This window comes from Mesoplodon densirostris, chromosome 4 (genome assembly GCF_025265405.1).
Source record: "Mesoplodon densirostris isolate mMesDen1 chromosome 4, mMesDen1 primary haplotype, whole genome shotgun sequence".
Lineage (NCBI taxonomy): Eukaryota > Metazoa > Chordata > Mammalia > Artiodactyla > Ziphiidae > Mesoplodon > Mesoplodon densirostris.
This window is the reverse complement of record NC_082664.1, coordinates 1,845,137-1,912,155: the sequence shown is the minus strand read 5'-3', so window position 1 is coordinate 1,912,155 and position 67,019 is coordinate 1,845,137. Positions and strand designations below refer to the sequence as shown.

The 67,019-nt window shown below is 62.7% G+C and overlaps 4 protein-coding genes and 1 long non-coding RNA gene across 6 annotated transcripts in view; 4 read left to right on the top strand and 1 right to left on the bottom strand.

Moving 5' to 3' along the window:
- Nucleotides 1-2,734, top strand: part of ADSS1 (adenylosuccinate synthase 1) — an 18,453-nt gene extending 15,719 nt beyond the window's left edge. Inside the window, exons 11-13 of the mRNA XM_060095547.1 lie at nt 631-728; nt 2,134-2,283; nt 2,356-2,734. Of these exons, the coding sequence (XP_059951530.1) occupies nt 631-728; nt 2,134-2,283; nt 2,356-2,408 (301 nt within the window). The 3' untranslated portion in view covers nt 2,409-2,734. The remainder of the gene's footprint in view (nt 1-630; nt 729-2,133; nt 2,284-2,355) is intronic.
- Nucleotides 2,735-8,494: 5,760 nt separating this feature from the next.
- Nucleotides 8,495-13,832, top strand: SIVA1 (SIVA1 apoptosis inducing factor). The gene is made up of 4 exons (XM_060097864.1): nt 8,495-8,659; nt 10,803-10,997; nt 11,726-11,882; nt 13,624-13,832. The coding sequence occupies exons 1-4, from the start codon at nt 8,542-8,544 to the stop codon at nt 13,682-13,684; spliced, it is 531 nt and encodes a 176-aa protein (XP_059953847.1). The 5' UTR covers nt 8,495-8,541; the 3' UTR covers nt 13,685-13,832.
- A 4,771-nt stretch (nt 13,833-18,603) lies between these two features.
- AKT1 (AKT serine/threonine kinase 1) lies at nt 18,604-41,391 on the bottom strand. Of its 2 annotated transcripts, XM_060095546.1 has the most exons (14): nt 41,296-41,391; nt 38,463-38,601; nt 26,537-26,665; nt 23,863-23,974; nt 23,609-23,756; nt 23,139-23,270; nt 22,939-23,004; nt 21,754-21,822; nt 21,486-21,611; nt 21,275-21,403; nt 21,060-21,175; nt 20,684-20,771; nt 19,818-19,920; nt 18,604-19,588 (listed from the first exon to the last, which is right to left on the bottom strand). In XM_060095546.1, exons 2-14 carry the CDS (start codon nt 38,506-38,508, stop codon nt 19,509-19,511), a joined length of 1,344 nt encoding a protein of 447 aa, XP_059951529.1. In that variant the 5' UTR covers nt 38,509-38,601; nt 41,296-41,391; the 3' UTR covers nt 18,604-19,508. The 2 variants fall into 2 exon arrangements, with proteins under 2 accessions (XP_059951529.1, XP_059951528.1); XM_060095545.1 differs by having other exon boundaries at nt 21,060-21,403.
- A 5,051-nt stretch (nt 41,392-46,442) lies between these two features.
- On the top strand, nt 46,443-50,470 carry ZBTB42 (zinc finger and BTB domain containing 42). The gene is made up of 2 exons (XM_060097863.1): nt 46,443-46,503; nt 47,017-50,470. Exon 2 carries the CDS (start codon nt 47,034-47,036, stop codon nt 48,303-48,305), a length of 1,272 nt encoding a protein of 423 aa, XP_059953846.1. The 5' UTR covers nt 46,443-46,503; nt 47,017-47,033; the 3' UTR covers nt 48,306-50,470.
- Nucleotides 50,471-62,641: 12,171 nt separating this feature from the next.
- On the top strand, nt 62,642-65,358 carry LOC132488954 (uncharacterized). The gene is made up of 3 exons (XR_009531828.1): nt 62,642-63,709; nt 64,687-64,870; nt 65,179-65,358. It is a non-coding gene; the product is annotated as an uncharacterized LOC132488954 (long non-coding RNA).
- The last annotated feature ends 1,661 nt before the right edge of the window (nt 65,359-67,019 follow it).

Genomic DNA, 67,019 nt, shown 5'->3' with positions numbered 1-67,019 from the left:
CCGCGGGAGGCACAGGGACGAAGTGGCCAAGGACACGGTGTCCAAGGTCCCTGGCCCGCAGTCCTTGTGTGCAAAACGGGGAGATGCAGCCTCCCGGGGCCCTGAGGGTAACGGCCCAGCCCGGGTCAGGGCACTGGCGCCGTGCACGGTGGCCCACGTGGGCTCGGGAAACCCAGGGACACCCACCCAGAGGCCCTTGAGGCCTGGCCGTGCAGAGATGAGAAAAGGAAAGAGAGAAACTTGCGTGAAGCCCGGGCTCCCTGGCCCTGGGCGGACGGTGTGGGAGACCCTCAGGGGTGGACGATGTCAAGGGCACCAGTGGTCTCGGCCCAGGCTCGGGGTCTCCCGGGTCAGAGTGGCATGGACGGGCCCAAGGCTCACATGCCCAGACCCTCAACGCGGCCGTGAGAAGGGAAGAAAGGACAAGGCCACCAGATTGGGGTCCCCATGGGGTGCTCAGGGCCAGGTGGGCCAGATGGTTGGAGCTGGGTTCCAGCCTGGCCGTAGGCGGCCTTTTCCATCTTCCTCTCGATTCCTGGCAAGTAGAGGAGAAGCGAGGGGTGGAGCCCAGACAGGAGAAATGATGGCGTAGCTGACCGCTACTCAGCGTCTCGCTGTGGTTTTGGACAGGCTGGCCTTAACGAAGGTGGACATCCTGGACGCCCTGGACGAGATTAAAGTCGGCATCGCATACAAGCTCAGCGGGAAGCGGATCCCCTACTTCCCAGGTGCGAGCACGGTGGCTTTCCTGTCCTTGGCCTGTCTCGCGGGACCTGGTAACAGACGTGACCCGTGGTTTCTGGGGCGAGGGGACAGGGTGTACGTGTTGAACACGTGGGGTGAGTACGTGTCTGGAAGACTCATCCCGATTCTGTCTGTGGCAGGTTCTCACCCCGATGGGAGGCCTGGCCGGGCCTTGGGGCAGTTGCCAGGCATCCATGGTCTGGGAAGGGCTCAGAGGGACTCAGAGGGACCGGCCTGACCCCGGGACCCTGGGGGACCCTCAGGTGCCTGGGGTCAAGGCCCACCTCCCGGGAGCAGGGGACTCACCTGAAATAGCTGACGTCAGGTCTGGGCGCTCAAAGCTCTGGGCAAATAGGAAGACGAGGGGCTTCCCTCGTGGCACAGTGGTTGAGAGTCCGCCTGCCGATGCAGGGGACACGGGTTCGTGCCCCAGTCCGGGAAGATCCCACATGCCGTGGAGCAGCTGGGCCCGTGAGCCATGGCCACTGAGCCTGCGCGTCCGGAGCCTGTGCTCCGCAACGGGAGAGGCCAGAGCAGTGAGAGAGAGGCCCGTGTACCAGAAAAAAAAAAAAATAGGAAGACGACTTTGACCTAAGAAAACATACATTTTTGATTAGACTCTTTAAGGTTCTAACTGGAGTTTCTGTGACCAAGCAAGCATCCTTTGTTTTAAAAAGCATAAAGGCAGTGCTGTTTTCCTGGGGTCACAGTTACTTGTGCATCTGCACCGGGGTCACGTGACCCCACCCTCACCAGTGGCCATGGGCGAGCTGCCCCCCGCTGCCCCACCCCCAGCACGTGTGTACACCCACCAGTACCAGCGGCTGTGGGAGCCCCGTGCGTCCTCTCGGCCAGTGTGCCCCAGCCCTACTGACCCTGAGCTTTGAGAGGCCGCAGCAGGATTGTGATGTGACCCCAGGGGAACATTTGAACTTGGAGCGCATCCAGGGCCCTTGCAGTGGACGGCTCCTTGCAGCATCTGCTGACAATAAGGGGTGGTTGGTGTCTGCTGTAGCCCTGGAATCCCCGCCAAGTGGGGTCCCTGCCCCGAGGAGGGGGATATAAATCCTGTAGGACCTCTTGACACTTCAGGACCCTGGATCCCCTTAGAATTTCCAAGCAGGGGCCTCAGAGTTCCTCTCATGATGGCTGTGGACGTTGCAGCAGAGCGCGTAGTGAATCCGTGTCCAGGGTGGCATGTCCCCTGGGCTGGAAGGGCTACAGCCAGTGTCCAAGAACCACCCCCACCCCCTGAGTAAACCAAGCAGGGCGGCTTGCCTTCCCCGCCTCTGAGCCCCGGGGCAAGCGGACCCCAGGCTGGGGGTCCCGGGCCCGTGGCCGAGCAACTGTCCGCAGCACGTGGTTCACCCCGGCCCTGCGTGTCCCCAGCCAACCAGGAGATTCTGCAGAAGGTGGAGGTGGAGTATGAGACGCTGCCTGGGTGGAAGGCAGACACTACGGGCGCCAGGAAGTGGGAGGACCTGCCCCCGCAGGCCCAGAGCTATATCCGGTTTGTGGAGAACCACGTTGGAGTGGCAGGTGGGTGCCCTGAGCCCTGGCTGCCCCCTCTCCCCGCCACGCCCTGGGCTGAACCTCCCCTTTCCCTTTCAGTGAAATGGGTTGGTGTTGGCAAATCCAGAGATTCGATGATCCAGCTGTTTTAGACAAAGACAGAGCTGATCCCAGCAGGCCACGTCCACGCCAGCAGCCACAGTAGTGTTCTTTCCCAGCCAGCAAAACCAACGCCATATACAAAGAGATTTGAAAACTATTTTCTGTACTTTTATATTTCTCTTTAAGCCTTCGGCTCCACCCACTGATTTCTACAACCACTTGAAACATCTGAAAACCAGTGTTGGGTACATTTTAAAAAATCCTGCTGTTTCAAATGAGCCGAAGCGCTCAAAACAGAGACCTTTTATGGCACGTGAATTGTCACATGGTTGTATGCCTGGTTGGAGCCGTTTAGTAATAAACAAATCCGACAGCCGCTGAACGGTAGTGAGCAGTGCATGTTTTGTTCTGACTTTGTCGTCGTCATTTTGACTTTTAAACGCTGGAAGGCGCCACTTTGCCGCATCAGCAGTCTGGGTGACACACATTTTCTTTTGTTTTTAATAAATATATTTATTTATTTATTTATTTTTGGCTGCGTTGGGTCTTCGTTGCTGTGCGCGGGCTTCCTCTAGTTGCGGCGAGTGGGGGCTACTATTCGTTGAGGTGCGCAGGCCTGTCATCACGGTGGCTTCTCTTATTGCGGAGCATAGGCGCACAGGCTCTAGAGCGCAGGCTCAGTAGCTGTGGCGCACGGGCTTAGTTGCTCCGCAGCATGTGGGATCTTCCCAGACCAGGGCTCGAGCCTGTGTCTCCTGGGTTGGCAGGGGGATTCTTAACCACTGCGCCACCAGGGAAGCCCTAAATCCTAGCTTTTTAGAGCTGAGGATGCCAGCTGGGTTCACTGACATTGGGCCGCTGCCAACTCGGCTTGCTTCCCATGGACCCTGCCGGCCCCAGGCGGTTCCGCAGGGTCCGGTGTCACCGGCTTGCACCACGGAGTCCCAAACTCATGTGACAGCATGTTGGGTGAAAGGGCCACAGATTGGGTGTGTGGCTTCACATCCGCCAGCGAACTTTTCCAAACAGTGCCGAGAACAAGCTTCAGCAATTTGAAAGATGTCAGGGGCATGCGTGTGGACCAGCTTCCTCGGGCAGCAGGGCTACAGGTGAGAAGCGCCGGCAGAAACTGATCTTGGAGTTTCCCAAGAATTATTTCCTTCCACGACAGAGCAAGAGGGACAAAAGGAGAGGCCAAAGGCAGGGTGAGTCCTTAAGGAAAGAGGAGGTGGAGCCCAGCTCTTCTCCCTGCCCCCGGGGATACTGTGCTTCTCCTGACCACATGACTATCCTGCTACGACAGAGGGATGCACGCTTTGGGCAATCAACCAGAGTAGGCATTTTCCAAAGAAATCATTTCATTCTGCATAAAAAGCTGCACTCCTGGCTTGGCAAGCTCAACCTGCAATTTAAATTACAAAGCTGCAAAAAGCCACTATATTATGTAGTAGCTGCTAAATTCTCCACTCGAATACGAGTTGTTCTTTCCTTTGATCTCTGGACAAAATCTTGGGGAGGCAGCCCCAGGCAATGTCTTTGAGTATCTTCAGGTGTTATACAAGGTGAAAAGACACCAATTTGGAGGGGAAATCATTCTTCCCTGGCACCAGCTTCCTCACTCCCGTGCGGCCCAGGGACGGGAGGCTGTGTCCTCTGGGTGAGGTTAGGATAGACGGCCCCCTTTTCTCAGCATCAGATGTTGTGGGGGTCTGAGTAGTTAGAATAAGGTGCTCTCTCCTCTTTGCACCAGTAACACAGCCCCACTGTAGATAAGCTCACAGTGGTCGCAAGTCAATACGTGGATAAAAGACAAGTACGTGATTTGATAACGTTGTTTGATAAAACATGTTTTTCCAGGGACTTCCCTGGCAGTCCAGTGGTTAAGACTCTGTGCTTCCACCGCAGGCGGCAAGGGTTCGACCCCTGGTCGGGGAACTAAGATCCCATATGCCGCGGGGGCGCGGCCAAAATGTAAAAAAAACAAAAACAACAAAAAAGTGTTTTCCCAAACACTTTGGAAAGCTGCCGGTTTGCTCAGAAGTTTAACATTCATCTACCCTACCATCAGATAGCCATTCCACTCCTAGGCACTGACCCACAACAAATGACCACGAATGTACAGAAAAAGCCTTAGACGAGAATGTTCAGAGCAGCTGCCCTCATCAGAGCCCAAACCTGGCACAGCCCAGGTGTCAGTCGACAGGTGAACAAACTGTGGTCCATCCACACACAGAATACACTCAGCAACAGAAGTAATGGACCACTGAGGGGTGCAGGACGGTGGCCGGTCTCGGATCAAACTGATGGAAAAAGCCAGACACAAAGGTGCACATGCAGAATGAGACCGAGCCTGTGAGGTTCTAGGACGGCAGCGTCCCTGTAGGGATGAAAACAGAGCAATGGTCACTTCTGCCCGCGGGAGGGGTGACGGGGTCATCGTAACTGGCAGAATTTTATACATTTACCATCTGGGCATTCCACTGGGCGTAAATACACACAACCGCACTGTAAGTAAATTATACCCCAATCTAAAAGTTACTCAGAGTAACCATACAACCATCTTACATAACTGAGATGATAATTACTCACAACTTTAGGACCCCGAGGCAACTTTGATGAAACATATCAATGAATACGTTTCCTGCCAGCCTTACCCACTCTGCATTTGTTAGAGGGGAAGTTTGCTGCACTTCTCGTGGGAAAACAGAAAGCGTGTTCCTTCCTCATCTGACACATATTCACTTCCAGAATGTCCAACTTTCTAAGGTCAAATTATGCCACTCCGCAAATGCTTTGCCTGAGTTCGGTTTTCCTGGGATAGCGCCCCGCCCCGGGCAAGGCAGTTCTCCTTACTCTGCTTCCACAGCTCCCGTCCTTCCCCTTTTGTGACATTTGTCCCCCCAGAGGGCAGGGACCCCGCTGCCGCTGCTCCACACCACCCCTAAGGGCCGAGCACAGAGCTCGGTATGTATTATGGGCTGAACTGTGTCCCCCTAAACTTCACATGTTGATGCCTCAACTCCCAGTACCTCCGAATGGGACTGATTTGGAGGTAGGGACTTTGAAGAGGTCATTTTTTCCGAAGCTTTATTGAGGTGTAACTGACATATATTTAGATATAATTGATACAGAACATATAATTGACATATAATGTACACCTTAATTGTACACTGTTGACATAAAACAATAAAAGACCAGCAAAATGGGTTTATTTGGGAACGGCAAAAAATTGCAATTCAGGATATGTAATCTATGGCTAAACACAGGCAAGTCTGGAGAACAAAGGAGAGAAAACTCTTGAGAAGGAGGAGATGGAGGGGCTAGTCTGGGCAAAGAACCCATTGGTGGAAACTGGGAGTTTGACATGTAAGTGGTCTTTCATTGGCTGAGTTGTGACAGACTTTTATTGGCTGGGCTGTTGTCGGGCAAGGAGAAATTCTTCCTCCTGCTGGGTAGTAAAGTAGTAACCTTCTTTGTAGATGCAAGGTACTCTTTTTCTATTCGGTCTGCAATTAATGTAGTGCAGTAGGGCATGCTTGCTCCCTCTTCTGGCCTCCTGACTCTTTTTTTTTTTTTTTTTGGCCACACCACGCGGCTTGCAGGATCTTAGCTCCCCGACCAGGGATTGAACCCAAGCCCTCTGCAGTGAAAGTGCGAAGCCCTAACTACTGGACCGCCAGGGAATTCCCTCTGACTCCATTTTAAATGAGGTTTCTGCTTCTTAATTTTTACAACATTAAGGTGTACAGTGTGATGATTTTATACACATACATATTGCAAAAGCTATAATAAGGTTAGATAATACATCCTTCACCTCATATAATCACCATTTTGTTGTTGTTGTTGTTGTTATGGTGAGAACAGTTAAGATCTACTCTTAGCAACCTGCACGTACACAATACTTGCTAACTATAGTCACTGAGCTGTACATTAGATCCCTGGAACCTATCTACCATATAACTGGAAGTTTGTACCCTTTGACCAACAGCTCCCCATTTCCCCCAAGCCCAGCCCCTGGCAACCACCATTCTACTCTGTTTCTATGAGTTTGATGATTTTTTTTTTGGTTAATATTTATTTATTTATTTACTTACTTACTTAGGTTGCGCTGGGTCTTAGTTGTGGCATGCGGGATCTTCGTTGCCACATGCGGACTTCTTAGTTGCAGCGTGCATGTGGGATCTAGTTCCCCAACAAGGGATCAAACCCAGGCCCGCTGCATTGGAAGCACAGCGTCTTATGCACTGGACCACCAGGGAAGTCCCAAGTTTGATGATTTTGGATTGCACATATAAATGATATCATACATTACTGTATTTCTCTTTCTCTGACATTTCGGTTAGCAAAATGTCCTCCAGATTCATTCACGTTATTGCAACTGGCAGAATGGCCTTCTTTTTTATGGCTGAATAATATTTCATTATATGTATATTCCAAATATCACATTTTCTTTATCCACTCATCCACTGATGAACACTTAGGTTGTTTCCATGTCTTGGTTATTGTAAAAATGCTGCAGGGAACATGGTGCAGATAGCGCTTCAAGGTAATGATTTCAATTCCTTTGTATACACAGAAGCGGCATTGCTGGATCACATTGCAGTTCTGTTTTCAACTTTTTGAGGAACCAGGAGGTAATTAAGTTTTAAAGCGGTCATATGGGTTGGCCTTAATCCAGTCTGACTGGCGTCCTTATCAGAAGAGGAGGTGAGGACACAGACACACACAGAGGGACGACCACGTGAGAGCAGGGAGAAGACGGCCGTCTGCAGGCCAAGGAGAAACCAGCTCTGCACACACCTTGATCTTAAGACTTCCAACTTCCAGAACTGTCAGAACATAAATGTCTACTGTTTAAGCCCTCAGTCTGAGTGCTTTGTTACAGCACCTCTAGAAAACTAATCCAGCACTGACTGGGCCCTCAACAAATATTTCTTAAATTAAAATTAGGTTGAAATAGAAGAGCTAACAAGATTCTCTTTTAATCACAATGTTTTGCATCTATCTACTGTGTCTTAAACGAGCCTAAGGCAGTTTCAAATCTGAACGCAAAGAAGTCTTTTAAAATCCCCAAGACCTGTAGGATTAAAAACAACACTCCTGGGAATTTCATCTATCTCTGGGATAAAACCAATCAAGCGTCTTTTTGTCACAGTGACTGCAGACCGCTAACAGGTATAGTACCCCACCATGCGGTCACGCAACAGGAAGAACGCTGGCCGAAGCCCCACTTTCGGCCTGGTCTCCCTAGACCCGCCATGCGGGGCGGGAAGGGGCAGGTGGACCGGAGGCTGGCCCTGCCCAACCCCTGCGGGTGTCCTGGGCTGTGGTGTGCGTCACGTGGGGTGGTGTCACGTGAGGGGTGCGTCGCGTGGGGCGCGGCCTGTAAGACAGAGGTCCTCGGCTTGTCAGCGGAAATCCAGGCGACAGCGGAACGGGCGGGACGACCCCGGGGGCAGCGGACAGGACGAGGGTCGGGCGGGCAGGCGGCCGCCAGAGGCCGAGGTGGGGCCGGAGCCGCACGGCTCTGTCACAGCCCGACATTACGTCAGGCCTGCCCCGCATGACGCAGCAGGGCCCGAAACCCGGCCCGTGACGTGTGTCCAGTGCGTTCATGCGGCACTCTCCACTTGTGAGGGCGGGGCAGTGCTCCAAATTAAGAATTACAGAAAAGTGAATCATCCGCGAACTTCTGGTGATTTAAACGGAGAAGTATAACCAGTTTCGAGAGTTGTTTGGGGAGCAAAACTAAAAACAGCCGAGACGCTATTCCCTTCCGCACCCGCTCCTACCAGTCCCTCCCACATGTCGCCTCCGACCTATCAGGAGCCAGCCCTCACACGAGTCCCGCCCCCGATGTCTCCCCCAGCCCATCCTGCGGCGCGTGCGCACCACACCGCCTTCCCGCTTCCCCGCCCCCGCGGCGCCCACTCCGACCCTTGACCTCTTCCGGACTTTCCCGCGTCTCCGAGTCCCGCCTCCCGGCCCACGAGCCCCGCCCCCGCCCCGGGCCTATCCCGCGTCGCGCCGTGCAGCAGCCCCGCCCCGCCCTCCTCCCGGGCCTATCCCGCGTCGCGCCGCGCACCAGCCCCGCCCCCGTCCCGCGCAGGGGTTGGCGCACGGCTGTGACGTCACGGAAAGGCGAGGCGCGGCCGCGGAGCTGCGCCGCTGCGGGCCGCGGCCATGCCCAAGCGGGGCTGCCCCTTCGCGGACGCGGCCCCACTGCAGCTCAAGGTGCGTGTGGGTCGGAGGGAGCTGAGTCGCGGCGTGTGCGCCGAACGCCTCACGCGGGAGATCTTCGGTGAGTGAGGGGAAGCGGGGTCGGGCAGGCGGTCTCCGCAGGCCGCGCCCCCTGGAGCCGGGGACCGGGGCCAGCCGCCCGGCCGGGTTTGGGAGCAGCAATTTGGGCGCTGTGAATGCGCCCGCGTCCACGACCTGTCCCCGCCCTCCACCTTCCCGAAACAGGCGGCCTCCGCGTGGGCCCGAGACGGGGCTCTGTCCTGTGGGAATGCTGGACTCGCGCAGGAGCCAGCCCTGGTCTGACCAGCCCAGCGATAGGCCGGGGAGTGGGATGTCCCGGTGGAATAAGCCGGTAGAAGCACCCGTTCTGACCCGAGAGGCGTTTGTGGAGCGCGCCTTCCTTGCCAGGCGCTGCGGCTGCGGGAGACCCTGCCTTGCTGTCTACTGGGGGGCCAGCCAGAGAAGCGCTCTCCAGAGGTCATCAGGGCAGGCACGGGTCGCTGCAGGACCACCTGCAGGCTGTCAGAGGTCTCGTGGAGGAACAGAGTCGAAGACGAATCCTGCAGGGTTAGGCAGGCAGAGAGGGAGAGGAAGGGAATTCCAGGCAGAGGGAACAGTCTATGCAAAAACCGGGAAGTTGGAGAGTGCTGTCCGGTTCATTGTGACTGGAGTGTCCAGTTCCAGAGATGTAAAGACACTGACTTAGGAAGCCTCCTCTGGCTTCCTCATGCAGGTTTTTGGGCGCATTGATATTATTGATCATTGCTTTGGGGGGGTTAATACTCTGGGGTAACTACAGAGTGGAATTTACCTTAACTAGTGGTTGGAGGCACGAGGTTTGTGCGTGTAGAACAGTCAGATGGTTACCTGGGTGTCTGTGACTGAGTGGTGCTGCCGTGCATTAGGGGTGTGGCGAAGAGCCTCGCCTGGGGAGACCCTGCTTCTCTTCCTCCTGCTGCTCCCCACCCCGCTGCCCCCATCAGCAGCTGCTGTGCCCTTTCTTTTCTTGCACATGCAGGGTTGCAAATGCAAATGCCTTTCGAGGCCGTGCAGGTGATAAAAATGAGTGAAGCTGTGAGTACTATGGCCAGACTGCAAGTGTTATCCTCTCAGGACCTTCAAAAAATGTAAACACTGCAGACAGAGAGAAGAATTAAAAATAAATGGGGGCTAAGTCAGTCTAGCTCTTGACCACGATGTTCTGGAGCATTTGCAGGGGCTTGTCCTTCGCAGCGCCCCGTCATAGAGGGAGTTCCTGGCTCCCGGGGCATTCCCTAAGAAGGGCAGGACGTAGGCCGGCGTGAACTCGTGTGTAATGAATTCCAAGCCTGAACCCTGGTGTCTTTATCTTGAACGGACCACAGGCCCTTGAAGACAAGTATTAGCCTCACCACATGACCTCCCCCCAGTCCCACCCTATTATAAGTGGGGGTGAGGGGATTGCAGGAGGAGGAACTGGGTGTGACGGGGCTGTCATCAGCCACTCCATTTGAGTTACCCAACTGTGTTTCTGTCGGTTTCACTTAGCACCAGCAGCTTCTGAGGTCTCCACCCTGGCTCTGTTGGGACAGGGCAGAACACCACAAACAAAGCATTTCTGGGGCTGGCGCCTGGCCTTTGACCTTGTGAAAGCCCCCAGTGCCCTGATGGAAAGCCACTGCTCTGGTTGCTGGGAAACCACCTCAGCTCTGGGGTCAGGGGGTGGGGGGATGTCCAGGGCCCACAGAGGTCTGGAAAGTTCTGGGGTACCTTGTCTGGAGCTTGTTGCTGCCATGCCTTCTGCTGGCAGCTCTGTGGGAAGTGAAGGGGTGCGTTCCGGCCTGGGGTGTGGGCTCAGCTCTGAGTCTCTGGCTGTGCGTTAGTTAGCACTCCACAGCGCAGAGCTTCCTCTGCTGGACGAAGCCGGCTTGTGGGTGCTGGGGAGGAGACGAACGGCGAGGGGGTGAGGCCACACGTGTAGAGAATGAGCAGAGTGATAGCACGGGGAGCCCAGGTGGGGCTGCAGCGTCCAGAACCTTCTTGGAGGAGGTGGCCGCGGAGCCCAGGCAGGAGGTCAGGGTGGGACCCAGCTCGCCAGGGAGCAGCGTGGTCTGGGGTGGCTGGATAACCAGAGGCCCGGCCACGCACAGCTCAAGGCACAGGGTGGCCATGCAGGTGCTTCCGTGTTGCAGCGGTATAAGCGGGGAAATGGTTGTCCTCCGCAGAAAAGACCACGCAGCTCCTCTTCCGCGGGGCCCAGGCCTGCATGGACCCCGCGTGGGAGGAAGGCTGCGCCATCGTCGACACTCCGGAGTCCCCGAAGCCTGGCCCCACGGAAGCCCCTCGGGCCGCACGCGGGCAGATGCTGATCGGGCCCGACGGCCGACTGACCAGGAGTCGAGCCCAGGCCTCTGAGGCTGGTGAGTGAGGCCCATGGCAGGCGCTTCCCAGCTGTGTGCTAAGGACGGGATGCGGCAGGGGCTTTTCCTACCTGGGCTGGAGGGAGCCTGGCCCGAGTCTGACAATATGAACAGGGCGAGGGCCTGCAGGCTCCTGACATTAGGAGGCTCTGCTGTCACCAACATCCACGTCTGGTAGCTGCGAACAGCTTCTAACTGTTGGATCGGAAAGGAACAGAGACCCCTCTGGGTGACCCTCCTGGGTGTCCTGCCTGCTTTCCGCCTGCAGCTCTCCCACGGAGTCCCACCTGGCTGGGTGGGAAAAGCCTGTTCGAGTCCCTGTGCAGTGTGGTGTGCATCTCAGACTTGTCATCTGTGTCGCTGGTTAAAAATTCTCCCGCCCCCGGGTCTGGGTGGGGCAAAGGGACCCCTGTGTTAACCCGTGATGCAGGGACCACGCTTTGAGACGCAGCTGTGAGACACACAGGGGACGAAGGCCTAGCGACTTCTGATGCAGGCGGTCAGGAGAAGGGCTGACCCTTAGGTACCGACATTTGGGTGGTGGGAATTGTAGGTGGGAGTCACGGAAGCCAGCTGGGATCTCTCCCTGGTGAACGGGTCTGGGTGCTGTGCTTACGCACAGGTTGTCGTCTTAGGACCTAGTGGTCGGTCAGGCGCGGGAGGAAGGGTGGCCCCCAGCCCCAGCGCTCCAGGTCCCCTTTGGGCTGATGGGTGTTTCTTCCCCACAGACCCAGCCATGGCGGCATCGGGAGCCTGCTCGTCGTGCGTGCGGGCCGTGGACGGGAAGGCGGCGTGTGGCCAGTGCGAGCGGGCCCTGTGCGGGCGCTGCGTGCGCACCTGCTGCGGCTGTGGGGCAGTGGCCTGCACCCTGTGTGCCCTCGTGGAGTGAGTGCGGGCCCCGTCGGGGAGTGGGGGTGGCAGGCCCATCCCGCATTGCCTGGTGGGACGATGTGATGCCAGTAAATGCTTTGCTCAGCTTGAGTTTTTCCAAGACCTTGAGATCCTTTCTGGAGGAAGTCCAGACCTTGTAGGTCAGCTCTGCACTGTCTGTGGTCTGTCCCAGACCATCCGTGCTCTAGTCCTTTGAGCCCTGGCGTCAGGAAGCCTCACGTGGCCTTCCTATGTAGCGCGCTCGTTAGCGGAGGACACCTGACAGGTGAGGGCAGGAAACAAGCGTTTATCTGTGACTTGGGTGAGCATGTCTGCCACAGCCGGTGGACCCCGTCCCTGCCCAGGAGGTTTCGGGCGCTGTCCTCGTCCCAGCGGCCACTGCCAGCTAACGGGTAGGGATGGGCAGTGCCCCGTAAGAAAAGTTCTGCAGATCTCAAACCAGTTTAGTCCCAATGGCCTTTAAAACCAACGCCCCCCCACCACAAAAAAAAAAAAACCAACCCCAACCGTGGAAAGTTAAAAACACGCCTCCCGAGAGGTGGGTTGCTCCACGGTTGGGCCGCGCTGGGCAGAAGGACGGAGGCCAGGGTCACGTGCCGGCCAGTTCAGGGGTCATGTGCCTGGCCAGTTCAGGGTCAGGTGCCGGGCGAGGCGTGGGTGTGGAATACTCTTTCTTTTGATTCTGCCAACTCAGTTTTTCCTTTCTTCCTATTTATATGTAAACTGAGACGGGCAGGGCCTTGCCAGTGGCTTTTCCCTGGAGGGGGAGCTGCGCACAGCACAAGGCCAGCTGAGGGGCCAGGTGGGTGCCCCGCCTGCTGGCAGCTGCTTCCCTCCCCGGGGCCGTCCTCCTCCTCAGGGACTCCCGTGGCAGCCTCCCCCGCCCCTGCTCTCTGCTGCCTGGTCCCCAAGCGCCCGCAGAGCCCGCCGCGCACCTGCCTGTTTCTCAGGCCCCAGCCGGCGGGGCTCTCTGACCCGGGTGAGGGGTGAGAAACAGACGAGGCGTTCTGGGTCCCCTCTGGAGGCCACGCCTCAGGCCTCCGAGCTTCAGCGCCGCCCTGGAAGTGGGCATCCTGCCCGCACCTGGTGGCTGCCTTGTCTCCAGGGTCAGGCACGGCCGCGGGTGGGGCATCGCCGCCAAGAGCTGGAGCCGAGCTCCCGGCCCTGCACGTGGACCCTTTGCCGCGGCACCTCGGGCGTGCTGCCGCCGCCTTTCAGCACGTCTCCCGACGCGCGTCCCCGGCCATTCGCTGCGTTGCCACGTCCCTGCCCTACCTGAGCTGCTGCCCGTGTGAGCCATCGGGGGCCAGTCAACCCCGCTGCGCACCTGGCCGCCGTGAGAGCCGGGCTGAGCCCCGGGGGCTCCTTAGCTCTCGGTCCGTGGGGGCGGCTCCAGCGAGCACCCCAGACGTTTACCCTCGTGCTCCAGAGGCAGATACCTTTCGGGGGGCTGGGTCTAGGGGGGCCGCGGGGGTCTGCTCCTGGAGCCCCGCACTCTGCGAGTCCCGTGCTCGGCCTCGCCCCGGGCCCTCGAGCCGCCCCCCTCTGCGGGTGTCCTCCAAGGACCCGGCCCTGTGGGCCCGGCCCCCTGCGGCTGTGGGGCCTCTTGGTAACTGGTTCTGTCTGGGCCGACGGCCCGGCCTCCAGATAAAGCCGAGGGGCCAGGTGGGGTCGGCCGCTCCGGGGAACTCGGCCCTAACGCCGGCTCCTCTCCCCCATCCTCGCGGTTTCGCAGCTGCAGTGACGACCTCCACGAGAAAGTGCTGTGCGCCGGCTGCGCCATGTTCGAGGCCTGAGGCCGGGAGAGGACGGCAGCCCTGCCTGGACGACCTCGCCGCCGTCCACGCTGAGGGACTGGGGGGAGGGGCGGGAGGGGACAGCCTTTCTATTTTGTATTTTGTTCTCCTGACCACAGAAGAGAATAAAGCCTTTATATTTGGACAAGAGGACTCACTTGTCAGCGCCCCTGGGGCCCGTGGTCTGCCCGGCTCCCAGCTGGCAGCGCCCTGAGCTCCGTGCCAGGTGCCGCCGGTCGCCCCGTTGACAGGTGGGGACACTGAAGTCCAGAGCGTGTGAGCCCAGGTGGGGCTCCAGTGCCTCTCGGGGGTGGGGCCGCGTCCCAGGCTGTCCCTGAAATGCCACCGTAATACGCTGCTGTCTGGGTGGCCAGGCCCCGGGTAACCTGCCTGTCAGTTCCGTCTGGGTGGTGCAGCCCGTGTGGCCTGAGGTGGGGGAGCGGACGAAGGGGGGAAGGGAGGGTCGCAGCCCTGCGCGGGTCCTCCTCACCTGGGTCTCGGGCCCTGGTTCCCACGCGCGGGGTCCTTGCAGCGCCGTGGGCCCAGGCCCTCGGGATGAATCCGCGGGTGGTCGGTCCCAGCCCCTCCGAGAAACCCTGGAGGAGAAGAGAGGCTCTCTGGGGCGGGGAGCAGGGCGGTGTCCTGTGGGCAGCGGGGGCACCCACTGTGGAGGGTCAAGTGACTGACTCTTCCAGGGGGCTGGGCCGGGGGGGTTGCCCCGAGTGTAGAGCCTAGGACCCCTGAAGCAGGAGCGGGGGAGGGCCACAGGGAGGCATGAGGTGTTGGGGGCGGCTGCACGTGAGCCCATGGGTCTTCCTGAGCTGAGAACCTCCAGAGGCCTCTCTGGCTCGGTCACGTGAGTGCAGCACGAGCCCTCATCGTGGGCTCACCTCCTCTCACCTGGCTTCCTGTAGAGGCCCTGGGCCTCCGTCCCAGTGTCCACCTGCAGACCGCGGCCCCACTGAGCACGTGAAGAGATGCTCAGCATCTCTCATCATTAGGGAAACAGCTCAATGACACAGGAGATGCTGCCCCGCCCGGCAGCGGGGCTGCTGTTGAACAGGAAACAGGCGCTGGCGGGGCCGTGCAGGCCCAGGAGCCCTGTGCACTGCTGTGGTGATGCAAGGTGGTGCAGCCTCTGTGGAACAGTATGGCTGCTCCTCAGAAACGTAAACGTAGAGCCCACGTGACCTAGCAATCCTACTTCTGGCAAATACCCAGCAGGGATTCAAGCAGATGTCTGTGCACGTATGTTCATAGCAATAGCGTTCACAAGAGTCAAGACGTGGAAGCAAACCCCGTGTCCGTCAAGGGATGACTGGACAAGCAAACTGTGGTCCATCCATACGATGGCCTATGACTCGGCCTCCGGAAGGAAGGGGACCCTGATACAGGTGGCAGCACGGACGGGCCTTGAGGATGTCAGGCCGGGTGGAGTAGCCGGTGCCAAGAGGGCAGGCCCTGTGTGACTCCACCGCTGCGAGGCCCCTAGAGCAGTGGGGTTCACAGAGACAGGCGGGGGGAGGGTGGGGGCCGGGGCGGGAGCAGAGGGGTAGTTTGTGTGGATGAAAAGCTCTGGAGACGGGGTGCCGGTGCCACAGCCACGGGGATGCATTCGATGCCACTGAGCTGGTCACTGAAAAGCGGTTAAAGCGGTAAAGTTTACATTTATTTTACCAAGTAAGAATATTTGTGAAAAAGACAGTTGTGGAAAGCAAAACTAATCATGTATGTTGGGGATTTTGAACACATGGAAAAGTTGTGACCACAGCACGGAGACGGCAAGTGGAGGTGTGTGTTCAGAGGACCGTGCGTGTGAAGGGCTGAATTTCCCTCCAAGGCAGGCTGCTGGGTGAGTTACGGACTGACATCCGACAGGCCGTGGCTACAGTCGTTCCTTCAGGAGAGATTTGTTCTAAATTCCACGTGCGATCCTGGGTGGGATCCTGGAACAGAAAAGGAACATCAGTGAGAGAGTGGGTAAAATCGAAATAAGCCAATAAAAGAGAGAAAATGGGGGACTTCCCTGGTCGTCCAGGGGTAAAGAATCCGCCTTCCAATACAGGGGACGCGGGTTCGATCTCTGGTCAGGAAACTAAGATCCCACATGCTGAGGAGGAACTAAGCCCGCACACCACAACTACTGAGCTCGCGCGCCTCAACAAGAGAGCCCATATGCTGCAAACTACAGGGCCCACGCACCCTGGAGCCCGAGTGCCACAACCGGAGAGAGAAGACCACATGCCACAACTCGAGAGAAGCCCACGTGCTGCAACTAAGACCTGACGTGGCCCAAAAAATTAAGAAAATTTTTTTAAAAAAGATAAAATGGGTTGTTAAAAAATAGTTATTTAATCCAAAATGAGGGCGAAAAAGAGGAAGGAAGGCACAAAAAACCAATGGGGCGCACAGAGGCACAGCAAGATGGTGTTTAAGCTCAGCCACGTCTAGATCCCACTCCTGTAGGTGATCTAAGCACCCCCGTAGGGGTGGAGGCCCTCAGATCGTCTAAACAACAGTTGAGACCCAGCCAACTCTGTTGTCTGCCAGAAATTCACCTTGAGTATGAAGACACAAGCAAATTCAAAGGGAAAGGGTAGACAGTATCTGTTGAATGATGACCCGTCTTTGAGCAGACATCCCTGGAGTGGCATTTACCGGGGGGGCAGACCCCGCCCCTATGCCATCCCGACACCCCAGCCTGGCTGGCCCCTTGCTGGGAGCTGCTGGCCTACCCGCAGCCCCCAGGGCCTCGTCTGCAGCACCCAGCCGTGCCTGCTGAAACGTGGGCACTACGGGCGCTAAAGGCACTTCTGTTCCTGTCTTGCTGTCCCTCCGGAGGCCCGGCCTGCTGCTTGGAAGGGCTGGGTGGGACACGGGAGGGCGTTCGGCCCCCGTGCAGGCCAGGCTGAGGGACCTCCACCCTGCTGGTCCTCGCTGCCCCAGGCCGCTGTTCACCAGGCCCCTCCGGCTCTGCTCTGGCCCTGCGGCCGGGACGGGATAGCGCCCAGGAGTTCCCTCCCCGAGGTGCCGGTCTCCCTGCACCCCTACCGCTCCGCCCCGACGCTGTTGCAGGAGGCGCCTGCACAGCCCCACCTCCGGGAAGGCCAGGAGGCTCTGGGGTCTCCGGTCTTGGCTCATTCCCTCTCGGCCCCACCCACCCAGATGGGACACACCGTCAGGGTAAGTTAGTGCTCATGTCCATGCCCATGACCTTGAAGCCTGTCCCAGGTCAAGGAATGTCCCTAAGGCCATCACCCGCATCCCCCAGTTATCCCCAACCATCCCCCCATCCCCCAATCATCAAGGAGGTCCCACGAGAAAGAGCAGCTTGTGCCCCTCTGCCTGACCAGCTGGCCGCCCCCCCCGCCCGCCATGCCCCAGCTCCAGCTCCAGAGGCACCTCCCGGTTCTCCACACCACGTCTGCCGCTTTGGGGCACCATTTGCTCGATTCGAGGATGATGGAAAGGTGCTGCTGCAGGCCCTGGTGTCTACATGTCTACAATATACATTGTTTCCCTTTCTTTCTGTGTTAAAACACACACCTCTTCAAGACCCTGCCTTCAGCTCTTTGGGGTATATGTGTACCCAGGAGTGGAATTTCTGGGTCACATGGTAGTTCTATTTTTATGTTTTTGAGGAACCTCCCTACTGTTTTCCAGAGGCTGAGCCATTTTACATTCCCACCCACGGTGCACAGGCTTCCAATTTGAAGGACGTTTTTATGTATCTGAAATCTGGATCCAAAGCATCATTTAGCAGGTAACATTTGGTGTGTTTGTGGTTTCCAAAAAAGCTGTGGGAGTGAAATAGTTCAGAGCCTATCAAAACTGAGCAATCGGGCTTCCCTGGTGGCGCAGTGGTTGAGAGTCCGCCTGCCGATGCAGGGGACACGGGTTCGTGCCCCGATCCCGGAAGATCCCACATGCCGCGGAGCGGCTGGGCCCGCGAGCCATGGCCGCGGAGCCTGTGTGTCCGGAGCCTGTGCTCCGCAACGGGAGAGGCCACAGCAGTGAGAGGCCCGCGTACAGCAAAAAAAGAAAAAAAAAAACAAAAACAAAAACAAAAAAAAACTGAGCAATCAGGCACCGCCCAGAGAGGCGCCCGCAGGCCTGACTGACCCCACCCACCCCATGCTCCGCGCAGGCGCCCCTTCCAGCAGAAGCGGCAGCCACCCCGCCCCAAGGAATGTCTTGTCAGGGTCACCGGCCCCGGAGCCTGGAGAAGCAGGCTGCTCCTGCCCCCTCCCCCGGGCCCAGGCGCCAGGCCCTGTGAACGCCCGGCCCTGTCCCAGCCACGCCTGCGGGGTTGAGTCCTCGTGAGAGAGGAGGGGCTGAGGCTCCGCCCGCCCCTCTCTGGGCGGGCGCCTGGAGGCCGACGCGCAGGCCAGTGCCGGCAGCCGGCTCCTCTCCGCGCCCACCAGGTGGCGCCCACGGCACGTCCCGCTGGGCTGCTCGGGCGCCCCGGACCCACTCCCGGCTGTCCCAGGCTTGCGGTATGACCGCCGGCAGGCCGCTCTCTCGGGCTTCCTCAGGCCCCAGGGCCCAGAGCCTGGCAGTGACCCGAGTCTCGGCCTTGGCCAGCTCTGGGCCCTGCAGGGTGGCTGGTCCTTCCTGGTGGTCAGGGTCTGCGGCACTGCATGGACAGAGCTGGTAGGCAGACGGCTGTGCAGTCCGGGTGGCTTCCTTGGGGCGTGGGGGTGGGGTGAAGCCAGGTGGAGACACGGACGGCCAGGGCATCCCCCTCCGGTGAGTCCCGCCGGAGTGGGGTGGGGGGACATCGTCCCTCAAAGGTCATCCCTGGGGCCTCCGGGCAGGCCAACCCCGGGCATAGACCGGGCAGGAAGGACAGGGTGCTCCACTCAAGCGGACCGGCCACGTGCTCCTTCACTTGCCACCCAGCAAAACAAGCCACAGAGTTGAAAAGCAATTTTTATTGAAGAATTTGGAGGGAAAGTCTCGTAATAGTAAAAATACTAAAGTTGAGTATAAAAAACGCCACGGTGCAGCGCAGCGTCCGGCCGGGAGACACGGAGGGTGCAGCGACGGTCCCTCCGAAAGGCGTCACGTGGGGCCAGGGCGACAGCAGGAGAGTGAAGCTTCTCTAAGGACAGGTGCTACCAGGGGAAGCCACTGGGTGAGACGGTCCCAATGGGGAAGGGGGCGGAGTAAGGGCTCTCTCCTGAGATTAGAAACCCCAGTATGCACGGGAACAGCATAATACACGGCAACAGATGTCACCTGGCTCTTCTATCTCGCCGGCGAGCCCCGGCCCAGCCCCATTGCAGGGGCCACCCTCCTCCAGCCTCAGTGCTGGGACTGCTGCGTGCCCCACCCCGAGCGAGAGGGGGCCGGGCCAGCACACCACGGCCAGGTGGCTTCTGGGGCCCCCCGGCCGGGCCGAGACAGGGGCAGCCAGGGACAGCCGGCAAGAGGGACGGAGGGGCCGCGGGCAGGGCCCACCCGGGCCCGATTGCACTTGGCTGCAGAAGTCCTCAACGTTTTCCTACGTGAATCTAATCGTTCCCAAGGCCGAGGCCACGTCTGGAGAACTGGATGAATAAATTAAGAAAAACCGCAGGATGTCTTCCTCCCGACCTGGCTGGCCAAGAGGACACCGCCCCCAAGGCGGGCAGCCCTGCCCACAGCACGAGGCGTCTTCCCATCCGTGTCAGAGGACGGCATGGTTCCGCCCAAACGCATCCAGAAATAAGAAACATTAAATACAGATCATCCATGCGAGGCTTCCTCCCGAATCTTCCAAGCCCTCGTTCGGAGCACGTGGCTGCCCACGGCGGCGTCCCAAGCGCCGCCGGCTGGCCCCTCAGGCCGTGCCGCTGGCCGAGTAGGAGAACTGGGGGAAGTGAGGCCTCCGCTCGCTGTCCACGCCCTCCATACTGTCATCTGTGGGCGGGAGGGGCGGTTCAGCTCCCGGGCACCAGGAAAGCGAGGCCGGCCCCAGGGCTCGCCTCCCAGACTCCACGTCCAGCCTCAGCGAGCCCCCATCCCACGATCCCAGGGCCCCCCCCGCCCTGATGGCCACCCTTGAGGGAGCCTTCCCAGTAAAATGCTGAGCACGGAGTTCTGTTGCCTGGAAAGGAGGAAGGGGTCGGCAGGGAGGACCACCCCTCACCTTGGTCGGGCGGCGTGATGGTGATCATCTGGGCTGTGAACTCCTCGTCAAAATACCTGGTGTCCGTCTCGGACGTGACCTGAGGCTTGAAGGGTGGGCTGAGCTGCAGGAAGGGGGCTGCGTTACAGGCCTCGCCCTGCACGGCCCGGCACACCTGAACCTGGACCTGGACCTGGACCCAACTCCCCACCCCAAGGCTGGGGCCAGGCCTTCCTCTACCCACGTCCCCTCTGGGGCCTCGCCCTTCAGGGATCCACCTGCGGAGCCACCGGCCTCACTCGCGGCCCCCGGATGGCAGAGTGGCCCAGCAGCGTCAGGCCAGAGAGGACTCACCGCGACGCAGGATGCAAGGGCAACTGCAGAGGGACAGGCTGGCGGGAGGAAGGACCCCGACTCCCCCGACCCCTGGCGCGGGGGCAGGGCTGCCTGGGAACTAGCAGCAACTAGCAGGGGGGCTCTTCGGTCGGGGCTGGGACTCGAGCCCTTGGAGGGCAGGCCCAGGAGGCGGCAGGACCCTGGCCGGAGCAGCGCAGGGTGGGAGAGCCCCGTCTCACAGGGACAGAGGCTCGGCCGGCCGTGTGTGGCCCGCAGGGGCGGGGTGGGGTGGAAGCATGCTTGGGGACAGGTGCCCAACAAGCCTAGGGACAACCTTCCTGGGCCTGCTGGCCACCCCACCAGCATGGGCCAGGGCCTGGGGCTCCCAGGTCCCTCAGAGGGCAAAGGGCAGAGGCACACATGCAGGAAGCAGCTGCCTCACTCCTCGGAGGCCTCCTCACGTGTGTGGGTGTGTAAGCAGGTATGTGTGTGAGGTGTGGGAGCGTGAGCGGGTGTGTGCAGGGGGAGGGGTGTGCACAGGCCCCGCGCACCTTCTTCTCGTACACATCCTGCCACACGATGCTGGCGAAGAAGCGGTGCTGCATGATCTCCTTGGCGTCCTCGGAGCCCCCACCGAGCCTGCGGGGAGACGGAGGCCACAGTGACGGGGTCGCCACCTGCTGGGCCCAAGGTTCAGACCCCTCCTCCCACAGGCTGAGGTCGGCCGCCAGGCAGCAGCCCAGGCAGCTGCAGCAGGTGCAGGGTGCTGGGTGGGCAGGAGCTGCCGGCAGAGTCCTGAGCAGGTGTGAGCAGGCCCTCTGCCCGGGCCAGCCCAGGCCGAGGACATCACACACGGCCACCAGCACGGTCGTTCCCTGGGGGTTTCAGGGGACAGGTGGCTGGGGGGCAGCCCAGGGCAGGGCTCACCGCTGCTTGGGGTCCTTCTTGAGCAGCCCTGAGAGCAAGGACTTGGCCTCAGGGCTGAGCGTGCGTGGGAAGCGGATCTCCTCCATGAGGATGAGCTCGAAGAGCTTCTCGTGGTCCTGGTTGTAGAAGGGCAGGCGGCCGCACATCATCTCGTACATGACCACGCCCAGCCCCCACCAGTCCACCGCCCGGCCGTAGTCATTGTCCTCCAGCACCTCGGGGGCCAGGTACTCGGGCGTCCCGCAGAAGGTCTTCATGGTGGCGCCGTCCTTGATGCCCTCCTTGCACAGCCCGAAGTCCGTGATCTTGATGTGCCCGTCCTTGTCCAGCATGAGGTTCTCCAGCTGCAGGAGGCGGCCTCCGGGTCAGCCCGCCTCCCCGCCGCCGCCCCGCCCCAGCCCCGCCCCGATCCCCGGCCCCGCCCACCTTGAGGTCCCGGTACACCACGTTCTTCTCCGAGTGCAGGTAGTCCAGGGCGGACACGATCTCGGCGCCGTAGAACCGGGCCCGGTCCTCGGGGAACACCCGCTCCCGGGATAGGTGGAAGAAGAGCTGCGGGACGGGGAGCCTGAGCGGGGCCGGCGACCTGGGCCAGGGTCACGGGGCGGAGACCCTAACCAGGCGGGGAGCTGGGAGGGCAGCCACCCAGACACCCGAGGCTCAGAAAGGGCCGCCCCCGGGACCCGGGCCCTACCTCGCCTCCGTTGGCGTACTCCATGACGAAGCACAGGCGGTCGTGGGTCTGGAAGGAGTACTTCAGGGCCTGTGAGGGAAGCAGGGCTGAAACCCGGCCCTCAAGCTGGGCAGGAGCTTCGCCCTGTTCAGGGCGGGGGGTACCCCGCTGCCGCCGGCCGCGCCCGAGGACGAGCAGCTGCAGGTCCAGGGGCCGTGAGGCGGCGCCGCTGCAGGGCCGGCCCCGCTGCCCTCACACCTCAAACCACAGGCGGCCTCACTTAAAAAGAAAGGCCCGCTGGTGACCGCCCGCTCACAGAAACACGGATGGGAGACCCTCCCCGGCTCTCTCGGTTCCCTCACGGCCAGGCCGGCCGCACCGACCAGGGAATCTGCGGAATGCGACGTTAGCGTCCTGTACAGGGACCCACTGGAGGGTGGAGGGCACGACAGAGCCTGGCCTTTTCCTCACAATCCTCCAGCCAGACAGAGGGGAAAAGGGCCAAGTGAAGCACATGAGGCAAAGGCACGGTAACGAGTAACGTCTGGACGAACAAGCACGACGTCTGCTCGTGAAGTCTGAGGTTTCTCGTAAGAAAACGTCTCAGGAAGAGAACCACCGCAAGTCTGACCACTCCTCTGCCCCTGCTTTGGGTCAGGCCGTCCCCTGGAGCGAGGACACTTGTGCTGAGCGGAGGGGACAGGCCCACGGTGGTCCCGGGCACAAGACCTCGGAGGCCGGCCGCGGGTCGCCCAAGGCCTGAGTCCTGAGCCCCATCTGCCTGACTGCTGGCCTTCTGGGGGCGGAGCTGGCTGGGCCTGGCAGACCAATTCCAGGCACTTCTTTGTTGCTCCAGAAGGCCAGGGATTTTCCATACACCCCTCCTGGCCCAGGTTCCCCCAGGACAGGGACCTCCCGGAGTGAGCCTCAAAGGGAAGCAGTGGAAGAACGTGCAGAAGGGTGGGCACGCGGAGCGTGGCCTCCCAGGGTCTCAGCGGGCCAGAGGGCAGGCCAGGCCTCCTGCCCTCTCTGTGCACCGGTGACCCCGCACCACGCACCTCCACCCGCCCCTCCTGGAGGCCCGCCCGCCGTCCGCGGGGCCCTAAGCCCGCCAGATTCGCAGGGGAAGAGGAGTTGGCGCGAATGACTGCGCGACCCCAGCACCTGGCGCCCGAGCTGTCCCCCCAGGGTCCAGAGTGGACTCACCGTCAGGAAGGGGTGCCGGGAGTTCTGGAGGACGCGGTTCTCCGTGAGCGTGTGGGCCACCTCGTCCTGGAAAACAGGGCCCACTGAGCCGCCCGCCCCGCCTGGCCCGGCCCCGGCCCCGGCCCCAGCCCCGGCCCCACACCGCGGCCCCGGCCCCCGGCTCCCAGCCCCCGGCCCCAGCCCCCAGCCCCGGCCCCTACCTTGGCCACAATGACCTCCTTCTTCAGGATCTTCATGGCATAGTAGCGGCCCGTGGCCTTCTCCTTCACCAGGATCACCTTCCCGAAGGTGCCTTTGCCCAGCAGCTTCAGGTACTCAAACTCATTCATGGTCTGAGGATAGCGGGCAGGCACCAGGGTCAGGGGGCAGCAATGGTGACTGCTGAAGGCCCAACAGTGGTGAGGGGTGCCAGAGGCCAGGGCCGCCGCGGCCAGCCTCGGGGCCGAGCACAGGTGGGGCCCGAGGGGTCCGGGGGGTCCAGGGGGTCCAGGGCTCGTGGGAGATCACGGGGCTGTGCGCCCCAACTTGGACCCCTGGGGTTCGGGGGGACGGTGGGAGCAACAGCACCCGGGCCTTCCCGAACCTGGCGTCCCTCCCTCACTCCTGTGCGGGAGCTGGGCGGGGCGGGGACCCACGACTGCAGGGCCCCGAGGGCAGGGCCGGGCCTCACCACGCGGTGCTTGGGCTTGGCCAGCGCCACCTCCATCTCCTCGGCCCCTGAGTTCTCGCCGGGCGAGCCCGACCGGAAGTCCATCATCTCCTCCTCCTGCCTCTTGAGCCCGTCGGCCACCGTCTGGATGGCAGTTGTCCACTCCTCCCTGCAGGGCAGTCAGTCGGGTGAGGTCCCAGCCCCACCCAGGCCTGGGGCCTCCCCCTCCGAGGTCCCCGGGATGGGGGCGCCGGGACTCGTCCTCCAGCTCGTACCGCTCCTCAGGGGTCTCTACATGGAACGTGCGCTCGATGACCGTGGTCCACTGCAGGCAGCGGATGATGAAGGTGTTCGGCCGCGGCCGCTCCGTCTTCATCAGCTGGCATTCTGGGGGCAGGCGAGCATCCGTCTGCACTGCGCCCCGGCCCACCCGCCACAACCCAGCCCTCCCCAAGCCTTGGTCTCCCGCCCTGTAAAAGGGGGCCGGGACCCCCACTCCAGCTGGGACCCCTGCTCAGAGAGCTCAGCGGCGCCCCTCAGGGGGTGTCTGGGGGCCGGTCAACCCTCCGTGGTCCTTCCTTAGGTCTCCAAGTCCCCCGGCCAGCCAGGACATGGCCCTCAACCAGCCGGAGGGTGAGGGGTTTGGGAGGGCAGCTCGCCCTTCCCGAGCAGAAACGTCCCACCACTTTCCCAACCTCACAACGACCAGCGCTCCGCCTGCCCCCTCTCGGCGCAGGGCCAGTCCCAGAACGGAGTGGGGTAGTGACTCACCCTCCGGAGAAGCTGCCTGTCCACCCCAGAGGCCACTTGGGCTGCGCCCTCCCCGCACTGCTGCCCACGCCCCCAGGTGCACACGGGAGTGAAAACAGGCACATGCACACCTGGAACACGCACACCTGCAGCCGAGGAACCGTGGAGGTGCCCCAGGCCCGGAGAGGGGCTGGATTCCAGCCCAGCCTGTATGAGGCAGGAGGGGGCCGCGGGGCCAGCGCAGGGGTCTCCGACATTCCAGCGTCTAGGCCCTGGCAACCGCGAGGGGCCCCGGCCGGGCTCAGCCGAGCACAAGGGAGCGAGGAATGGTCTGCCAGGCCGTGGGGCCAGGAGGGGGCTGGGGGCCCAGCCTTATGCGGAGGGCGGCCTGTGTCTACACGGGGCAGGGGAGAGAGGAAAACCTGTGCGGCCAGCCTTCTGGGTCCCCACGTGCCCCCTCCCACTCGCTCAGCCCATCGGAGACCACCAGGAGCCCCCAGGGCTCAGGCGCCTGACACCCACCCAGGGCCTGACTTCTCATCTCTCCACCCTGGAACCCATCCCCAAGGAAGAGCCCCTGGCACAGAGGCCCCTGCACAGCTGCTCACCCCTGCCCACGCCTCTGCTCCTGCGCCTGGAGCCCCTGCTGGCCTAATGCCCGGGTCAGGGCCCCAGCCCCACCCACTGCTCAGGAAGCCCCTCGGGGTGGTGCCCACCTCCCACGCGCCTCCTGAGAGACCCCCCGTGCTCCCTTGCATTCAGCCTGGGGAACACTCCTGAGGGGCCTCAGCCCCCCAGCAAAGCAGCATCCCCCCTGGCCGAGCATCCTTCCCAAGCCCGGAAGCCCCCAGCCTGACCCAGGAGGCCCCGCGGGGAGCCCAGACACACTGCAGTGAGGCTCCCATGTGGCCACGAGGCTGTGGGGACGGGGGTCTGCCTCCTTGGCCTCCCCTCACCCCCAGGTCCCTGTTCTACCTACTGCTTTGCTGAGACTTGAGGAGCCTGGGAGGGGGTTCAGGGCTCACAGGAAACGGGCCCTGCTAAAGCGCCCCCGAGGGAGCCTCCCTTGTGGCACGGCCTCTGCTCCTCCCACGGGAAGCCCTGCGGCACGGGGCCAGGCACACTGGGGGCTGGGCAGGACGGCCCCCACCTCGGAATATCTGCAGGCGCGGAGGCTGGGAATCCTTCCCTGTCAGCCGAGGATCGGCCACCTGTGCTATGCCCCCTCCCGAGACCCTGGACCAGAACCTGCGGTCTGGCGGCGGGGGTGGTGGTGCAGGGGGGGCAGCCAGAGAACCCCGAGCTCCCAGGCACGTGGCAGGGAGGGCAGGGAGGGCAGAGCCAGCCGGAGGGTGGGGGGTGAATGAAGGAGCCTGGGGTGGAGCCGGGACTGTGCACCCCAGACAGCAGCCCAGGTGGACCCCGGGGTGTGCTGGTCAACAAGCCATCACCAACTCGCCCAACAGACCCGCGTCCCGGGCCAGCCTGGGCAGAGCACCGGGAACAGGGACCAGGCCGGAAGGCCCGCCCCGCCCAGCATCCCACCCACCCACCCGTCCCCATGCCTGGGTGCCCCCCACCGTGGGTAGGGTGACACCCGCTGTCCCCCTGCAGGTACGTAACAAGGCCACAGTAGCACTTGGTTTAGAAAAAGTGCAAGTTTGTTCAGCGTCCTGAGACGCCCCAGGCCAGCAGTGCTGCACCCACCCCCCTGGCACCCCAGCTGAGGGTGGGAACAAACGCACTGCCACGGTGGACTGGGGCCTCTGAAAACCCGTGGTGGGCACTCGGGCTGGGGCGACAGAGGCCCCGGGAAGCTGGCTGCCCCCGACCCCCACACTCTTCCTGCCTCTGCCGAGGGCTTTGGGGAAAGAGGCCCTGGTGGGCTCGTCTGGCCCCCGCTGGAGGAGGGGCCCAGGTCGGCCGGCTGCCCCAGGCCAGGCCCTCCAGCCTCCAGAAGTCCGCCCGGAACAACCTCGGGCTCGGCTCGGAGATCCCTGGCAGCCAGAGCTGACCACTAACCGGTCCCTGAGGTGACGCGGAGCCGCAGGCCCAGCCTGGTCCCCGGAGGACTGCTGACCCCAGACACAGAGGCCGGGGGGACCCCACGTGGGGCCGCTGGGCCCAGAGGGCTCTCCCCGCCCCGCCCACCGGCCCGGCACCCTCATCCCGACCCCGGGCGGCCGCCAGCACACTTACGCGCCACGGAGAAGTTGTTGAGGGGCGACTCGCGCTGCTCCACGTCCTGCGGCCGCTCCTTGTAGCCGATGAAGGTGCCGTCGGTCTTCAGGAGGAAGTATCGGGGCCTCCAGGTTTTGATGTACTCACCTGAGGACACGCAGGCGGGCAGGCGCTGAGGGGCTGCAGCCGCCGGGCCACGCTCCCGGCCCCCTACACAGCCCGCTCCCCAGGGTAAGTCACAGCTGGTTGTGCCGGGACAGATGCGCCCAGGATGCCCCAACTCGGGGCACTGACCCCGATTCCCCTGGGGCAGGCACAGGGTGGGTGGGAAGATAGGTTTCACTGTGTGAAAGCACCACCTCTGATGAAGTGCCAACCCTGAACCTGTGACTGAAAGGGGGCCAGGTCAGCACCTGGACCTGGGGGAAGCGATACAACTGATGGGAAGCCGGCCCAATCCAGAGGGTCTTCCTGGAGGAGGTGGTGCCAAACCAGCGGGTCTCCAACCAGAGCGCGGGCACCAGCTACAGCCACCCGCCAGGACCTTCAGGGCCAAGAGGCCTCCCCACCCACCCTGGGTGCCGCCAGGTGGTGGACGCGGCAGCTACTGTGGTGACCGTGGCGACTGGGCTGCCCACCGCAGCTGGCCCCTGCCGAGAGGATGGAGCCTAGCCAGCATCCAGCAGTGGGGGGCCAGCATCGCACTCAGAGTGCGACTCCTGGGGGCCTGCCTGGCAGACACAAGCCCGCCGGCAGCACGTCCCCAGGGTGGGTGCTCACGACAGAGCCCCCCTGCCCGTGTGACTACACTCTGTCCAGGGGCCCAGTGCTGTTGTGAAGCCAGACCCAGGAGGCGGCTGTGTGCTCCTCGGGCTGGGACCTGCCGTCCTGGGCCCCCGCATCCCAGCCACGGGTCACCCAGGTCCCCAGGAAAGTTCTCCCTGAAGCTCTGCAGCGTCAGCCATGAACAGGCGCTCACACGCAAGAATCACAGCAGATGTCCTCTGTGACGTTCCAGCGACTGCCATTTTTCATACTGACACCCAGAAAAAACGTTTCATTTACATTTTGCCGAGCCAGGAGTTTGAACACCACCAAAGAACTTACTAATGAGGCGCCCGCTTCAGCAGAGGGCCACCGGGCAGCAGGAGGGGAGGGGGCTGGACTTTGCCTACGAGCTGAGCCCCACACGCAGCCACCTGGAGGGCGAGCAAAGGCCCAGACGCCCGCGCCTCGGTCCGCTCTTCCTCCCCCGCCTCACCGCCCAGCTCTCACCCTGCACGACCCAGGGCCTCTGGGGGATGCTGGGCAGTCGGGGCCTCCAGCCACTCCCTTCCTTCCCCAGGGAGCTCGGGCAGGGGTCTCCACGGGGCCAGACACCACTGGGCGAGGGAGGACCCGGGCGTCGGCCGGTAACCTGCCCTCACCCCGACAGCATTTAGCAGGGCCTCCACCCAGTTCCGAGCCCCCCAAACCCCTGGGGACGGGGGCTGGGAAGGTGCTGAGGCTGAGGCCATCCTTGGATGCTGCCTCCCCTCCTGGGCCCGGGGGCCGCCCCCCAGCCACCGGTCCCACCCAGCCTCCCCCGCCCCTGTGCAGGGTGCAGCAGAGCTGGCTCCGGGGCCGAATGCGGCCCACCCCGCTCCATCCCGGCACCCGCTGCTCACTCCCACCCCGCTCCATCCCGGCCACCCCGCTCCATCCCGGGCACCCGCTGCTCACTCCCACCCCGCTCCATCCCGGGCACCCGCCTGCGCTCCAGTCTGGAGCTGTCGGCCCCTGATGGAGTGCCTCCCGTCCCGCCAGCTGCCGCTCCCCGGGACGCTAAGTGCGCGGGGAGAGTGATGAGTGCCTCATCCGTGCAGCCCCGAGAATCCATCTTGATCACCAACTGCTGCTGGCCCCCACCGTGCCCAGCACGGTGGCCCCCCAGCGCCGCACCCCACGCGGGCAGTCGGCACGTGTGTGCCCGGAGAGGCGTCCGCGCTCGGCAGGACCCGCACACACCAGCCTGGGCCTCGGACCCCACTGTGGCTGAGGCCCTGGGAGGGGGACCCGCCCCCAGCCACGTGACCCAGCACCTGCCCTCCAGCTTTCACCCCACAAGGCCACCCCCAGGGCTGGGAAAGTTCTGGGATCCAGAACTGGGGGTGGGTGGCGGGAGTGGCACTGGCCAGAAAGAGGCTGAGGGGCAAAGCCCCCAACGCTGTTGAGCCCGTGGGGGGGGGTCCGGGGGATGGGCCACAAGCCCCCAGACCCAGGGCACTGAAGGGGGGCCAGGCGACAGGAGTCGGGCAACACACGGGTGGAAGCGACAGCCAGGGAGGCAGCCTCACTCGGCCCCTGGCCCTCAGCAGCCAGCATCCAGAACCCCGTAGGAGGAGCAGGAACGCTGGGCGGGTCGAGGGACGGGGGGACGGGCCGGGGAGGCCAGGGCCAAGGCTCTGAGACCCACAGACCCCTTTCTTCAGCCTCTGGGGCACTCCTGCCTGCAGACGTCCAGCCAGGCGGTCCCTTGGGAGCCGCCAGCTGCAACCTGAGCCGTGGCCTGCATCTGAACGAGTTCAGTGTGGACAGGATGCCAGTGGGCGGCCGGCCCAGGGACGGGGGTGACACAGGAGGGGCGAGGGGAGGAGGTGGCCGCCCTGTGCCTGGCCACGGCTGGGCTCTGTCCTCGCGGCTGTAACACCTGTGGGCCAGCGAGGGGGATAAAGCAGCACAGACGCAAACGGCCCATGCTGGGAACAGACGAGAAAGCCCAGGCCTGCTCCTTGGATGCCGCTCCCTAAACGGGGGAGAGGGGGTCCCCTGGTCTCGGGGGCCAGGTGCCCGCCCACCTCCGGGTGGCCTCCCAGCAGCGGCCACACCAGGGGTCAGCAGCGACTGGCCTGGACCTGGGCCCAGGTCGGGTCCCCTCGTCCCTGCCACTCCCGCCCAAGCCCAGCCCAGGACTCCAGAAGGGCTCCCAGCCACCCCATCCCACCTGAGCGAACGCTTCAGACCGGGGCCCTGGAGCCCCACATCACAGATGGCCCAGCTCCCCTCCGCGCAGGGCAGGACAGCACCCCGGCCGGGAGACCGGAGCTGGGGGCGGGCACTTGGAGGCACGCGTGGTCTGGTGCCCACCCCCCACCTGGAGGGTCCATCCTCAGCCCCTCCCCAAGGTGGGGGGCTCTCAGAAGCCCAGCCCTGGGCCAGGGCGGGGTAGGGGCCCTACGGCACCATACCCACCCCTCCCAGACACTGGAGCCCCACCCGGCCACCAGCGAAGGGGACCCACGCCCCCTGAACCCCGAATGCCCAGGCCTGCCCACCTGCCTCCCAGGCTCCAGATGAGGAGGCAACTGCCCTGGGTGGGGTGGGCGTCGGGGGGGCGCCCAGGTCAGCAAGGCTCCTGTGCCCAGGCAGGGCTTCCCTCCTCCTCCTGCCCCCCTGGGACCCCCAGCCCCCAGCCCCGGCCCCCTCGGCGTCTCCATGTGTCGTCCACCAGGAGGGCCCTCCCACCATCCCAGCTCATCCCCAGAAAGGGGCTGCAAGACCCCCGAGGAAGGGGGATTCCTCACCAGCATCACTCGTCTCCCACAGCCCAAATCACCCTAACGGGGCCACACAGCCAGGATCGGGCACAGGACGGGTGCCGGCTGACAGCCTGTGTCTGTACACCTCCCAGCCCAGGTCCCAGGCCGTGCTGTGGGTCAGGGCACCCCCGGCAGGAGGCCCGGAGGGCAGGACCCGAGCCGCTGGGGGCCCCAGGGGCGCAGCGCACAGGCTCCCCACGTCCCAGGCCTGCCACCCGCGAGTCCTCCCCTGCCAGGCACCTCAGCCCCTCCAAGCCCCCAAGCGCAGGCCGCCGGCTGCCACACCATGGGATCCGTGAACGGTCTGAGTCCCCAGCTCCCGGGGAAACTGCTGGATAAACGCTTTGCCGCAGCGGTGGCAGGCGGCGGCTGGCAGGGAGCCAGGCGGCGCTGAGCTGTTTCTCCACAGCAAAGCGAGCCCCAGCAGGCCGGGGGAGCGGGTGCCAGCTGACGGCGGCCACCACGCGGTCCCCCGCCACCCCCGCCACCGCCACATCCATCGCTCATGGACAGCTGCCTCACGCCATCACCCCCTCCGGCGCCGCGAGCGAAGCGGGGCGGGCGCGGGCCTGGCTCATCTCGTGTCCCCACGTCCCCGTGTCCCTGTCCCACCGGCAGGACACCAGATCACGGACAGTCAGCGAAAGCCCGAGAACCGGTGCCAGGGAGGGGGCACGCCCCACTCCGGCAGAGCCCGGGTCTGTCGGGCGAGCCACGCCGCCTGCTCCTTGCTCCTGGGGACACCTTTCCGAGGGCAGCGCTCTCAGGGTCCTCACGGGGGCACAAACGGCCAGTGTGGACAAAAGGAGAGGAGAGATGGCCACTCCCTGCCCAGCAGCGGGGGGACATGTGGAGGACGGGTGTTCCCCCGACACAGCCCCCCGAGCCCGGATGGGCCGCCCCCAGGCTGCCTGGCAGGCCGAGAAGGTGGGATCATTATGACCAGTCACTCCTGGGGGAAACCGAGGCCAAAGGGAGAGGGCTCTCAAGGTCACAGAGAGGCAGATAGATGGTGGCCAGAGTCCCAGGCCCGGCTGCCCAGGCGGGGCTCACTCCTCGACACAAACCGAGAACTCTTCGCAGGTCGCTGGTTCTGCCATCAAGCAGGCACGGGCCCAAGGCCTCAGCCCAATGCACACAGACCCAAGAGGAACGTGGGGAGGCAGGGTGGGAGGGAGGGATGCAGTCAGGGAGCAGCGCTGTGCCCCCGCCCCCCACCGTCCAAGTGCAGCAGACGGCTCTGGGGTCTCCCTGCCCCTTCCCGCTGCCCCAGGACGGTGCCGGCTTTCGGGCCGCTCACCAGCTACGACCGACAGCCCCCCTCGCTGCAGCTGCCTGCACATCTCCTGGGCCTGGACGTCCCACCCTCCTGGCCACCTTCTCTGGAAACCCTCCTCCTTGGGCACCACACATCACCTGCTGCACAGGCCAGAAAAAGGGGCCACCCCTGACCCCAGCCCGCCCCGCCGCCCGCCTCCCCAGCGCTCTCCGCCTGATGTGCACCTGGCCTCAATACTGCAGGGTTCACGGGGGCTGCTTGGAAAGAGCTGGGCTGGGTCCAGGGTTCAGGGCAGCCACAGCCATACCTCTGCCTGCAGGGGCATCTGGGGCCTACACTTTCCAGGCCGGGTGGGCCTGGGAGGTGGAGCAGGCAGCCCCCAGGCCTGTCAGTCCACCAGCTTCCCCCCATCTGCTGGCCCCTTGGGTCACAGGCCCTGGCAGAGGGGACTCCGGCCACCACGGGTCCTGGCCTAGGCCCTCAGGCAGCGTCTGCCCAAAGCCACACGGCACTTAAGTTCTAGGTTTCCAGAATGTTTCCCTAGGGACACGCCTCTCACTCCTGTGCTGAGAGCCCAGGATAGACCCAATGAAACCAAGGGAGGTGCCGGGGCTCCCCGGGGAAGGCGGAGGCAAGGAGGAGAGGGAGGGGGCGGGAGTGAACAGCCGGGCAGCACGGGCTCCCGGGAGAGCAGGTGGGGTGGCCGCAGAGCCCTCCCTGCAGACACAGCTGCAGGAAAGGAGAGCCCTGTGGGCACCAGCCCTGCCCAGACTCGCTCCCTGCAGACCCTCAGAAGAGGCAAAGCAAGACCCTGGCGTCTATGTGACCCCCAGCCTCCGTGAGCCAGGGCCCTCCCCAGGGGCGAGGGGCTCCAAGCACCAACCCCACCTCCTCCAGGAAAAAGCACCACCTACACAGGGGAGGGGGCAAGGGAATGAGGGACAGGTCGGGGGGACCCTCCAGAGAAAGGGCCTTCCACCTCCCAGCCGCCCAGCTCTTATTTTATTGTTCCCTAACTGGTGCGACAACCATGAGGACAGCAAGACCTGGCTGGGGACGTGGTGGGGACATGGTGACATGATGGCAAGCTGCATCCTCCCAGCTGCCAGCCCTCTCACCTCATGTTCCCGGCCACACCCACCCTGGCCCCAGCCCGGATCGAACTCATCACAGCCCCCAAACTCCAGCTCACAGCGTACCCCGCCTCCCAGCCCGGGGTAGAGCGCCAGCATGGGGCCCCCACCCCTGCCAGGAACAACCGGCTGAGGCCTCTGGGCCGGCGGAACCAGCCGGGAGGAGGCTAGGGGCCGGGGGGTCTGTGGTCCTGGGCCTGCTCAGGGATCTGTGAGCCCAAACCAAGTGCCCAGGGGACCCCACCCCAAGGCCCCCAGGGGTGGCAGAAGAGGCACCAGAGAACCCCCCATCAATGCCAACATTCCTGAAACTCGAGCGTTATTTATTTCGGACGGTTAAGGAGCCGCGCGTGACGCAGGAAGAAAGGCAGCAGGGGCGTGGCCGGGTGGGCGTGGTCGAGTGGGCGTGGCCGGGTGCGCACGCGGCCCTCTGCCAAGCTGCTGGGGCCAGGTCCGGGCCGGGCTGGGGGCCTAGCCCTGGGGACGAGTGGGCGGGGGCCCGGGGCACCCACCGCTACGGGTGCAGAGGCGGCAGGTGGCCGCCGGCTCCAGTTACCGGAGGGCCCGCGGGGAGGGCGCTGGCAACGAGCCTGGCCGGGTGCGCCCGGGCAGAGGGGATGCCAGCCGCGCCAGGGCCCCCGCCCCCACCCTCCCACGGCACTTCTAGGAACTGGCCTGACGCGACCCGGCCCAGGCCCCTCCTGAGGGCTGGCAGTGGGCAGGGCCCCCTCCCCTCCACGTACAGGGCGCACACTCAGCTCCCTGGGGCGGCTGGGCTGCCGGTAGAGGCCCCCTCCTCATCACCACAGGACCAGGAAGCGGACAGGAGCACAGCCCGCTCAGGGCCCCTCAGGCCCGGGGCAGCGGTGACCCCCTCATCCCCCAGCGCAAGGACGCCCGAGCTTCCTCTTTCGTTGTTTGTTTTGAAGGGAAAACTCAACCGGCTCACAAAACAGGAAACTTGGTCCCACACAGGCCGGCAGGCCTCGGCCTCAGCCTCGTGCCACCGCCCGCGGGCTCAGGGGCACCAATCGAGGAACGGGCCCCCCTCCAAGGCACCGTCCTACGGAGCAGAGGCCCCAGCACCTGCTCCCACCCTTGGGCCGGCCGCCTGCACGCATCTGCCTCAGTGGACCAAGGGGACCCCCGGGACTAAAGCCACGGCCGCTGCGGCGAGACCTGGAGGGGACCTGGGCATCCCTCGCCTGAGCCAGGGACGCTGAGGTGCGGGGGGAGGGCCCAGGACAGCCCCACCCTCCAGCCTGGGGAACGGGGCGAAGGGAGCAGCCTGCCTCCCCTGACGGTCCCGTGAGCCCCTTGCCCAGGCAGAGCGGCCAGGCCGTGCACACAGACGATTCACCCCGACGGGCCCCCAGGCAGGTGTGCTCAGAAGTGGGTTCAACAGGCCCCTGCAGGCCTCGGCCCCTGCTGTCCGCTCAGCAGAGCCGTCGCCCCCTCTAGAGGGGAGCCGGGCTGCACCCCTACGGCCCCGCCCCATGGGAAGCCCAGGACTGGGGATGGGTGGGGGTCTGTGTCAGCAGGTGAGACCACCGGCTCCCCAGCTTAGAGCCACCTCAGGGAGCAGGTAAAGCCCAGGGCTGCAGCCGGAAGCAGGACCTGGCCAGGACCGAGGGAGGGTAGGGGGGAGGAGCCACCACAGTCCAGAAGCCCGCCCCCCACCAGGACGCCTGGGACCGGCGCAGCGGGGTGGCAAGGGCCTGGAACTGGGGGAGGGTCTGGGCCAGAAATGGGCTGCGTGTGTTGGGGGGGAGGGGCGGCCACAGCCAGGCCTAAGACGCGCCAGGGACCAGCGCCACCGAGCCCCGTGTTGAGCCCCGTGAACACAGGGCGCCGCCAGGCCCGCAGCTCCTGGGGTGGGGGGAGTTAAGCCGACGCACGGACGCTAGCCTCCCACGTGTGCACGCATCGGGCAGACCTCACTTGGGGCCACGTCCAGGGAGGGTCCTGGACGGGGGACCCCGTGCCCACAGGCCAGCTCTCCTCCACCCCGCCCCTCAGCCCCCGCTTGCCGGGCTGCGGCGTGGTGGCTGCCCTTCTGGACCCTCCTGGCCAGGCCAGCAGCCGGCCCACGTGAGCCCAGGGGTGCCCGAGGCCAGTGCCCCACCCCCACCCAGACCCTCAGCCCGTTCCTTCACCCCGCGGCCAGCATCCTCCCTTCTCCCGGCCCACGTGGCCCAGCTGGCCCCTCCGTGGGTTGGAGACAACCAGGAGGACGCCCACAGACCCTGCCCCCTCCACGGGCTCCGCGAGTGGGACCCGCGGGTGGGGCTCTGCTGGAGCAACTCTCCGTGGGGCTGGGCTGCAGCCGAGGTGGTGCACAGCCCGGCGGGCACCAGGGCAAGTGGGCAGGGACGGCGGGGCCCTGGGGACACGTCCCAAAGCAGCTGCACGGACGCAGGCCCGTGGGCTTGCACACCGCACACAGCCTAAAGACAGAACTGGAGGCCGCAGGCCGAGTCCAGCCAGACCTGCATCCTGAAGGAGGACAAGGTTTTTAAACTGTCAACCTTCAAACATCAGCAGAGCGCATGTAATAGACCAAAGCTTTGGAAAGGGACTTTCTGAGCCACACCGGGCCCACCGGCCCCCAGCGCCAGCGGCTGGAGCCGAACGGCAGCCGCCCACCGCTCGGGGTGTCCGCCCATCACTCGGGATGCCTGCCTGTCACTCAGAACGTCCCGCTTTACTCAGGAAGGCTGCCCACCTCTGGGGACACCCACCCACAGCTCGGGATGTCCACCCGTCTCGCAGGACATCTGCACACGGTCCCTGCGGCCCCACCCGGCTCAGCCCTCCTCCTCACCACCTTCTGAGCCTTGAGCAGCTGGACCCCTCTCTCCTGGGGACAGCTGGGGACACCGAGGGCCAGGGGGCCTGCCTGGGTGCCGCAGGGCAGCACAGGGCTGGGACTCGAGCTGTGGCGTCAGCCGCCATCCCGGGCTCTCCTCCGCCCCCTCGGCTGCTCTGGCCCAGGGTACACGCATCAGGACACCAGGGCCGCAGCCCCGGGCCCTCCCCAGAGATGGGAGCCCATGTCCCTGAGGGGCGGGAGAAGGAGCTGGCGGCCGGGGGTCTGTCCTGCCCTGACCCTGGCCAACGGGCCGTTGGGTCAACTCCCAACACCCACTCAGCCCCGAAGGTCCCTTCGCCCCTCACGTGCAGGCCCTGGGCTGGACGCAGGGCGGACACGGCACGGTGGGCAATGCAGGCCCTCGTCCCACAGCAGCCCCCCAACCTACGTAACAGGGAGCAGCAGCGTGGGGGCCTCAGGGGTCTGTGAGAACCTGGAGGACAGTCGGAGCTCCCCCAACCCCACTGGGGATCAGACCCCCGGCTGGGGGAGGGGGCAGGGAGGCGGTGGGACCTCACACCAGTGCTGCAGGAGCCCTCCGCCCGCTCCCAGCCCAGGGACCCCCCCAGCTCTACCCAGAGCCACCGCACAGGAGGCCTGGCTCCCTCTTCCAGCCAGTCCTGAGAGGCGAGGGGGGGCAGGGCCGGGAGGTGGGTGTCACGCTGCAGGTGAGGGACGTTCTGGGAGCGGAGCACGCATACAGAAGCATCTTCAAGCCGTCCATCCTCCTGCCTGTGACGCGGGGTTCGCCCTGCACGTCCGCCCGCCCACGACCAAGGCCAGGACGCTATCCCCACCCAGGAAGTGTACGCGAGCCCGCCGGCCCCAGTCTCAGGAAACGGCACCGCCACGCACCTCCAGCCCCAAATCGGGGTCCTCCTCGATCCCCCAACATCTAAGCCAAGCCCACCCACTTCCCACCCCTCGGCCACATGACCCGTTCCTTTCACCCAGTCACCCCAAAGTCCAGCACACAGGAAGAGCCCACGTTTGCGGGAAAGAACAGATCCGTAGAAGACGGACCGAGAGACAGACACAAGAGAGAACCAGACAGCAGTGGGGGCAGTGGGATGAGCCTGCAACACACAGAGGTTCCCACGGGGTCACTGGGAACGGGGAGCGGAGGGCGGCGGGGGGCCTCGAGGGCAGGCAGTGGAGGTGGGACACGGCACGACCCCTCCCGAGCTACAAGAGGGCCAGTGCCACATCGCCACCCCACACACTGCCTGGGTTGGCACGTGGGCTGGAGAAAGAAGAGTGGAGGCATGTGGGCGCGTAGGACCCTCTGTCCCGGCCTGAGTCTGGCTGCACTCTACCCCAGGGCCTACCCCACCAGGCCCTCGCCCATCACCACACCCACTGTACCCATGGGGAAGCCAAGGAGTCAACAGACTTGCCCTTGGAGAAGGACAGTGATGGGGCAGCAGAATCAGGTCAAAACCCAGCTCCCTGGATGCCCCACTGGGCCCGACACCCCGTGCCCCCGGCGCACACACCCAGAGTGGCACTCTAAAATTCACCCAGCATGAGAGGGGCACTCCCACCCGAACCTGGCTGGCCAGTGGATGCCCCAGTGACTGGGACAGGAGCCCGGGCAGCCCCAAGGCCGAGGCATCTCCTAGGTCAGGCCTTGGTCGAACAGTCAGTTAACAAACATTTGCCAAAAGGATTAAGAGGCACCGATCCCCGTGTGTTCTTGTGCTGCCACCAGGCACAGAGGGGAGGACAGGGACGAGGGCCAGAGAGGGCATCCTTGACACTGAAGAGGGCTATGAGGTGAGGCAGACAGAGTGGACCTGACGGGGAGCGGGGGTGGGAGGCTCCAGGCACAAGAAGCGGTACTCCTGGGGGTCAGGAAGGGGTAAACACTGGGGGAGGGGATCCGGAAGGCCGGTGGGTGCAGGAAGCCTTGGAGGGGCTCGCCACGGACCACAGGCCCCTGCGGCCACCTCACCTCCGTCTTGAGGCCCAGTGCGCTGTCCTCCCTGCAGCCGCCTCAGTGAGCTCTAAAAGCACACAGCAGACCACATCCTTGATCCCCTGCTTCGTGCCCTCTGCAGCCCCTTGAGATCTCATCTCCATCGCTCCTGTGCTGTCCACTGCAGCTCCTGCAGCTTCCCAGCCTGCTCTGCTGGGAGGCTCCTATGCATCCCACAAAACCAGTCTCGTGACACCCACTTTTGCCGTGCCTCCCTGTGTGCTCCACCTGTGTCTGAGGTTCCCCCTCCCAACAGCCTGTGGGATCCCGAGGTGGGGACGGGGACACCCTCACCAGAGGGTGTGCACGAAGAGTGGCGTGGCTAGTGGCTAGCTAGCGTGGGATCGCCAGAGCTTTGGGAGGGAACAGGTCTGGAGGAAGAGCAAGTTGGGGGAGCAGGTGGTGACTGGCCAATCCCCGCCCTGGAGCAGGAGAGCGGGACTTACCCCGGCACCTGGACAGGAGGCCTGTCCAGCCCCCCACCACCGGCCGCTAAGCAACAGAGGGCGGCGGGGCAGGCAGGGCCGGAAGGCGAGGGGCCCAGGCCCAAAGCTCCCGTCCCAGCAGCTCCTCACTGAGCCCCTCCCTGGGCACAGGGCCACGTGAATGAGCAGAGGGGAGGCTGAGGGGGCTCCAGGCCAGCCGGCTCAGCAGCTCCAGCGTAAACCCACCCCGAGCCAGGCCACTGGGTGGCACGGAGCCCCCTCCCGCCTACAGCCAGGCCAAGCAGCCCTGCCCTGCCCTCAGGAGCCCTCGGGCAGCGCCCCGGGCTGCTAGTGCGCCAGGCCTTGGACCGGCCCCAGCGTCCTCACTGCCTTCCAGGAAAGCGGGTGGCTCTTCCCGCCCACGGCCCCAGCCAGGCAGCCACTCACGGGCTGCATGCCGGCCCAGGGCACACGTCCCCGCCCGGGAGGTCCCACGAGGCCATGCCTTCCAGGCCGTGGGGACACTGGGCCCCAAAGCGCACCCGGGCCGGTCCAGGAGGGTCCAGGAGCCCAGGGAGGCCTCGCTCGCACGGCAGCCACGGCCCAGGCCGCCCCCGGCCACTGAGGAGCCACAGGCCCACTTGGGACCCTCAGCCCCGCCGGCCCCGCGGGCACTGACCTCGCTTGTGCAGCCAGCCCTCCTTCACGATGGCCACGTCGTTCATGGTGTCGGGGCTCCCGCGGGCCTGCGTGGCCCAGACCTCGCTCACACGCCTCTAGCAGGGTCCTCCCAGAGCCCAGCGGGCTGTCAACAGCCTCTGGAAGAAGCAGAGGGAAGTGTGAGGCTGTGTTGGGCTTGGGGACACACCTCGGACCTCGAGGTGAGCCCAGGAGGCCCGTAGCACCTGGGGACTCAGCCCTGGTGCGTCTTCCCACACGACCTGTCCCCTCTTAGCATCCAGAGCCACCGCTGGCCCCCGCTCTGCCTTCCTGCCACGGCACCTGATACAAAGGCACTCACACTGCTCCCTGAGCCCAGGCCTCCCCTCCCCCTGGGCTTCAAGCCCCTGCCACCACCCCTCTTGGACCCCCAAGCCCTCAGAGCTCACTGCCCTCCTTACTGACCCATTCCCACCTACCCTGACCTTTGTACAAATCACTCCCATCCCCAAAAGGCCCTCCTGGTATATCCCAGCCTCCCTAACCTGCCGGCCCAACGGAGGCCACCTCTTCCAGGCAGCCCCTCTGACTGCTTCAGCCCACACCACTCAGCCTCCCCAATCCCCTGGTGAGGGTGCCCAGTTCTCCCTGTCCATGGTGTTCCTGCCCAGAGGTTGGGGTTCCCAGGCAGAATCCAGAGCTCCTCTTCCCTGCCCCAGACTGGGAAAGGAGAGAAATTCAAACGTGACGTTTGAAGAAGGCAGGGGCAGGAGTGCAGGCAATTGGTGCAAATGAGAGCCCGGAGCCCTCCAGGGTGACATGAACACCCCCTACACACACCCACCCCAGAGAAACGCCAAACCCCTCCTAAACCACAGCGCCCCCGCCGGTCTGAATCTGGTTCATTCATTCGGCCAACATGTACCGGGCATCTCTGGTTTTGCCAGGCTCAGAGCTGGGCACTGGGGACAAAGAGAGGTACAGACGAGTCCCGTCTGTAAGGAGCACCCAGTCCAGGGTGGTTACAGACCCATAATTACAGCTTTCAGGAGGCAACAAGTGGCAGGGGGGGGACTGTGCAAACTCAGAGGCACTGGCACCCGCCCTCTGGAGGCCCACCAGCAGCCTTCTCTTGAGCAGACACTTTGGCCATTGATCCTGTGTGGCCCACCCCATTGCTCCCCTGCTGGATGAACTCCTAGGCATCCCTCAAAACCCCGTTCTCACATCACCGGTTCCGGGCATCCTGGGAAAGAGCACCCTCCCCGTGAGCAGTCCTCTGCTACCCTTCGAGGTGGGCACTCATGAGGGCAGGCCAGCAAAGACTCCTCTCGGGGACACCCGGGCCGGGCAGAGACCCTGAGTACCTCCAACATGGGTCTTCCTATAGTCACCTAGACACTCTCCCACAGCCCACCTTACTGGCCTCCTGAGGCATGGGCTAAGCACCCAGAGAAGGCCACTTTGCACTGACTGTCTTGGGCTAAGTTTGGAAGGGCAGGAAGACCCACTCACTGCCTTGTGTCTGGGACAGGGAAGCCGCTCCTTGCCCAACACACTCAGCAAGCCCACAGGCAGGGATGGCAAGTAAGAGTGGAAGAGGTACCACCAAGGACAGGGCTCTGAGCCCCACCTGGCAGGCACAGGGGGCTCTGGTGACACTTGAGTAGGCGTGGCCTGGAGGCAGAGGGCTGGACTCAAAGACCTCTGGATGTGCCCCTACCCCCACTGGGGCCTGAGCAGGGCCTGGTGCTGACAGAGTCAGACAGCTGCCGATGGCCCCGTGTGTAAAAATATATCTGCACATACACAGGGTGGTGTGCGTGTGCACAGAAACACACACACCCAGCCAAGGCCTGGGCTGCCTCTGGGCACAGGGTGGGCGGCACGGATGGGACCTCTGCTTCCCGCTGCTTCTGTCCTGTGAGTGACTTCACCACAAAGGTGAATTACTGCTATTATTATTTAAGTCACAACCTTAAAAAAATAATAATAATTTGTGCTCTGAAGGGCCCCCTTCCCCTGCGTCCAAAACACTGGTTTATGAACTGGATGCTCAGCTGGGGGGCAGGGAACCAAACCCCACAAATGTACCCCACCCTTCACCTGGACCAGAGCTCACAGCAGTTAGGGGTGGCCTGAACAAGGTGGGAGGGGGCCAGGAGTGAATGTCGGGGGCCCTCTGGCCACAGAGCACAGGCCCAGGGCCCCAACTCTGTCCACCGCGACAATACTCGGGAACCAATCCCACCCACCAAGTTCACCAGCTGCCCCGGGCCTCTGGGTTGGGTGGGCAGAACCTCCAGAGCCCACCCAGCTCAGGAACAAGTCTCAGGGCCCAGGAGGGCTGTAGTCCTTTGTGGGAGGGCCTGGGCACCCAGCCACCATGGACAACTTTTTGTCTATGGGAAAATGAAGTCCCTTCCAAGGGCCCACCCACAAACTTCAACCAGGGCCGGGGCGAGCTTTTTCCTCGGCCCCCTGAGCACCTACTGTGCGCCGGGGCCCCCCTGGCCGGGCGCCCGGGCAGCCCCTGGCCGCAACGGTGCCCCGGCCCCCCGCGCGCGGCCGCACCCCTCCGCTCCGGCCCGGGCCTCGCCCGGCGGAGCCGCTTCCCCAAGGTCATGCGGGAGGCCGGGGCCGGAGGCACGCACCCCCAGCGCCGGCGCGGCCCGCGCCCTCCCCGCCCAGGCCGCGCTCGGCCACTTCCTGCTCCCGCGCCTCCATTCCAGCCGCGCGCGGCCCTGGCCCCGGCCCCGGCGGCCGCGAACAAAGCGGCCGGGCCGCAGGGAGGAAATCCGGGCCCCGGCGGCGGGCGGCGGGCGGCGGGCGGCGGGCGGGCGGGGACTCACCGGGCGCCGCGTCCGGCGCGAGCGCGGGCCTAGCCGGGCCGCGGCCTCCGGCGCCCGCCGCTCCGCATCCCCGCGGGCCGGCCGGCCGGGGCCGGGCTGGAGGCCGCGGCGGGCGCTGCTCGGGCGGGCCTCGCGCGCCGCCGGACCCGGAGCTCGTGCGCGGCCGCCGGCTGGCTCCTCCGGGCTGCGCTGGCTGCGCTGCTGCGCTGGGCCGGCCGCCCGCCCGCCGCGCTTGGTCCCGCCGGCCCGCCCTCTCTCCGCCCCGCGCCCGCCCCGCCCGGCCGCCCGCCCACATCCGCCTCCGCCGCTCGGGGCGCCCCCACCGCGGGCCGAGCGAGGGCGCGGCGCCGGGGAGCGGGAGCGCGCAGGTCTGCTGCGCTCCGCCGCGGGGCCTGTCCCCAGGCCACGTCCTTTCTGGCCTCGGTTTCCCAGTTTGTCCGGTGAGCCCGCACTTCTCGGCCCAGTTCTGCCCCGACCCTGTTAAAGGGGCCGTTCTGGGACGAATCCTGGGCTTCTGCCTCCATCGGGCGGGGGTGGGGTCGGGGTGTAGGTTAGTGTGGCTTTTAGAATGTGCCCCAAGTGGGTATTTGAAGCTCGGGAGCTGGGGGCTCCAGGGGCCGGAATGGTCCTAAAAGACCCAATCCAAGGACCCTAACTAGTGCAGGTCCCCTGGGGGTCGTGCAGGAGGCTGGCTGGAAGGTGGGCGATCGGTCATCTGTCTCTGTGCTGAAGGCCTACTGTGGGTCTGGCCCTGGAGTGGCCGGCAGTGCGAGCCCTGCTCCCTGGTTGGGGTCTGCCAGGAGCCCCCCTTCCCCAGAAGGTAGATACTGACACCTGGCAGCTACGAAAGTGGACGGGGACTTCATGTGGTGATAGAGAGAGAAGAGGGCCACAGGGGCCAGTGGAGGGGCGTCCAACTGGCACCGCTTCATCCAGCACGCCTGGCCTGGAGTGACCGCCCTGAGTCGGGCACAGACACCCAGAGGGGGTGCTGGAGGGGCAGACTCCAGAGAAGAGCCGTCACAGCTGAGGCAGCCCAGGGTCCTCCCTAATGTCTGATTGGGCCCCAGGCGCTCACAGTCCACTGGGGGACAGCTAAGGGGACAGCAGGACACTGCAGACATCTCCCCACCCTGACCCCTCCCTGGGCCCTGTTGATCGCAAGTTTCTCCAAAAGTTGCCCCTCCCCCCAACCCCGAGGCCTCCAGGCTGATGATAAGCCTTTTGTGAAAGGAAGACTTGTGGGCTACCTTTCTGGGGTTGGTATGTATTGGGGGGGAGGAGGACATGTTTGTTCCTCGTCCAGGGTCAGAGTTCAGCCCGGGGGGTACAGACACTTCCTCTGGGTCAGCGGTAGAAGCAGCTGAGCGCCCAGGACAGCGTCCGCAGCCGGCACTGGGGCTCCATCCCTTCCTCTGGGGGCCGACGGAGAGAAGGACGCTCCTGAGGGAAGGACCGCCTCCCCTGCTCAGGGGGACACTCGCTCCTCCGGGAGAGGACACCCAGCTCTGGGCCTCTCTCCTTGGCACCCCGCCCTCCCACCCCAGCCAGCAGCGTGGGCTCTGAATGTGCACCCCCAGGCCCCGCCTCCAGGGGCCAGGGGAGAGGCCCGACTGGACCGCGCTGCAGGGGCACCTGGCTGTCGCTCACCCCCTTCTGGGACCATCCCACCCACCCACCGTTCTCCCAGGAGGGGTTTCCGCACCCACCCCCCATCCTGCGCTGGCAACGCTGAGGAGAAGGCAGAGGAGGCCCGGTGGCCTCGAGGGTCCCTGGGGGCCCCGAGAGGGCGCCCTCTCGTGGATAACGTGGCGACTCCCCAGGCTGTCCTCGGGCCTGCTGGCCATTTGAAGACAGCATCTTGGCCAGAGGTGTCATCGCGGTGGTCCAAAACCTCCAGGCTTCCTCAGCGCTGGCCCATCTCCAGGAGGCCTCCCTGCCTGGTGCGCCCACCAAGGGCCCGTGACCTGCGGTGAGCCCCACACCCCATTCCGTGCAGCGCCTACGTGAGCCTGCCCTATGGCTGGGGCATCTCTTCGGGCAGGGCCAGCGCCCTCCTCTGGCCTCCGGAGGGAAAGCAGAGTTCCTCTCTAGAACACCTCCTGCCTGCCCCCCCCGACAGAATGTCAAGGAGAGGACCCAGACCCACCGGCCACCCTGGCTGAGGCTCAGGCTGCGGAGGAGCCCCTTAGACAGATGCTTGCAACAAAAACTGCTGCACCGGCCCCTGGGGAGGAAGGCCACCTGTCCCCTCCTAAAGCACAGGATCCTCCGGCCCTGTCACCTTCCGCAGCTGCCGGCCATCGGGCAGGACTCAGGGGCCGGAGCCCGGGCTGCCTAGTCTCGGCAGCAGCTGCAGGGCGGGGCCTCCAGGCAGCTCCCGGGCCAGATGGCCGCCTGGCTGGCTGCGTTCAGGGGAGCTCTGCCCCCACCACTGTGACAGCCTCCTGTCATCCTCGTACCCGAGACCGTACCAGGCCAAAGAGGGGATCTGGGGGCCGAGGGGCTGCTAGCTGCCGAGTGCCATCTCGGGGCTGCCTGGGATGGCCCCTCCTGGGCCTTAAGGAAGACTTAACTCCAGGAAGACTTAAGACCTTCCGACCAGAAAAATGCAGGGGCCTCTCTCCCCCATCCCCTCCTCCCAGTGAGGTTTCTCGTCCTTTAGCCATCCCTACCCAGCACAACCCCAGCGTCTTGCTGGCGGCGTGCCCTGCTGCGCTTCGATCCCTCTCCACGCGCCACAACCTCTGTCGGGGCGCCAAGGAGCCCTCTGTCCTACCAGCCAGGAAGGGCCGGCCAGGGCACTCTGCCCGCCCCAGGCCCTCACTCCTAGCCTGGCTGGGGAGCTGTGCGCCAGGGCTGGGCAGGTGGGCATGACGGAGCAGGCGGGATTAGGTTGGTGGCACCCGTGGACATCCCGCACAGATGCCTCTGCCCGGCTTTCACTCAAGAGACACAACTGCACCCGCACTTTGTGCCACGCCAACTTCTCAGCAGCAAGGATACAGCGGGGAGTGGGGGCGTGGCAAGGTCACGTGACGTGGGGAGCACTCTGGAGAAGGCTAAGGCCACAGAGGAGATCGTGGGTTTAGGGGGACCTGAGCGGAGGTGATCAGGAAGGACCGCTCCCAGAGGGTGATGCTGGCGCAGAGAAAGGACTGGGGAGGAGCCGGGAAGGGCTCTCCGGGGAGAAACGTGTGGAACCTGAGGACTGGCCATGAAAGGGCCTGGGGTCTTGCTGTGTGCCGGGCCCGGCAGTTAAGCTACCCATTCTGCAGATGAGAATATTAAGGTTTGAAGAGGTTAAGGGTCATGCCCGAGGTTGGGAGGAGGCAGTCCCCTCCGGGTTCACTCTGAGCTGACTAGAAATCAGCTCCCCCTGCTGGGGTGTGGGGGCGTGGGTGTGGAGGAGGAGGTTGGCCCTCCTCAGGAAGGGATCCCCAGAGCGCCTGGGCCACGGGAGCCAGGGCAGTCTCTGTGGCTCTGAGCACAGTGTGAGTCCAGGGTTCCAAGCTGGGACTGCCGAATATAGGAAATGCAAGCTGTCCGGTCAAATTTGAATTTCAGATAGATAAGGAATAGTATTTTAGTATAAGAATGTGGCTTTCCTTCCCTCAGACTTTAGGTCCTAACTGCGGTGGGCCCTGGGGCCTCTGGCCACTCCTCAGGCCCCCAACCCACCAGGGTTTGAATAGGATCCCTGGGGGCTCCCACCCCATCTCACAGCCAGGAACCCCTTCCTCCCAGGGGTCCCAGACTTCCAGGAGCATGGCTGGAGGGCTCCCCACACCTCTTGCTGCTTCCTCTGCCCTGGTATACCTGGCCAGTGGGGTCCTGGCCTTTGTAATCCAGCCCCTCCCCCAATGCCACCCCCACTTCTGGTCAAGGCCTCCTTTCTACTCCTCCCCGGCTGCTGGGCTATGCGGGTGAGAATTGAGGACACTGCCACATCTGAATCCTGGTCCAACAACTTACTGCCTGCTGTGTGGCCCCGGGCACCTTAGCGAACCTCCACCTAAACAGGTGTCATAATCAGAGCACCTGACTAACAGGATAGTTGTGAAGAGGTGAGCAATGGTCCGCAGGGCCTCATCCTGCTCCGCCCAGGGTGGCTGGGAAACGACTCCCACCAACAGAGCACCCCATCCCAGGGGCCCCAACCTCTCCAAAATCGTTTCTATGTTCCTCGGGCTCTCTTTCCTTCACGCAGCAGACCTGGGTGTCCCCTCACACCTTCACGGCGCCCTTGCACCGGAGTCACCAAGCCCGGGGGAAGCCAACCCAGCCCCTCCGAGGTGTCTCCTCTGCCTGAACGCTTTCCCGCTGGCTCCGGGCTCTGGGTGCCCATTCCTCTCTCTCCATCACCGCGATGGTCCCCTCACCCGCATCACTTCTTCTGGGACGTGCCCAGCCCCCAACGCTTTCCCAATGCACCACTCAGCGCCTGGCTCCCAGCAGAGGCTTTGCTGGGTGGGCTGACAAGATGAGAGTTCTCTGTTCAAGATTCCAAAGTCGGGAACCCGGCTGAGTGTTTGGAAGAGGGTCCCAGCTAAATTAACTTGAATTCAAAACGAGGCTTTCAACGAAAAGGGGGTGTCATCTTTTCCATATTTACGGCCCCGCACTCCCCCTCCTCCATCCCAGGGCAGGCGCCCCGCGAGGTGGCAGGAGGCCGTGTCCCGGCTGTGCCTTCGGGTGACTTGCTCCAGCGCTGGCCGGGAGAGGAGCTTGTCCTCGGAAGGGGTCCCTTAACAGACGGGCGCAGTCGGGACCCCATGGGGGGGGTACCCTGAGGACGAGACGGCAAGTATCGCGAGAGAGCCCCCTTCGCCCGCCCCCCCCCCCCCCCCCCGCGCCGCGCCCGCGTCCCCTCCCACCCCAGCGCCCCAGATGGCGGCGCGCGGGGCCCGGCCGGGCGGGGCGGACAGGGAAGGGGCGGCGTGGGTGACCTCAGCGGTTCCGCCGCTCCGGGAAGTCGCCTCGGCCCGCCCCCTCCAGCCCCCGCCCCGAGTTTCGCTCTCTCCGGGGCGGGGCGAGCGGCGGGTGCTGCCCGGCCAGCCAAGTTAGAGCGCGCCCCGCCCGGCGCCCTCCCCGTCCCCGCGCCCTCCCCGCCGGGGCGCGCTGCCCGCAGCTCCGCGCGCGCCGGGGCGGCACCGGGGAGGGCGTGCGGCGCGGGCAGCGGCCGGAGAGGAGCTCGGGGCGGCGGAGGTGAGCGCGGGGGGCGGGCGCCCGGCTCTGCCCGCCCCGCCCGCCGGCCCGCTCCCCGCGGCCGCGCTGCCATAAATGGGGCCCGCGGCGGCGGCGGCTGCATCTGGCGGGCCGGGCAGCAGCTGGAGGCGGCGCGGGGGCGCGGGCCGGGGGTGGCGGCGGCGCGGCGACTCGGGCGTCGGGGGACGCGGCAGGCGGCCGCCCGGGAGTGAAGTTCAGAGGCGCCCTGGCGGGGAGGGGCACTACAGGCGGGGACGCGCGCAGGTTCGCGCGACTCCGGCCCCCTCCGCCCACGTCCCGGGACCCGCCCCCGCGGCGGAGCGGCTCCTGTTTACTTTCGATCGAGTTTTTCCTGCTCCGGGCAGGTGCCCAGGGCGGCTCCAGGCGGGCAGTTGCGCGCGGAGCCCCGCGCTGCCCGCACCCGGGAAGGGCTGGGGGCTGGTCGGGCGACTGGGGGCGAGCGGCGGCCGCGGCGTCTCCAGGCGCGCTCACGGGAGTCCCGTTTGTGCCCAGGTGATGACCGCGGCGGCATGGAGTTCCCGGAGCACGGCGGGCGGCTGCTGGGCCGCCTGAGGCAGCAGCGTGAGCTGGGCTTCCTGTGCGACTGCACCGTGCTGGTGGGCGACGCGCGCTTCCCGGCCCACCGCGCCGTGCTGGCCGCGTGCAGCGTCTACTTCCATCTCTTCTACAGGGACCGGCCCGCGAGCAGCCGCGACACGGTGCGGCTCAACGGCGACATCGTCACGGCGCCCGCCTTCGGCCGTCTGCTGGACTTCATGTACGAGGGCCGCCTGGACCTGCGCAGCCTGCCCATCGAGGACGTCCTGGCCGCGGCCAGCTACCTGCACATGTACGACATCGTCAAGGTCTGCAAGAACAGGCTCCGGGAGAAGGAGCGCGCGCTGCCCCTGGAGACGCCTGCCCCTGGGGCAGAGCTGCCTGGCCAGCCCCCAGGCCCCTTGTCTGCCTGGTCCCCTGCACTCTGTCCAGCCGCCCAGAAGGCCAGGCTCCCTCCCGCTGGGGTCAAGGCCACCCACCCTCCACTGGCACGGGGGCCTCCCCCCTGGCAGGCTCCTGGAGAGTCAGACCGGGCCCTGGACCTGTCGCTGAAGCCTGGCCCGAGGCGGGAGCCAATCCGCCCACCCTGCGTCCTCCAGACACCCCCTTGCAGCCGGATGCAGCCAGGGGCCCAGCTGATCGTGAAGGACGAATCAGACTCACTGTCCGAGCAAGGGGACAGCAGAAGCCCTCGGTGCCCCCACAGCCCCCTGCAGCCGCCCTGTGTCCCTGCAGCCCAGCGCCTGGCCGGGGACTTGGAGCCGCTGCCGGTCAGCGAAGTGGGCAGTGGGGAACTGGAGCTGGAGGCAGAGCGGGGGGCGATCGAAGATGTGCTGCGGCCGGGCGGGCGCCTCTGCCTCTGCCCGCTGTGCGGCAAGCTGTTCCCCAGCGCCCACATGCTGCAGCTGCACCTCAGCGCCCACTTCCGCGAGCGGGACGGCAGCCGCGCCCGGCTCTCGCCCGACGGCGCAGCGCCCACCTGCCCGCTCTGCAGGAAGACCTTCTCCTGCACTTACACGCTGAAGAGGCACGAGCGCACGCACTCGGGCGAGAAGCCCTACACGTGTGTGCAGTGCGGCAAGAGCTTCCAGTACTCGCATAACCTGAGCCGCCACGCCGTGGTGCACACGCGCGAGAAACCCCATGCCTGCCGCTGGTGCGAGCGACGCTTCACGCAGTCGGGGGACCTCTACCGCCACGTCCGCAAGTTCCACTGTGGCCTGGTCAAGTCCCTGCTGGTGTGACCTTCGCTGCAGGGGTGAGGATGGAGTGTGAGGGGCCGGAGCTCAGCAGGTGAAGCCCCTGAGGCTGGGCCCGCCTGGGGGAATGAACCCTGCTGCCCTGGGAGCGCGGCCTCAGACTCGGGCCGACTGGGAGCCCCACGGACAGCCCTTCTCCAGCCTTGTGCCTCCGCCAACTCACTTCTGCTCCCGGCTGTGCCCTGAGCAGACGCCGTCCTCCTCTCCGTCCCCTCAGCCAGTCCCGAGGAGTGTCCCAGCTCGAGGAGGCCCGTTGACCCTCCACCGGGCTCTCCTGACCAGCTCCCCGGCAGGCTCAGGGGTGCCCTGTGAGCCTGGCACCACGCTCGGTGACGGACGCACGCTCACAGATGCTGCCGGTGGGAGTCCCCGGCAGGGAGCTCTGATGGAACGGGCTACTCCTGGTGGGTGGCAGTGGAAGCCCCTGCAGGGGAGGCCCCGGGCACAGTGAGAGCCAGCAGGGCACAGCTGGTGTGACGGGGGTGCAGGCCCCAGCAGGGACCCCAGGGCGGCAGGAGCAGAACCAGCCAGAAGCTGTGAGGCTCTAGAGTTACAGGCGCTGGGGTGGCAGATAGGCCCTCCAGAGCCTTCGACCCTGACCGCAGCGTATCCCGGGGCAGAGAAAGTGGGGACTTGGAAACGATTCTCTTTAGATACAGAAGGAGCCTCCGCAGGTTGCCAGACGTCTGCCCGTGGGTGATGGGCCATGCCGCTCTCCTGCCTAAGCACGGGATCCAGGGCGCCTCGGAGCCTCCCCAGGGTGGACTGAGGGGGCTGGGAACGCAGCTGCCCGCCTTGAGTACCGCAGGTCAGCGGTAGGCCTACCTCGAAGGTCACTTCGCCTGCTCAGGGTCTCCTTGGAGCTGCTGGTCATTTCCAGAGCCCTGAGCAGGGGGGCCGAAGGCTGTTCTCTTTACCAGGAGCCGTGTTTGCAGCGTTTCCCTTCCCTGCGGCGGGGCCCGGGTGAGAGCAGCCATCTCGTGAGGAGGGGCGGTGGGGGGACCTCTTTGCTGATGCTCCTAAAATGCAAAAGGCCACCACATTCGTGCTTGGTGGGAGGCACCCCGCCCTGCCTGCCCGCTCACCCCACAGGGCTCGCTGCTGGAACCCAAGGGGGTGGGCAGGGGTGGGGCTGCCACAGCTTCTGGGAGTCCTGCAGGTGGCAGAGCCACCTGGGCTCCTGGTTTCCCCAGACTGCATGGGCTCTTTCTGCTGTGACTGGAAGTGGTGCTGAGGTCAGAGTTCAAGTTTAAATGATCTTCTCGGCCCCTGACAACACTTGATGGCGTATTTATTCGTTTGCCTGGTCTGGAGTGAGAAGACCATTGGCCTTTGCAGCAGGTGGACAGGCGGGGACCATCTCCCTACAAGCCCTCGGCTCTCCCGGTGTGTGGGCAACTGGCCTGCGGACCAGAGAGAGAGCTGGGGGAAGGAGACCTCCGCTTCTGATTGTCCTGGCCCCCCTCCACCTCTGGAAGGGCTGGTGGGACCTCACGCTTGGCATGATGTGCTTCATGATCGGATTTCCGTGTGTGTGTGTGTGTGTGTGTGAGTGTGAGTCTGCCTGTGTGGGCACCTGTGTCCAGCAAAGGCGGGGCCTGAGCCGGACCAGCAGCCGCGCGCCCACCCCAGCAGGCAGCGGGGAGATGAGCATCGGGCCTGGTTTTCCCCAAGGAGTTTCCACCGGGGAAGAAATTTATTTTCCTGGGGCAGGAAGCCTGCCCTGAGTTATCAACACTGGATTCATTGTGTTCTGCAAACAGTTACTGTGAAGTTAATGTACAGAGGAGTGGTCAGCTTTACATTTAATAGCTGATGCGGTTCAGATAAAATAGATAAACATACACAAGTATATTTAAGACGCTAATCATGTGCCATCGTGTAGCAGAGGCGTGTGTAAATGCATTTCGGGTGGACCCTGCTGTGTGGGGTCCTTCCGGGCGGCCCAGACTCCCGCCCCTCGGTCACTGCTGTCCTGCCCCTGGGGGGTGGCTCTGGGTGCCCAGAGCGCAGTTGTTGATGCTTAGCATTCTGCGGGAGGTTTTGTGTGCACGTGCCCGCCTGCTGTGAAGGTCTGGAACTCAGTGCTGTCTTCCCATGTTCTCATCATCGTCTCAGTGACAGTGGTAATAAAGCCCACGCTAGGCGGAGACGGCCGTGATTATTCCTGGGGACAGGACTGCGTGTGGGAACTGGGGGCACTGCTGGTCCTGCGGGGGACCCAGGTGGGTGGTGGGCGGTCTGGGAGCCCTGTCCCAGATGCCACCTGCTGTGTCTCATGGGTGGAGTGGACTGGGGCAGGGCCGTGGACAGGTGACAGACACTCTTTCCCCAGATTTGTATCCCGTTAACCCTGAATTGGGGGAGGGGAATCCCGGGGAGCAGGATGCAGGTTGGGACCTGGTGAGAGGCCTCGTGGCTTCTCGCTTGGGGTGCCTTCTGAGCACCCGCAGGCCCTGGGACTCAGAGCTGAGGCTCCCAGTCCTGTGGTTCCGGGTCTTCCTGTCTCCCTGCATCCAGAGGCAACCCCAGCTCCCCTGCTCTCTCCCCTCCCTCCACACCTCATTTGTACCCCTACCTCCCTCTGGGCGGGATGGGCCCTCACAAGAAGTGGGCAGGCCTGCTGCCCCCATCCCCACCCTGTGGAGCCCAGCTTGATGTCTAGAGGGCGGGGCGGGGGGGTCAGGCTGGCTGGGTGGCTGGGCGGGCCTGGCCCCTTGGTGGTTCCAGGATCCCTGAGCCAGCCCAGCTGGTGCCCGGGCTGATGGGCGGGTGCGTATGGGTGTTCCAGGGCCCCCCCACCCCCGCTGCTTCACGGACGGCCGTGAAGCTGGTGCTTCCCTGAGCCTCCTGGGAGCTGTGCCTTCCTCACCAGGCCCGGGACAGATGGGCAGATGGCCTTATGTATCCCAAGTCTAGTCCTGGCCAAACACCCTCCAGGAAGAGCTGAGACAGACCCCAAGGGCAGGGAGGGGGGACCTTGCTTGCCTAGAGGTCCCCAGAAGTTGCCCCGAGCTGAACTGGTGCCAGAAGGGCTGCTGGTTCTCGGGCCAAGCTTCGAGGCCTCCCCAGTCCTAACCCCAAGTGCAAGGCCTTGCTTCTGGGAGGCTGTGCCTGGCACCTTCCCTCCCTTGCCCAGCCTGGCTCCTACGGAGCCTTCCTCCTGGACCTAAGCCACTGTCCTGCAGGGAGGCCCTGTCATGTTCCCAGTTGGGCCCATGACTCAGCCCGGGCCTTCTCAGAGCCCCGGAGAAGGCTGTTGCCGTGCCAGCCGGGCAGGGGAAGAGGGCAGTCAAAAGGTGCCTAGGGTCAGAGCTGATTAGGGAGGGGCTTCCGGGACCCCTCCTGCCGGCGGCTCTGCCCAGCCGCGTTTGCACTCTGCGCACGGACACGCCCACCCCCGAAGCTGTCGCCCCCGCTCCTGGGGTCGGGGGAGGGCATCCAGCCTGGCCCCTGGGCCACTCGTGGAGGGGCCCATCTGGCCCGCAGCCCCAAAGCCAGGCCCTCTTTGCACAAACTTCGGGAACGCCGGTGGTGCTGGACGCAGCCCCCCTTGGCAGGTGGCGCCCGGGGCAGCACGGAGGAGCCCACGGAGGGTGCAAAGGGTCGGACTGCGGGGCAAGAGGGCTCCCCAAGGCCCCCCGGCAGGGCGAGCGCTCAGGACGCTCCAGGTGGACGCGGAGATGGGTGCTCCAGGCCGAGGGCCGCCGCTGCAGGGGCGTCAGAGCGAGGGGTCGTGTGCGAGCGGGCGCAGGGCTGTGACGGCCGGGGCGCTCCCGGGAAGCCACCGGCTTTGAGGCAGGGAGAGGCCAGGGCAGCTCTGGCCAGCCACAGGCCTCCCTCCCCCGTTTCCTCCATCCCGCGCCGGGGGCTCAGCCAGCGGCCCGCTCCCCCCACACCTGGTCTCGCCCCTCCCTGGGTTCATCCCTGCTGCTGAGGGAGGTTCATCCTCAGACACCCGGGAACAGACGGACAGACGCACAGGCTTCGGACACGGCTCCAGCCCTGCTTCCCAGCTTCTGTTGGTCCCCTGGCACTCCTCTTCCCACCTCAGCCGCATGGTTCCTTTCTCAACGCCCGACGCTGCACGGCCATTGTCATCGTCATGGTCACTATACCTCCCCTCCCCCTCCTCCCCTACGTCCACGGTCACCTCCACCACTGCCTTTGTGGCGGGTCCCCACGGAAACTGACCCCTCATCTAGGCCAGTTTCCAAGCTGAGAGCCCGGTGCTCGATATCTACAAGCCGAGAAGTGGCGGAGACGGTGACGTCTTCCCAGTGGCGCTGCAGCATCAGCGCCCCTCTCCCTGCGCCCTCAAGTTCCAGGACTTTCTCAGTCCCCTCCCCACCCCCCCACCCCCAGCCCCGCTCAGAAAGGAAGATGTCTGTGCCTTCCCCACCCCACGCAGGCCACCTGGCCTCCCAACACCAGCACGGAGAGAAGCCCTCCTCGGTCCCTGTCCCCGGGTCCCTTCCTCTCCCCCGCCTCCGTGTCCTCACTTGTAGAACAGGCACCGTGGCGTGGCAGACAGCTGCTGAGGGGAGCCTGCGGCACAGCCCAGCGGGCACACGGGCAGCGCTGCTGCTGACGATGCCCACCCAAGGCAGAGGGTGGAGGGCTTGGCCACAGTGCCCCACGGAGCAGGCAAGCCAGTCCCTGGAGTGCTGGCCATGCTGGGTCGTAGTGTGATGGGAGGGCAGTTGGAGGAGCGTCGCCATTGGGCCCCAGGCCTCCTGGGCCACCCTGCATGCTCCCCCCGCAGCTGTCCCTGCCCGGCCCCCAGAGGGCTCTGGAGGGGGGGCGCCGTGGACCGAGGAGTCCAGGACAGCTGGCAGGAGGGCGGGGGCCGGGCGGGGGCCATTCAGAGAGGAAACCGGCTGGGCTGACAGTGTCCAGGCCCCCTGACCCCGGCTCCGGCCAGGCTAGCAGGTAGCCCTGCAGAGAAGTCAGTGACCTGAGGGATGTCACAAAATCCAGGGGCGGGGCCTCGCCTCCCAGAGTTGGACCCAGATGGGTTTGCTTTCACCAATTTGAACAGAAATCTGTGTAAAGAGAAACCTGTTCCCTTGCCTCCTTGAGCAGACAGCTGAGGCCTTCAAAGTTAGGTTCTGGACCCAATTCCATTCTGTGTGCCTGTGTGTGTGTGTGTGTGTGTGTGTGTGTGTTGGGGGGGGAGACATTCGCACCCCTCCAGCAAGCAATTCTCTAACACCAGCTGGGTGTCCTACAATTCAACCCCATTCCGACACCATCTATCCAGGTAAAGCTCGGATCCCACAGTTAAGGGTTCAGTCCTACAAGACCGCCCACCCAGTTAAGACGCCAGGTTGTCACCTGTGCTTCTAACCCTTGGGCTATAGATCAGAGGTTCCCACGATCCCTCGTTGGGTTTGATTAATTTGCTAGGGTGGCTCCAGAACTCAGGAAAAGTTTACTCCCTAGATTACCGGTTTATTATAAAAGGACATAACTCAGGAAGAGCAGATGGAAGAGGTGACGGGCGAGGCGTGGGGAAAGGTGTGAGCTTCCAGGCTCCCCCTGGATGAGCCGCTCTCCCCGCTCCTCCACGAGCTCACCAGCCAGGAAGCCCTCCAAACCTCGTCCTTCTGGGGTATCATGGCGGCTTCATGTGTGGGCGTGATTGATTAAAACATTGGCCATTGGTTTTTTTTATATATATTTATTTATTTGGTTTCACCGGGTCTTAGTTGCGGCTCGCAGGCTCCTTAGTTGTGGCATGCATTTGGGATCTAGTTCCCTGACCAAGGATCTCACCCGAGCCCCCTGCATTGGGAGCGTAGAGTCCTACCCACTGCACCACCAGGGAAGTCCCTGGCCATTGATCGTTGATTCCACCTCCAGCCCCTCTCCCCTCCCCAGAGGTCAGGGATGGGGGGTGGGGTGGGTGGGGACTGACAGTTCCACCCCTGTCATCACGTGGCTGGTTCTCCTGGTAACCAGTCCCCACCTTCAGGTGCTTCCAAAGCCACCTCATTCATACCACAGAAGACACCTTGACCACTCTCTTCGCTTAGGAAATGCCGAGGGTTTTAGGAGCTCTGTGCCAGAAATAGGGATGAAGACCAAATATGTATTTCTTTTTTTTTTTTCCTGGCTGCGCTCGCTGCGTGGCTTGGGGGATCTTAGTTTCCCAACCAGGGATTGAACCCGGGCCCTCAGCAGTGAAAGTGCAGAGTCCTAACCACTGGACAGCCAGGGAATTCCCTGTATTTCTTATTATAAATCATATTATCACAGCTTGTCATTGGTTTCTTCACTGGTGGTACTAGTTTGCTAGGGCTGCCGTCACACAGCACCACAGGCAGGGGCTTAGACAACAGACATCACTGTCTGACACCCTGGAGGCTGGAATCCCAGATCCAGGAGGTGCAGGGCTGGCTTCTCCTGAGGCCTGTCACTGTGGCGTGTAGACGCCGTCTTCTCCCGTGTCCTCACGTGGCCGCGTCCCTCTGTGCGTGTCTCTGACCTCATCTCCTCCTCTTATAAGGTCGTGAGCCAGACTGGATTAGGGCCCACCCTAGTGACCCCAGTTTAACTTGATTACCTTTGTAAAGACCCCATCTCCAAATGCAGTAACGTTCTGGAGGTCCTGGGGGTCAGGGCTTCAACATGTGAAGTTGGGGGACAAAGTCCAACCCGCACCTTTGGGGTTTCAGGAGGGCATGGAGGCCGCAGGACCCTGGCCTAGGAGCCGGGAGGCCCAGACCCCAGCCTGGCTCTGCCGAGATCCAGACGAGCCACCGCAGCTTTTTTGTCAGCGACGTTTGTTGATGTTTCCACGTTTGCCCTCCAGCCCATGGGCTGTGGGCCGCCTGGCACTCAGAGCCACAGGTGTGGGGACACCACCCTCCTCAGGAGCCTGCAGGCCCGACAGCATTCTGCCCACACCCCTACAGGGGCCACCATCACCCCCGTCCCATCGCAGGGCAGACTCCTCCACCCCAGGGCGGCCCCTCGCCTGGTCCCACCTGACCATCCCACACAGACTCTGCTTTCCTTCAGGGGGCACGGACGAGCCTTTTCTCCCCTCAGCCCCCACCAGCCGGGCCAGGAAGGGAAGCACATGTGTCCCCATCGCCCATCACAAGACCCCAGCCCTCTGGAGGCTCGTGCCGTCCAGGTAAAGCCCCTCCCTTCCTTGCCCCTCTGGGACCTCTGCCTGTCTCCCCTCCGCCATCTCCCCCTCCAATTGCCAAGGCCTCCGAGATGCAACCCTGTGCAGGAAACGCAGTGCCCGCCCTGCCCTGGGCTCCCAGGCCTATTCCATCCCCCCTCAGTCCCACTCCTGGCTCCGTCACCACCAGCGACGGCATCTGCTCTGGGATCCGAACTTCAGCCTCCCTCGCTCCCGTCGACCTGATCAAGCTTCTCAGTGATAATTCTTCAGCCTCGTGGTTGTGAACCCACTGACCTTGCCATCTTCTCCCCACGTCTCCTCCCCTGCCCAGACCTTGAGTCACTGGCCCTCTTTTTCTGTCAAACTCCCGGGCAAAACCAGAACCTGGACGGCTGTAAACATTCCCTTCACTGTGGAGTCCACGGAAAAGGCAGGCCTGATGGCTCTGCCTGACCTCCTTCATAAAGGTGTCATAACAGAGAGACATGCAAATGAATCTCACAGCATCTGCGATGCTGGTGGAGCATGGCTGGACTGCCGCCCACCCCCACAGACGACAGTCAGAAATGCTGGACAAAAATACATGTTTTAAATAACACTTTGAAGGCACTGGAGAGCGAGTGAAGCAGGCAGAAGCTGGACAGGAGCCCATCCTTGAAAAACAGAAGCTGCAACCAGCCAGACGTGTGCGTTTGTGGCCGCAGGGTCTAGAGACACGTCCCAAGAGAAGTTACACACATAAATGGCTGAGAGGCACGTGGAAGAGTGTGAAATAAAACCACAGCGAGCCGTCACCACACACCCATCCTGAAATTCAACGACCGACACCACCAAGCATGGGTGGGGACTTGGAGCCACTGGAACGCTCCCACACTGCGTGCAAAAGGGATCCCGTTTCTCACCAAGGTCAGCTCCGCTCCAGGGCGCAGCCCAGGAGAGCGGACACCCATGAGCACAAAGGGACCCGACTCCAATGTTCACAGTGGCTTTTCCCTATTACCTGGAAACTAGAAACAGCCCAAATGTCTGTGAGTGTGATGGCAGCGCACTCACACCACGGCATAGAACGGACCCAAAGGGGACCAGCGAGTAAGGCACAATGTGGGTGAACGTCACCGTTCGGAGGGGAGAAGGCGGCCGGCCATGCACACTGACGGCAAGAAGCTTGAGGGGAGGAACAGCTGTCCAAGGGGGTCTGGGTGGAGGGGAAGGGCTGACTGGGCAGGATGTAAGCGACCTTCTGGGGTGACGGACACTTCTAGAGCTTATTGGGGGTGTGCTGTGCAGGTGTAGCGTTTGTCAAGGGTTACAATTAAGCTTTGTGCATTTCAACGCATGTACTGTCAAGACTAAAACAGTTGCAGGAGGACAAGAGCAGGTGAAGGTCTAGACACAACTAGAATGGCGGAAGGAGGGTGGTCGCTGAAACTGGTCGACGGGTACAGGGAGTTTATTGTACTTAAAAGACACTTGTGTATTTGAAGCTTTCCATAATACGTTTGTTTTTTAAATTTTTTATTTATTTTATTTTTGGCTGCATTGGGTCTTCGTTGCTGTGCATGGGCTTTCTCTAGTTGTGAGTGGGGGCTACTCTTCCTTGTGGTGCGCGGGCTTCTCATTGCGGTGGCTTCTCCTATTGCGGAGCACGGGCTATAGGTGTGCAGGCTTCAGTAGTTGCAGCATGCAGGCTCAGTAGTTGTGGCTTACGGGCTCTAGAGCACAGGCTTAGTAGTTGTGGCGCACGGGCTTATTTGCTCCGCGGCATGTGGTATCTTCCCGGACCAGGGCTTGAAACTGTGTCCCCTGCATTGGCAGGCGGATTCTTAACCACTGCGCCACCAGGGAAGTCCCCCGTAATACATGTTCAGAGTTAAAAAAAAATACACAGATACATTTTGCATCCGCCTGCCGAAGATAACAGCCTGGTACCACCCTTTCTTGGGGAGGCTGTGGGCATGACGGGCAGGGTGCAGGCTGGCACGTGTCCGATGTGGAGGGCGACTTGACAACTGCTGTCCACGTCACAATGGCAATGGATGCTTGGACCCAGAAGTTCTAGGAAGCTATCCTACAGATAGGCTCACATATGTGCCCAACGACTTATGTATAAGAGTATTTATCAGAGCGTTGTTCAATGTAGCAAAACACTGGAAAGGGCTTAAATGTCCAGGGGCAGGGGACCAGCTAAGTGACACCACAGTCCACACATTGAATGGAATACAGCCGTGGAAGTGGAGGTGCCCTGTGTGGGGCAGGGTGACCTTCACGCTGTGAAGTGAAGCTAGGAAGTGCAGGGCGTGGTGGCATGCCAGCCTCCCCGTGTAGAAACAGGGCACGTTCTATGCACGTGAATGTAATTCACAGAGGTATAAAATCTCTCTGGAAAAACACTAAAGAAATAGCGAAGTTGGATATTTTGGTCACTTATGGGGAGGGAAATTGGTGGCTGGCGTGGGAAGTGGGGGACCTTTTAAAGTTTTGGATCACGTTACCAGTCATCAGTTCCCAGATCGAATGTTAATTAAAACGTAAACGTCTTCCTCTAACCCCCATCTCCTTCCTCTTTTCTGCTGTTCCCAGCGAGATTTTTCACATGACTGGTTAGCTCTGTGTACCTTCTATTTCTTTTTTTCCCCTAAGTATTATGCTTTAATCTTTATTCTTTGTCATTAAAAGAGACACATTGAATGCCCCCTCTGACTTATACGTTCCCTGCCCGCTCTGTACACCCCCATCTTTGCGTTACCACCATCACTCACTTCTTGCGTATACTCCATTGTTTCCTTTTGTAAATACAGGCAACTATTCTTTCCCCCCATTATCACCCCCCAAAAGTGGCATACTATGTATGCTGTTCTGCACGTTGCTTTTTTTTTTTTTTTCTTTTCTCACTTAAAAAAAGACCATAGAGACCTTCCCGGGTCAGCACATAAAAATTTCCTTGACCCTTTTATTTGTCAGTGGCTGCTCGGTGTCCCCTGGTGGGGCTGTACTATTGTATTATTTGGTCTCCTAGAGATGGACACCTGGGTGGTCTCCAAGCTTTCGGTGTTACAAGCAGTGCTTCCGCTAATAACCTTGATCGTGCACCCTTCCGCACAGGGGGTATTCGGAGTACATTCCCAGTGGGTAAAAGCACCTGTGATCCCATCAGGGGCCAAACTGCCTCCGTGGAGGTCGCACCTACCTTCACCCCCTGCACCTGCTTCCCTACCACCTTGCCAGCCCAGTGTGGTATCAAACTTTGAGATTTAAAAATATCTGACAGGTGAAAAACAGCCTCTCGGACTCATTTTATTTGCATTTCTCTTGTAACATGTGAGGTTCCCTGCTTCCCTGTGCTCAGCCCCTCTGCCCACTTTCCCAAAGGCATTTCTACTCCAAGGATAAGGAATTCACCCAGTCCTTTCTAGCATTTTTACGGTTTCACTTCTTCTACATTTGTATCTTTGATCAGTATTTTCGTGTTAACGGTGCACGTGCTCAAGCTGAGGATCTCACTTTCTCACTCTTCACCTGAGCAACACTTCACCGCAGTGTCCACCTTCCCCTTCGCTGACTGGAGAGCGGCCCCTCCACAAACCCCCACGTGCATCCAGGTCTGTCCCCTCCCGCTGCTCTCCCAGTCCCCGCAGCCGAGCTCCAGGGCTGGACTGAATGGGCCTCGTCACGTGTTCTGATATCTGGCGGGGCGAGCGGCTCCAATTTCTCTTCTTTTCTGTTTTTTTGGGGGAATGGGGCTATTTTTGCCTGTTCGTTTTCCACTGAACCCTCAAGTCAGCTCACTTAGTTCAGGGAGAAGAGCTGCTCTTTATTCTGTAAAATCCTCTCCAAACGGCTTCTCTCCCGACACGCCACCGAAACTCCAGGTCACCAAGTCAGAGGCCCTGCTGTCCCTGTGCTCTGTACCAAATTCTCAGCAGCATGTGGCTCAGCTGCTCTGAGCAGCATCTCCTCCTCCCCAGCATCTCCCAGTTCTCTTTCTTCCCCCCTGGCTGCTCTCCACCCCACCCCCCCTCTGCACGTGCTGGCTCTCCTCAGCAGCCCTCCCAGGTACCACCCCCGCCCCGACACGGTTAGTACCCCCTCCCATGGGAATCTCACCCTTTCCCATCCCGCGGGATGCCATGTCTTGCTGGAGCCTCCTAAACTGACGCTGCCTGTCACGAGCTCCCCTCTGAGCCCTGCCACACATGCAACACCCACACAACTCCCGAGTGCCTTCCAGGAACACAAAGTGAAACCTGGACTTCCCCCCACAAACCCACTCTTCACCCGGCTGCCCCCGTTCGGTAAATGAGGGCATCAGCGAGCCTGCTGTTCAAGCTGAGAGCCTGGATGTCACCCCTGGGTCCCTCCTCTGCCTCACTCCCCCCGGCCCACAGCGAGTTCTGAAGCCTGTCTGCAGAACAGAGGTCCAATCTCTCTCCTCCACTGCCAACACCCTACTCCAAGCGCAAACATCCTCCACACAATCCACCCCGTGGCTTAGAATCCCCCGCTGGTTCCTCATCGCACTGGCAAAGACATTCTATCTCCTTCCTCCCCGAGTGACCCAGCCCCTGCCCTCCCTCTGACCTCATTTCCCAGCATCGTCCGGAGCCTTTCCTCTCTGAGGCCTGGCGTCACAGCCCAGGCCCAGGTCCCAAGCGTGCTGGGTGCTTTCCTGCCGGGCTGGGGTTTTTTTCTGGCGGGGATGGCTGGCCTAGCAGCGGCTTACGGGGTGGCCGGGGTGGGGGCTGGGGTCCACGGTCTGGGATCCAGGGTCCGAGGACTGGGATTCGGGACCGGGGGTCTGGGGTCCAGGGTCTGGGATCCGGGGTCCGGGGGCTGAGGCCTGGGGTTCGAGGGCCCGCGGGCCCCGCTCCTTCTCGCCCCCTAGGTCCCACGTTACCCGCTGCCTCCTCACTCTCTATTACGAACGACCTGCCTGTCCTCTGATGCCACCTGCGGAGGTTCGAGAGGGGACAACTCGCCACGCCCCCCTCCCCGAGTTGACCCTGCGGCCAGACGGGTGGCGACGAAAGGCGGGCGGCTGGAGAAGCCGCCCTGACACGTCCAAATGAGAACAGCAGGGCGCGGGCGGGGCGGGCAGGGGGCCTGGAGGGCCCCGGGAGGCAGCGACCGGGAACCCCCGACCGCAGCGCGCCCGGAAGTGACCGGCGCAGGCCGCGCATGCTCGCTCCCTCCCACTGTGCGCTCGCGCGTCACGTGGGACGGCGCGCGGGTCGCACCGGGAAGTTCCCCCGGAAACGCGAGCCGCTGGCCGGCGGGTTCCGGCCGGCGGTGGTGCGCGGTGCGTCACGTGTTGTTAATGGCCCACCTACGGTGCCGAGTGCCGCAGTGTGTGGTGTGAGCGCCACCGTCCGCTGGGCTCCCGCCGGGCCCGGCACGTCCTGCAAGCTAAGGGTGGGCGGCTGCAGGAGTGAAGGCTCAGTCGTTCGCTGACCGACTGACCGGGCGGTGGCCGGCCTTGTCCGGCCTGTCCATCAGTGTCCGGCACGGTGACTTCATGTTGGAGGCGTGAATAAGGGGGCATGGTAGATGGGTCATCCCTACGCACGCTGCGGCCATCCCGTGGGACAGCAGGACAGAAAGGGACAGGCCAATGCCTGTCCTGGGTGACTGGAGGAGAGACCGAAAGCCTACCCACGGATGGGGTCTGCTGAGTCTAGGGCTTTGTTCAGGCCTCGCACCTCCTGTTGAGCCCTCCTGCTTCCCGTGTGCAGCTCCAACCCTACAGATGAGTAGCGACCCTATGGCCCTGCTGGTCCTTGCTCAGCCCTGGGGCACAGGGGCAGGGCAGCTGTGTCCTGACCCTCAGCAAGGCAGTCTGCATTTCTTACTTCCAAGTCCAGGTCTCCAAATGGGAACCCTTCCACGGCCTGACTGGGCCCGGCTTTGGGGAGACATCTTGGTTTTGTCCCCAGCTGGGCTCACCGAGAGCTCACCAAGGGGCTTGGGTGATGGAACCAGCTTGCAGGAAGCTGCGGTGGAGCGTGGATTTCTCTCCAGGAGGCAGAAGAATGTTAGAGGCCTCAGTGGGATGGAGGGGAATTCTGACCCATCTCCAAAACCTGAGATAAGTGAGCTATAGGAGAAAAACCTCCACTACTTTAGAGGGCTATAGTGCAAGTGGTATCCCCATTGGAGAGCTTGGTTTTGTACAAATCTAGGAATTCTTCTAAACTTTCCGTTTCCCTAATCTTACCTCTAACAGTAAACAACTTGCTACAGAGGACTTCCCTGGCATGAGCTCCTACTCCATGCCCACTTCTAACTTCCGGTTGGTTTCTATGCCTCCTGTCTCCTTTCCTCCAAGTCTCTCAAGTAAATTTAAGCAGGTGTCCCTCATTTCCTTAAAACCATTGTTAACTCTAGGCGGATGGATGGATGGTTGGCTGTGTTAACCAAAAACAATAAAATAGCCAGTTATCTTTACCAGCAAGACAAGTTTATTCTGGAGCAGTAAAGAATTGAAATTCAGGACTTGTAACTATGGCAAACCACACGAAAGTCTGGCAAGGCAAAGAAGAGGACACTCTTTTTCTAGAGAAGGGGAAGTTGGGGGTGGGCTGTTAGCAAAAAAAAAAAAGTCTGTTGGAGGAAACTGGGAGATCAGAGTATGGTGGGTTTTCATTGGCCAAATTGTGACTGTCTCTCATTGGCTGAGCTGTTGCCAGGCGAGGAGAAAATCTTCCTTCCTCTGCTGGTGGTAAAGCAGTGTCACTTCCTGCTGGGGATGAAGGTACCGCTCTTCCTGTCCGAATCTGTGTTGATGTGGTACATGTATTGAGTGGCACATGTGTGTGAGCTCCTCTTTCTGGCCTCCTGATTCCATTTGAGTGAGGCTTCCCATTATTAATTTTCACAGATACATGGATGGATTGTGGGATGAATGGATGGCTAGTATATCAGTTAGAAGCACTTTTAGCTTCAAGTAGCAGAGATTACGACAAGTGCAGTGGTTTGAACCAGTAGGGGTTTATTTTTCTCCCATAACAAGAATCCTGGAGACAGGCAAGTCTGCGTTAGTTCAGCAGCCCAGTCATGTCAGACCAGCATCTGTGCAATCATACCAGGCTTCCCTTGTGCTCACAGAGGGTTGCCACAGCTCCAGACACCGCGTCCATGTCCCAGGCTGGACAAAGAGGGGAAAGGATAGTGAAAGGGATGTCTGTCTCTTTTATCATGGAAACAAAATTCCGCTTCCGGCGGTGACATCTCACTGGCCAGAACTGTGTCACATGACCAGCGCTACTGCAGCACAGCTCGGGGAGTGGGCACTAAGCTTTTCCGGTGTCTATTGTGGAAGAGAGAAGGGGAGAAGAGCGTGGCGTTATGACTGTGGCGGACGTCTGGCATTGCGACCGCCCAGCATCTTCTGAATATCCTCTCTGCAATTTGGTAGTTCCCACATCGTGAATTCTTTCTCTCCCACTTAGAATCTAGAAGGATTACGTTGGTCAGCCTCCCTCACCACTAGGGGCAGATGTCTGACGTGACCTGGGAGAGGGCGGCTGCACCAGGACCCCAGTGGGCTGCTGAGGCGACCGTTTCGCTGGACTGGTCCCAGCAAAGGCAGCTTGTTTCTGGGGCCGGGGGTGGTGTCAGCGTCTTGCTGCTGCCGACACAGCAGCTCTGGGCGTGGTGGGGGCAGCAGAGCCTGAACCCAGACCAGTCCTGGCAGGGGTTTTGGGTACTGTTCCTGGAAGCTTAGCTAGATCCTCGAGCCCTCTCACAGCCCCTTATAAATCCATATCTGCTTAAACAAGCTAGAGTGGGTTCCTTTATCCACAGCTGTTACGGGTTGGATTGTGTCTCCCCACATGCTGTGCTGAAGTCCGAATCCCCGGTACCTGCGAACGGGACCTTATTTGGAAATAGGGTCTTTACAGATGTAGTCAAGTTCCGAAGACGTTATTAGGGTGGGCCTCAATCCGATATGCTGGCGTCCTTATAAGATGAGGGAAATTTGGGCACAGACCCCCAAGGGAGAAGGCCATGTGACGGCAGAGGCAGACATGGAGGGGCTGCGGCTTCGAGCCCTGGAAGGCCAGGCTGACAGCGTCCCCAGAAGCTGGAGGAGGCGGGGAGGACCCTCCTCTGGAGCCTTCAGAGGGAGCACGGCGCTGCCCACACCTTGATGTTGGACTTCTGGCCTCCAGAGTGTGAGAGAATAAACTTCTGTTAAGCCCCCCGATTTGTGGTGCTTTGTTACAGCAGCCCTAGGACACGCATACAGCAGGTAAGGACCCCAGCCCATCGTCCGAGCAACAGTGACCGGGTGAGTGGAGCGGGGGCCACGGATGGACGTGTAACCGGGTATGAGTGGCGGGGTCTGCTGTTAGCGGTGAGGCCCCCGCACCCTGAGGAGAGCTGGAGCAGCTGCCCCAGACTCCCCGCCCTGCGCTTTCAAAGCAAGTTCCTCTGAGAGCTGCCAGCCAGGGCCGCCGGCCTCCTGCCACGCACCCCCACCCCTGACCTGTCCTGCCTGAGCCCGGAGAGGACTGGGGGGAGCCGCGCAGTGTCCAGGCAGAGGCAGCGCCCCTGCTTCCTGTCAGCCCTGGAGCAAGGCAAGGGCCTGGCGAGGGCTCCACAGTCCAAAGTGCCTGCCCGACAGGCGGGCATCTCACTCCAGCGGCGGAGTCCTCTGGCACCCACCCCATCGGAACAGAGCCAGCCGCAGGGGCTGGGTTTACCCGCCCTGAAGGCGGGCCTCACTCCGGGACACAGTGCCCACTCCCCGGAGTATTTCTGAGAGCGAGAGGCCCCTTAGAGGAGAGGGCACCCAACGGGTGGGAGGTGGGCCTGGCCGCGGGGGGCCCCGGGGGTCGCAGAAAACAGCTCACTCTGCAGGTTCAGTTGCAGAGGCGGCAGGCGGGGTGCTGTTCATAGGGGTGTAGGGCGGGGTGAGAAGCTGGGCTGCTGTGCTCTGAGGGCAGTGGGCTTCCAGCCTCAGGGGCCTCACCCCCACCAGCCCTTCCACGGCTTTGGGAGGGACCCCAGAAATGCATTCTCATTGTCACATTGTTTTTGAAAATTTGTAAAAGCTGTATAAAAAATGAATATAAGTATATATGAAAGATATATATGTGTGTGTATAGGTACATATAGATATATACATTATATATTATGTATATCTATATGCGCTTGGGCTGCCAAAACAAAGTGCCACAGACTAGGTGGTTTAAACAACAGAAATCCATTGCCTCCCTGTTCCAGAGGCTGGAAGTCTGAGCTCAAGGTGTCAGCAGGCATGGCGTCTCCTGAGGCCTCTCTCCAAGGCGTGCAGACGACCGTCTCCTCGCTGGGTCCTCACGTGGTCGCGTCCCTCTGTGTGTGTCTGTGTCCTCACCTCCTCCTCCTATAAGGACACCAGCCTTGGGACTTCCCTGGCCATCCAGTGGTTAGGACTCTGCGTTTTCACTGCTGAGGGCCCGGGTTCCATCCCTGGTTGGGAAACTAAGACCCCACAAGGCACGGGATGTGGCCAAAAAAGAAAAAAATAAAGGACACCAGTCAGACGGGAGCAGGGCCCACCTTAGTGACCCCATTTTAACTTGATTACCTGTGTAAAGACCCTATTTCCAAAAGCAGTCACATTCAGAGGTGCTCAGAGTTAGGGCTCCAACAATGAATTTTTAAAATTTGGGGGACACACAATTCAGTGCATAGCTATAACTGTATCTTTTTTTGTGTGTGTGGTACGCACAGGCTCCGGACGCGCAGGCTCAGCGGCCACGACTCACGGGCCCAGCCACTCCGCGGCATGTGGGATCTTCCCGGACTGGGGCACGAACTCGTGTCCCCTGCATCGGCAGGCGGACTCTCAACCACTGCGCCAACAGGGAAGCCCCTATAACTGTATCTTTATATATTCTTTATATATATATTAAAAAGACTTTTTTCTTAAAGAAGAGCTCAGAAACGTGTGCTCATCAGGCCCACTGGCCACACCCACAGGAATCCAGCGGCCAGGGAGCCAGGCGGGCAGCAGGCAGCACGTGGCGGTCGGGGGGCGGGAGGGAGGGACAGAACCCCAGCAAGGCCCAGCCCTGTGTGGCCGTTCCCACCCCTTGCCGGGCTGAAGTCCCCCCACCGAACAGGAGGAAGCGAAGTCACCAGGCAAGGCCAGCGAGGCCACACGCGCAACTGAACCCTCAGCTGAGTGCTGGCCTCCACTGCCTGCTCCTTGGGAAGTGGGGGAAAGAGGGCGTCAAAAGAAAGAGCAGATTAACCTTAAAGCCTGCGTGCCGCCAGGCTCAGCCCTAGGGTTTGCTGAGCGCAGGACCAGGCACAGGTGGGAGGTCCCACTGCGTGTGTGCTCGCCTTGTCCCAACCTGCACCCTGAGGTCCCCCAAGAAGGGTGTCGGCACCCCATCCTGTCACCGCCTGCCCACACCAGAGTACCCCCCGCCCTGGGCCAGACCCAAAGAAGGGCCTGGCAACCGGGGGAGCAGCTCGGGCCGTCTGGGCCGGAGTTCTGGGGCCCAGGTACCAGTGCCTGGTCGGGCAGGAAGGAGGATGGGCTGTGAGGGACACAGCCCCCGGCTGCAGGCAACTCTAGTGAGCGGCCCCGGACGGGCCGCAGCTTTCAGGCCTGAGGGCTGCACTGTCCACTGCTGTCCACACTCCAGAAGCTGGTCGTGAGGCCACCGTTGGCCACAGGCTCTGTGTTGGGTCGCTAGGCCTGTCGTAACAGAGTGCCATAAACTGGGTGGCTTACAGCTACGGTTTTTTTCTCGCGCGGTCCCGGAGGCCAGAAGTTTGAGGTCAAGCCGTCGGCAGGGCTGGTTCCTTCTGAGGCTGCATGGGAGACTCTGTCCTGTGCATCCCTCTGAGCTTCTGGTGGTTGTAGCACCTCTGGTTTTCCTCGGCTTGTAGGAGCACCGCCCTGGGCTCTGCCTCCGTCTTCACGTGGCTTCTCCCTGGGTGTGTCTTTGTCTGATGTCCCCTTTTGTGAGGACACAGTCACGTGGGATGACGGCCACCCGCTCCAGCAGGACCTTGTCTTAACCCATCTCATCTGCAGGGACCCTATTCCCAAGCAAGGCTACATGCTGAGGTGCCGGGGTCAGCACTGCAGCCTGTGAATTGGGGGCACAATTCACCCCATCACAGCCTCCTTCCTCTCCCCCAGTGCCACGTGCTTCTCTCTCTCTGCCAGCACTTAGCTGGCTGGGGTTTTTACCAGATGGTGGGACCCGAACCCTCATTCGTGAAGCTCCGAGTCCTCAGTGGTTCTCTCTGGGTCCCACAGTTTTCTACGGCCCTTTACCACCACCTGGGAGGCTGTCATGTGGCCCCCTAGGCCCTGGGTCCCTGATGTGGGGCTCTCTCCCACCCCATGTCTCCCTGGCGAAGAGGACTGACCCCCTGGCTGGCACACTAGCCCCTTCTCCAGCCGCTGGTCCCGTAGCAGGAGGACGCCAGCGGCCCAGGGCAGTCTCTGCTCCATGTGCAGGAACAGTCCACGTTCCCTGGACAACTGGGGACCAGGACCTCCAGTCCTGTGGATCCCGCGTGGCCAGGACGGAAGGAAAAGATCCTCCGCT

What these genes read in the sequence shown, in the direction of transcription:
- AKT1 (XM_060095545.1), bottom strand. Translation starts at nt 38,508, where the DNA reads ATGAACGACGTGGCCATCGTGAAGGAGGGCTGGCTGCACAAGCGAG. An exon ending in AGGAGGTCATTGTGGCCAAG is followed by an intron (nt 23,005 to 23,138) that starts GTAGGGGCCGGG and finishes CCTGTTTTCCAG; the next exon opens with GACGAGGTGGCCCACACGCT. An exon ending in AGGATGTGTACGAGAAGAAG is followed by an intron (nt 19,921 to 20,683) that starts GTGCGCGGGGCC and finishes CCCTTCCTGCAG; the next exon opens with CTCAGCCCACCCTTCAAGCC.
- ZBTB42 (XM_060097863.1), top strand. Translation starts at nt 47,034, where the DNA reads ATGGAGTTCCCGGAGCACGGCGGGCGGCTGCTGGGCCGCCTGAGGCAG.
- SIVA1 (XM_060097864.1), top strand. Translation starts at nt 8,542, where the DNA reads ATGCCCAAGCGGGGCTGCCCCTTCGCGGACGCGGCCCCACTGCAGCTC. An exon ending in CCTCACGCGGGAGATCTTCG is followed by an intron (nt 8,660 to 10,802) that starts GTGAGTGAGGGG and finishes TGTCCTCCGCAG; the next exon opens with AAAAGACCACGCAGCTCCTC. An exon ending in ACCCTGTGTGCCCTCGTGGA is followed by an intron (nt 11,883 to 13,623) that starts GTGAGTGCGGGC and finishes GCGGTTTCGCAG; the next exon opens with CTGCAGTGACGACCTCCACG.